Source organism: Brassica napus, chromosome C8 (assembly GCF_020379485.1).
Source record: "Brassica napus cultivar Da-Ae chromosome C8, Da-Ae, whole genome shotgun sequence".
NCBI classification, from domain to species: domain Eukaryota; kingdom Viridiplantae; phylum Streptophyta; class Magnoliopsida; order Brassicales; family Brassicaceae; genus Brassica; species Brassica napus.
The window spans coordinates 11,367,141-11,439,229 of record NC_063451.1 but is presented as its reverse complement, the minus strand read 5'-3'; the positions used below and the strand labels follow the sequence as shown (position 1 = coordinate 11,439,229).

General features: G+C 42.3%; 3 protein-coding genes across 3 annotated transcripts; 2 read left to right on the top strand and 1 right to left on the bottom strand.

Annotated features, from left to right (window-relative positions):
• Positions 1–22,759: 22,759 nt before the first annotated feature.
• Positions 22,760–24,622, top strand: LOC106448384. Its single transcript, XM_013890271.1, has 2 exons — positions 22,760–23,612; positions 24,393–24,622. Exons 1-2 carry the CDS (start codon positions 22,760–22,762, stop codon positions 24,620–24,622), a joined length of 1,083 nt encoding a protein of 360 aa, XP_013745725.1.
• A 7,477-nt stretch (positions 24,623–32,099) lies between these two features.
• On the bottom strand, positions 32,100–35,908 carry LOC106446272 (serine carboxypeptidase-like 44). The gene is given in 10 exon segments (XM_048765721.1): positions 32,100–32,504; positions 32,881–32,998; positions 33,087–33,179; positions 33,273–33,406; positions 34,137–34,415; positions 34,509–34,684; positions 34,783–34,875; positions 34,949–35,056; positions 35,328–35,473; positions 35,475–35,908. Coding segments are annotated over 10 exon segments (1,395 nt in total). The 5' UTR covers positions 35,555–35,908; the 3' UTR covers positions 32,100–32,336.
• A 4,857-nt stretch (positions 35,909–40,765) lies between these two features.
• On the top strand, positions 40,766–43,011 carry LOC106423603. Its single transcript, XM_048766731.1, has 4 exons — positions 40,766–41,341; positions 41,396–41,611; positions 41,865–42,386; positions 42,604–43,011. The coding sequence occupies exons 1-4, from the start codon at positions 40,766–40,768 to the stop codon at positions 43,009–43,011; spliced, it is 1,722 nt and encodes a 573-aa protein (XP_048622688.1).
• The last annotated feature ends 29,078 nt before the right edge of the window (positions 43,012–72,089 follow it).

The window sequence follows — 72,089 nt, the reverse complement described above, 5'->3', positions numbered from 1 at the left end:
TACCTATTAGAATTTTATTATGAAGAGATTCGAACAGGACTTGGTAGCTACAACCATTAAAGCTTGCTTCATAAGAATTCTATAGGTAAAGGATTAGAACAGGACTTGGTGGTTACAACCATTAAGGCTTGTTTCACAAATAATCCTAGGATATAGGTCAAAAAGAAGTGAACAGGACTTGGTAGCAATCCCCATTAAGGCTTGGTTCATGGAAGCATGTCCAATCTTGGTCAATGATCTAGCAAATATAAGCAGACTTTGACTGAGAGAGAGAATTAGTAGAGATAGAGGATAGGAACTAACTTTTACCTGCAGATCCAGATACTTGTTTGAACATCTTTGCATCCTGTGATCGATGCCCCCAGGGTAAAGTCTGCACTTTTATTTATGCTAAGAAATGAGGTTGGTAGAAGGGAATGTCAGACATGATTTGCTAAGTTGTTGGCTAGGTGAATTTGGTTGCTAAGCTAGGATATGGTATAATATGCTTTTGTGATTAGGACTTCTTAGATATAGATTGCAATATTGTAGAGGTGATGATTCTAAGTTTTAAATCATGTGAGTCCCTGCCTATGGGTTCTGCGTAAGGACAAGCAAATGGGTAAATCTTGGGGAGTTGATAGACCATGGATTTGACCCACTTTTACCCATGGTTTATAAGTGTTTTAACTACTAGTTATTATATTATAAAGTCTATTTAGAATATTTATAGGATCAGGAGTGATTTGGAAGAAAGTGATGATTTTGGAGCATTTTGGAGATATTTGGAGTAAGCACCCGAGATGACCATCGAGCTCGACCATCGGTCGATATTGAAGATGAATAATCGATCGATGTTCACATCTTGACATCGATCGACAGCGAAGCACAGAAAGTCCGTTTGGTCTCAGCCGACTTAGAGCCAAGTCTTCACCAATTTACAAGATTACCTCTGACGAGTTTTAACCTAATTATATAAGCTTTGCCTACATGTTAGAGGCAAAGTGTGCTTTTCTTTTTTTACTATTATCACAGCACAAGGTTTTCTAGGATTTTTAGTATATTGGAGAGAAGATCCAAAGATATTTGTGATTGGAACTCCATTGATATCTATCTATTTATTTATGCAGTTTTTATACCTTATTGTTGTTAGGAATTGCTTAGCCATGTCTGAGTAGTTCTCTTGTTAGATTTTAGGGTTTAACTAGGTTATGAGGGATTAGCCCGAATTATAGATTGCTAAGTTGTGATATTGATCATTAGGATTGTCAATAATGTCTGTTTCTAGATTAGCTACCTAGAACTTGCCCTAGGAATTGTAGACATAAGCGATAGCATGCATCTCACCCTGAATCCATCCTAACTGAGCTAAGACTTGCTAGAATAAGCGAGAGCTGATCTAGTAACCTTAGTGAGCATATTCAATCTCTGCATTATCGCTTGACCAAGCGCGTCGATCGATATTCCTATCGAATAATCGGTCGACGTTTCAACAAGTATATCGATCGATATTCCTATAGAATAATCGATCGACACTGGTCAATAGACAAACCTAGAAAGCAAAAGCCTAAGGGTTTTTTATTAAGTGTTGAGCTCTATAATATCATGCATACAACTTATTAGGCATTTGTAGGATTATAATCCTGATTTCCTGAATAAAAACCCTAAGTCTAGCTATTTCCATTTAAGTACCAAAACCCCAAACAATCAATCGAGAAATTACTTGATCACAAACTTGCAAATTTACATTTAAAACATTAAAACAAACTAGCTTAACAATTCTGATTAGATTTATTAGGTTCCCTAGCTCCTTGTGGATTTGATCCCTGAGTACTGCAACTGAACCTCTTATTTGAGAGAGTAATTCCCTCCTTAGGGTAATTTGAGTGATATCATTTTGCTCTGGCACGGTCGGTATGGATGCCTTTGTGTTCTCCCAACGAGGTGTTCTCTTTCTTTCAGATGACGTGTGCTTCTTCTGGATCCGAAGTGACCGTCGATCGTTGGTGATGCTACGTCGTCGATCGATGATGGAGCCTCTGGTCTGTTCTTCGAAATGAAGAAGTTAGTGCATCCATTCATGGCAATGATTTCAGCTATCTCCTCCTTAGATATGTTGAGAAAGCGTCCATCCATTGCTCTTGCTTGGCCTTTTGGATCTCTGAAAATAGAAAATTCATTCAGAGTTAGATAACCATAATATGTATTATCTTTGACTTGTACCTCAAGATTTGGTGTTGGATGATCGTCGATCGATGGCTTGGAAATCACCTTTATTCTTTTCTTGGGCTCCACAGACTCCATAAAACTTCTCATTGATCTCGTCCTTGGTGTAGATCTCTGGTACCAGCTTGGTCTATGTGAATGAGCTAGCATGTTCTGGAAGACATATGTAGTTGTGCTCATCTCTCGAAGCTCTTTCCATTAGCTTTCTGATATCATCCTTGGACACATTGATGATGTGTCCATCCACATCTCTTGCACATCCCTGATCCTCTCTGTAGACTCCATACTCATCCTTCTCTTCCCGGTAGAATTTCTTAGTTCCAAAAAAGTCAAAGGCTCTTCTGCCAAATTTTGGACGTCTGTCGATCGATGGAGGGACGTCAACATCGATCGACGGTCGAGTAGGATGTCTATACTTCTGCTTGAAGCGATTGTCTATGCCACCAAATGTGTCATAGAACTCTTTTGTAACCCTCTTCTGATGTGCTGGGATGGTGCGTTTTTGCATGAAGAGATTATCTGCTCCATTAGCCATCTGAAGAATGTCTGCAATGTCCTCTCTGGATACTTGTTGTGCATGTCCATCTATTGCTCTTGCGTAGCCATCCGGGTCCCTAAAAATATCAAATTCATCATGTGTTAGATACAGGTTATCATAATTAAGGTTTTTGCTTACAGTGGATGGTGGTTTTGGACGGATGTCGATCGATGATGGAGGGTTGTTGTCAATCGACGGACGGATGTTTATCGATTCTTGTATTTCCCTGTCGATCGCTGCACGTCTGCCTTCTTCAGTTATTCGACTGAAGTGAGTTCCTTTCCCACAGGCTTCTGCAAGAAGTAAATCTGTTTCATCACGTCTTTGCATGTTGAGAAGTTCCTCGTATGTGAAACCCTCATGCAGTTCATCTGCTCCTGGCTCAGGAATTGCCATTTCTATTGCATAGCTTTTGTGATTGTGGTCATTTGCCCAACTGCCAATCGAGTAGTCTCCTTCTTGTACACAGTCGACTCCATTGTCGATCGATGGGTAGTAGGCAATGTCGGTCGATGCTCGTTTTCGGTTTGTCTCATGAGGATGAGTGTCGATCGATGTTGAGACTGTTCTGTCGATCGACGACGCATTCCTTTTCCAAGAGGAATGGTGGAGAAGTCTATCTTCCTCATCAAGAACGGCTTTGTACCCTATAGCTCGTTCCTTCTCATAATTTTCATCATACTCCTCTGTATGCATGGTGTGTCTGGTGTGTGCTGCCATAGTGGGGTTGTAGTAGTCATTCTCCCAATCTTTTGGACTACTGTCGACAGATTTTTCTTTGGGTGTGTCGATCAATTTTTGGTGGGCACTGTCGATCGATGTGGCTGTTTGAGTTTTGATCGACGCCGAGTATTATGTCTCGTACTCAGCTCCACAGTGGCATGATGCGATGAGTCCTGGATCATCAATTCTTCTGGAGGACGTACGTGGCTTCTTGACTGGAATAGGATTGTAGTGGACATGAGGATCTATGAGAGTCAGGCACAACTGGTTGGTTTGCATGTTGCATATTGCTCCTATTGTTGACAAGAAAGCACTCCCAAGTAATAGAGAAGAGTTTCAGTTTAGCTTGATATCCAAGACATGGAAATCAACTGGAACTAGGGCATTACCAATCTGCACCTCTAGGTCTCTCACAATTCCTCCTGGGCTCCTATGAGAAAAATCCACAAAAGTGAATGATTCCTTGGAAGGCTCCACCTGCAGACCCCATAACCCTAGGTAGGATGCTGACTGATGCTCCTGTGTAGCAAAGGGCATGTGGGAACTCAATACCCTTCATCGTACATGGTATTGCAAATTACCCAAGATCACTCTTCTTCTTTAGTGAAATCCTCTTCTTCATCTTTTCTCTAGCTTCACAGAACATTCTCCTAATGTCTTATTCAGTCTCCCTTGTTTCTCTGAAGAACATCCACAATCTGTGGGTAAAATAAGCCTCCTCGAATGGCTTTTCTAGAGGAATCCTGAAGACTCTCTTTTGGAAACTTTCCCTTTCCTTTTCATTAGCTCCCCTCTTCAGATGTTTTGTCACTATTTCCTTTCTTTTCCTCAGGGTTCTCCCCATAAGAACCCTATCAACTTCCATAGGATCTGCTGCATCATCTGAAGGTGTACTGGTGGCCTCTGGTAGCCTCTGGTGGGTTATTTGAAGGTTTGGGTTGTGGCATGAGTGCATTGAGACGTGCAACGTCTATCTTTGGCATCTGCACTCGATATGTAAGAGGTGCGCATCGATCAATGTGTGCTGGAGTTTGTCGATCGATGGCGGTCTCTTTTTGTCGATCGATGGGAATATTAGAATGTCGATCGATTTTTACATAAAAAGGGCTGGGCGTCTGTGGGTTTCTTGCTGCGAACTCCTCATGAGTCAAGATCCTCACGGCATTACAGGATGCGGTTGACTCCGTAGGTGTCATCGATCGATGCTCTGAAGAGCCTGTCGATCGATTGTGATTGAAATCCGTCAATCGATATTCGAAGTCCGGCGTCGATCGACACCAATGCGATCCGCCGAAACTCATCGAGCTGTCTACTTGGAAATCTCTTTCTTGCAGCTTCTCTTGCTTCACCACTTGCCAGAAATCATCGTATATAATGGCATTCACATGGCGCTTCGTCACATCATCCCCTACCCCTCTTGTTAAGGCTGCCTGCCTCTTAACAGCTTCTCCTGTCTGAACAACCTGCATCTCCAGCTTCTTAACATAAGTGCTCAAAGTCTAAAACTTTGTGTTCAGGTTGGTGTAGACAGAGTCAATCTTCCCATTGAAGTCTACCGTCATGCGCTGCTGTCCCTCAAGAACTCTGTCAAGCATCTCTTCAATCTTGCTCTCTTGAGTAGGTAGTGGTGGCTTCTGGTAGTAGGAGTTTCCATAACCCCTGTTGTTGCTGATGTAGTAGTTGCTGTAGGGTTACTGCTTCTGCGAACTCTGGTTGAAATTACTTCTTTTTCCATAGAAGTTTCTATTCTGATTTCCAGACCTCTGAAATCCAGCTCCACTAATGAAGTTCACATCTTCTTCTACCTATGCTTTACCCTCTGTGTCTACAGCCTTTGCATCCCCAACTAAGCAGACCTGCTTCCTGAGAAGCTTGTGAACACTGTCCAGCTTTGCCTTTACTTCATCCATCTGATCATTCCCAAGAATGGTGGCAGATCTCTTCCTCTCAAAATCAGTGTTCTTGGTGTTGCTGTTGGATGCTAAGTTCTCAATAACTTTCACAGCCTCCTATGGATTCCTGGTGTTGAAGTTCCCATTGCTAGAAGCATCAAGAGCTATTTGATACTGCACCGCGATGCCTCTGTAGAAACTACTGAGCAATTGTACTTCATTGAATCCATGGTGTGGACAATCTCTCTGATAAGACTTGAATCTGATCCAGGAGCTTCTGAATGATTCTGCAGGCTCCTGAGTGAATGTAGCGATCTTGCTCCTCAAGTCTTCAGCACGCACCTCATCAAAGAAGTTCCATAGGAATGCATTCTTGATGTCGCTCTAGGATGTGAGAGATCCTGGTGGTAACTGCTTAAGCCAATGCGAAGTATCTCCAGCAAGTGAGCACTTGAAGAGCTTGCATAGGAGCTAGTCTTCAGAGACTCCCTTGACTTTAATAGCAGATATAAGATCCTCGAACCTCTCCAGATGGTCCATAGGATGCTCGTGAGATAACCCATAGTAGGGTGACTGTCCCACGAGTGTGTAGTACTGGGGCTTCAACTCGAAATTCCCCCTCTGAATAGTTGGAGGACGAATGGCTGATCTGTTGGTGTAGAACTGATCTGGACAGTTGTAATCAGCCAACGTTCTGGGTCGAGCAGCCTCATCTACAGGTAGAGTAGTGCATGTAGCATCAGTATCAGACTCAGGGATTGGAGCCCCCTGAGCATCTATCCTCTGACCTGTTGCATTACGCATATGACCTTCATGGTCATGCAGGCCTCCCCTCTCATCACGTACAAGTATCATGGTCGCAACCATGTCTCGCGGTTCAGTATCGATCGATGTTCGGACTGAAGTATCCGATCGACGTCGGATGGAAGATGTCGGACGACGGAAGAAGAGTGTCTTCGGTCGATGGTGGTGAGCGAGTGTCGGTCGATGAGCAAGTGTTGTTGTCGATCGATGAGAAACGTATTCCTTTGTGGATTGAACGGTCCAAGCTTGCAGGATCTGATGAGAATAGCAGTTGAATTTCCTTGTTGCTTCTAGTACTGCTGGGCATGTACCTGAAAAGACAAGAAAAAAATTTTGTGTCAGAAAGTGGTTTTAAGAAGAAACCTAGACTAAACAAGACTAAGTCAATAAGGCGATCAAAGTTCCCTGGTAATGGCGTCAAATTTGATATCACTCAAATTACCTAAGGAGTGAATTACTCTCTCAAATAAGACGTTCAGTTGTAGTACTTAGAGATCAAATCCACAGAGTGATAGGGAACCTAATAAATCTAATCAGGTTTATTAAGCTAGGTTGTTTAATGAATTAAATGTAAAGTTGCAGGTTTGTAAGAAAGTAATTGCTCGATTGATTGATTGGGGTTTTGGTACTTAAATTAAAATAACTAGACTTAGAATTTTTATTCAAGAATTCCGGATTATAATCCTACATATGTCTAATAAGTTGTATGCATGACATTATAGATCTCAATACTTAATAATAAACCCTTAGGCTTTCGCTTTCTAGGTTTGTCTATTGACCAGTGTCAATCGATTAATCTATAGGAATATCGATCGATACACTTGTTGAAACGTCGACTGATTATTCGATTGGAATATCGATCGACGCTCTTGGTCAAGCGTTAATGCGGGGATAGAATATGCTCACTAAGCTTCCTAGATCAGCTCTCACTTATTCTAGCAATCTCAACTCAGTTAGGATGGATTCAGGGTGATATGCAAGCTATCGCTTATGTCTACAACTCCTAGGGCAAGTTCTAGGTAGCTAATCTAGAAACATGCATTAATGAAAATTCTAATGATGAATATCACAAATTAACAATCTATAGTTGGGGCTAATCCCTCATAACCTATTTAAACCCTAAATCTAACAAGAAAACTACTCAGACATGGCCAAGCAATTCATAACATCAAGAAGGTATAAAAACTGCATAGATAAATAGATAGATATCAATGGAGTTCCAATCACAAATCTCTTTGGATCTTCTCTCCAATCTACTAAAAATCCTAGAAAACCTTTTGCTGTGATAATAGTAAAACAAGAAAGCACACTTTGCCTCTAACATGTTGGCAAAACTTATATAATTAGGTTAAACTGGTCAGGGATAATCTTGTAAATTGGTGAATACTTGGGCTCTAAGTCGGCTGAGACCAAACGGGCTTTCTGCGCGCGTCGTTGTCGATCGATGTCAAGATGTGAACATCGATCGATTATTCTTCCTCAATGTCGACCGATGGTCGAGCTCGATAGTCATCTCGGGTGCTTTCTCCAAATATCTCCAAAATGCTCCAAAATCATCACTTTCCTCCAAATCACTCTTGATCCTATAAATATACTAAATAGACTCTATAAAATAATAATTAGTAGTTAAAACACTTATAAACCATGGGTAAAAATATGTCAAATCCATGGTCTATCAATCATTTAACTTCTGACTTGCTGCATTACGCAGATGACCCTCCTGGTCATGGAGGTTTCCAGTTGCATCATGAATAAGTACTAGTGTTGCAACCATGTCTCGCTGCTCAGTGTCGATTGATGTCCGAGGTGGAATGTCGATCGATGTTGGGTGGGTATGGGCGGTCGACGGAAGAGTAGTCTCAGTCGAGAGTTGAAGATGAATGTCGGTCGATGAACCAGTGTTGTTGTCTATCGATGAAATACGTTTGCCTTTGCGGATGGTGCGTTCTAGTAGTGCAGGATCTGAAAAGAGAAGTGTATGTTCCTTGTTGCTTCTGGTACTGTTGGGCATGCACCTGAAAAGACAAGAAAATTTTTTTCTCAGTTTTTTGTAAGTAACAGTGATCTAGACTAAACCTAACTAAGTTTGATCTAATGGCGATCGAAGCTCCACGGCAACGGTGCCAAATTTGATATCACTCAAATTACCCTATAAGTGATTTGTACTCTCTCAAATAAGAGGTTCAATTGTAGTATTCTAGGGATCGAATTCACAGGGAGTTAAGGCACACACTAGATCTATCTAGTTATATAGCTAAGCTAGATTGAATGTTTTAAAGCAGTAAATAAGCAGTGGTGAACAAGAAATTGTTCAGTTGATTGATTGGGTTTTAAGATTGATATGGGAGTCGTTAGACTTAGGGTTTATATTCAGTCAATCATGATTATAGATATATAGACTAAGCAAATATGGATATTATAGAACTCAAACAATAGAATAGCCGATCAACTTCCGTATTTTTAGGCTATCTATCGCCGGATCTAGGACCTCAGCTTTCGCTTGTTGGTCCTGAGAAAGTTTCGATCGATTCCAACAACGGGGTGTCAATGGATACACCTTTCAGCCCGTCGATCGATACAACTAGAGAGTTGTCGATCGACGTACCTTCCAGTGAGCGTTAAGAACGGGTTTGAATGTGTTCACTAGGTCAACTAAATCAGCTTCCGCTTGTTTCTAGCAATCCTAGGACATCCTAAACTATTTCAGACAAAGAACCAATCTTCCGAATGCACCCTAATATCTAAAGACAAGGTTCTAGTTAGCTATTCCAGAACACATGCATTAAGAACAGTCTAGTTGATTAATCTCCTGACACATAGTAAATTCTATATTTTGGGCTAATCATTCATGATTATCTGAACCCTAATTCTAAACAAGATGAACTACTCAAACATGGCTAAACAATTCATAACAATAAAATAAATAGATTGCATAAATAAGATAGAGTAAAGAAATCGGAGTTCCAATCACAAAGCTCAGAAGGTGTTCTAGGATCTTCTCTCCAAACCTAAGACTCTAAGTATTTTTTTGTATGAAAAGTAGAAAGTATGAAAGCGTGTGATTCCTAGAACAATGGCAAAACACATAAATATTAGGTTAAAACTCGTCAGGGGTAATCTGATAATTCTTGTGGGACTTGGGCTTTATGTCGGCTGAAACTCAATCTGATTTCTGCGCGCTTCGCCGTCGATCGATAAAACAGAGTTTGTATCGATCGATTGTTGCCTTCGCCCATCGATCGATAGTCGTGGTCGATGGTCAACTTTGGGTGTTTGTCATTTTATCTCAAAAATGCACCAAAATCACCACGTTCCTCCAAATCATTCCAAAACCTAAAAACATACTAGAAAGACTCCAAAACAACTATAATGTATTTGAAAACACTTATACACCGTGGCTAAAAGTGGGTAAAATCCATGGTATATCATACCTTGGTTAGGGCAGAATCCAGATCAATGATTGGTGTAAGTGGTGGCGTGGTTATGGGAGTTCCATCCTCTTGTCGGAATGTGGTATGTATCATGGGATTCGTCGGATTTTCTATTATTCTCAAACCAAACTTTTTCGTTCCAACTTTGTACAGGTTCACTTTCTAGCTCGGATCTTGATTTTTTGAAGGAGTATGTATAATCTCCTCTCTAGCGCTAAATGATGGATCTCGGATCCACTCAAAAATTAGGTGTAGGTTTTTATCTTACATATCAAACAAGGAACGAATGAATTGACTATTTTCTATGATTCAAATGCGAATATGGGTTTCTTATTGAGTAAGATTGACTATACAATGGAGATGAAAGAAATTGAATGATTGTTTATATCAAAGTATAAAAAGAATATTGATTTCGAGATATCGAGAATGTGAAAAAATCCTAGATCTCTTCTCTTTCTCCCTCCTTCTCCTTTCATAAACGATCCTATATGAAACATAACGTAGGTTTGATCTTCCGACGTGATTCCGATACCATTAATTCTTCCTTAATGTTGGACCCAATTTCGGTCAACTATGTAGTTGGGCCTGAGAAACTTGGGCCGTGCAACCAACGAAGAAGTCCGACTCCGGCGAGAAAGAGGAGATCAATTCGAAGAGCCGGAGATCGCGGAGAGGTGGAGAGAAATCCAGAATCAATCCGCTATAAGAAGAGATCGAAGGAAACGAAAGAGGACACAGAGAAAACCCTAGAGAGAACTACACACACACATCAACCTCATTTCACTCCTCTTTAAGTCTTTTCTCTTATCGACTTTGTTTGTAACGTTGAATCTCATTTTTCTTGCTGTTATTCGATCTTATTAATCAATAAAATCCATCTTTGCCTACTGGAATCGGATTACATCGTTGTGTTCTAAAGATATTGTTGCCCACATCATCTCTTCTTTCCTAGATTAAACTTTCAATCACTACAAAATACTTAGTGTAGATTTTAGGATCTACATTTTGGCGCCCACCGTGGGGCAGATAAACAACAACAACTTTGCTAAGAAACCGATCTAAGTTTCTTAAGCGCGACTATGGATCCTAAACAGACCACCGGAACCACGCCATCAAGACTCAACGACGTCGATCCTGTCGGATCCGACTCAAGAACCGAAACCTTAACCAATGGACCAACGGGTACCGATAGGACGGTCGAAACGACCCAGATGCAAGGGATCCCTCCAATCAGAACCACAATCTAGGAATGATCCTCACCGCCAGATCGAACCTCGGTGCCAGATCGAACCCCGATCCCCGATCGAACTGGAGCTCGAGTCTGGAATCGTTCCGGAGAAAGGCAGCCCGCCGACGATCTAACCCAACCTCAATCGGCGAGACCAATATCTCCGACCCCTCTAGTGATACCACTCAAATTACCCTAAGGAGTTATTTATACTCTCTCAAATAAGAGGTCGAGTTATAGTACTTAGGGATCGAATTCACAAGGAGCTAGGGAACCTAAGGATTCTAATATGATTTGTTAAGCAAAGATGTTTTAAGAGTTTTAAAAGTAAATTGCAGTTTTATATTGAACAAGTGTTTGTTCAATAGCAGGGTTTTTTGGGGTTTTGGTGCTTAAAAAGGAAATAGTTAGACTTAGGGTTTTTATTCAGGAAAGTTGGAATTATAATTCTACAGATGCCTAATGAGTTGCATGCATGATAATGTAAAGCTCAACTATTTGATCAACAAGTCTTTCGGCTCTCGCGAGCATTGACTTGTTGTCTATTAACTAGATCTATGATCTCAACTCTCGATATATTGATCTATAGAAAGTGTCGATCGATATTCCAATGGGCGTATCGATCGATACACCTTTTGCACCGTCGATCGATTATTCAAGTGTGATATCAATCGACGCGCTCTAGTCAAGATTTATGCGCATGTTAAATGAATGCTTACTAAGCTCACTAGATCAGCTCTCGCCTTGCTCATAGCAAGAAACATAGTTCTATTAGAATGTTTTCAAAATGAGAAATAAGCAATGGCTTTTATTAATCAATCCAAGGGCAGGTTCTAGGTAGGTAATCTAGACACAGACATTAATGAACAATCCTAAAGATGATTATCACAACTCAGCAATCTATAGTTGGGGTTAATCCCTCCTAACCTATTTAAACCCTAAAATCTAACAAGAGAACTACTCAGACATGGCTAAGCAATTCATAACATCAGTTAAGTATAAAAACTTCGTAGAATAATAAAATAGATATCAATGGAGCTCCAATCACAAATTATGACTTTGAATCTTCTTTCCTATCTATCAATAAAACAATGAAACACAAAGAAAGCACACTTTTTTAAGAAAATCACCCCCCCCCCTCCCTTTCCTCTAACATGGCGGCAAAGCTTATATAATTAGGGTAAAACTCGTCAAGGGCAATCTTGTAAAATAGTGAAATCTTGGGCTTCAAATCGGCTATGACCAAACAGGCTTTTTGCGCGCTTCGCTATCGATCAACACCATGTCATGCTTATCGATCGATTCAAGCTCTCCATTATCGACCGATTGTCGATCTCGATGGTCATCTCGGGTGCTTGCTCCAAATATCTCCAAAATGCTCCAAAATCACCACTTATCTCCAAAACACTCATGATCTTATAAATATAATAAATAGACTATATAATAATATAATTATTAGTAAAAACACCTATAGACTATGGTTGAAAATGGGTCAAATCCATAGTCTATCAACTCCCCCAGACTTACCTTTTTGCTTGTCCTCAAGCAAAACAAACAGACACTCTCTCTGAAAAAGGTTTTAAAACAGCAGGAACTCACATAATTTAAAACTTAGAATCATCACCTCTACAATATTGCAATCCACATCTAAGAAGTCCTAATCACAAAAGTACATCATACCATATCCTAGCTTAGCAACCAAATTCATCTGGCCAACAACTTAGCATAATCTTGTCTTTCATTCCCCTCTACCAACCTCATTTCTTAGCATAAAATAAAAGTGAAGACTTTACCTTGGGAGTATCGATAACAGGATTCAAGGATTCTCAAACAGGTATCTGGACCTGCAGGTAAACATTAGTTCTTATCCTCTCTCTACTAATTTTCTCTCTTGGTTAAAGTCTGCTTATATGCAAGATTATTAACCAAGATTGGACAGGCTTCCATGAATCAAGCCTTAATGGTGGTTGCCACAAAGTCCTGTTCACTTCTTTTTGACCTATATCCTAGGATTATTTGTGAAGCAAGCCTTAATGGTTGTAGCCACCAAGTCCTGTTCTAATCCTTTACCTATGAAATTCTTATGAAGCAAGCCTTAATGGTTGTAGCCACCAAGTCCTGTTCGAATTCCTTCCTAATAAATTTCTAATAATAATAAATATAAATATATATATATATATATATATATATATATATATATATTTTCTATATTTTAAAAATAGAGAGAGAAAGGGTGATAAATCTATATACACAAGGCTTTACCTTCCAGACTTGTTTGAAGAATCCGATCCCATGTATACCAAGCCCCAAGACAAGCAGTTGTGTCAGGTTTAGTGTTGCAGGTCAGCTTTGGTTCCTTCAAAACAATCTTAGCAAGAGTGGATAGTTGACCGGTTGATCCACTTTAGTATCTTTAGTACTGCCTGCAATCAGTAAGTCTAGAATGGTGCTAAAGAGTGGTTAGATATCTAGCAAAATCTATAAGTTCATAATCCCCTTCTTGACTCAATAATAACTTAATTTGAAAACATTTTTAATAAGACTAATAAGTAAATAAATATCAGTAAACCTCCCTCCAGACTTAAACTACACTGTCCCCAGTGTAAATTCAGTCGAAGTTATGGTTAAAAATAAATCATAAGGCCTCAATGTAACAAGTAGGAACGATATACCAGACCAAAATAGATGTCGACCGATGTAAGGATGTTGTTGTCGGTCGACGCAGGTAAGGTAATGTCGATCGATGTCGAATTGTTCGCGTCTGTCGATACAGATGGCAATCGTCTACTCGGATCTTCTTTTTGTTTTTGTTTTTGATGACCTGCAATGATTAAAAACCAACATAAATAATAAATCAATAAAAGCTTAATAAATATTACCTAATAGTGGGTTGCCTCCCACTAAGCGGTTTGTTATAGTCATTTAGCTTGACTTTGGAGGTGTTTTGGCTAGTAGTGTGGAGAACTGGGACTTGTTGGAAAACAAGTATCCATCTCTTCTTTGCTCTTGTTGAACCATGTACCAGTGAAGTCTCTCATTGCTTCATACCCTCTGCGCCACTTATCCTTTATTGCTGCAGTTGTGTTTTCAATCCTCTGCAATCTTTCACCAAGACTCTCAAGGTTGAATTGATGTCTGGTAAGTGCGGCGTAAGTGTCAGCTGAGATCTCCTTTCCATGGTAAGGTGTGTTGGATATGCCGGATGTCGTCTCTGGTCGACGCGCAATGTAACTCTGAATCTCCACCAACTCCCCTTGTATAGCTTCGATCTTCGAGGTCAATGCACTGATGGTAAGATCCATTGGGAAATAGATGTCATCACATCTCTCATCAAGCCTCTCCTCTGTAGTTTCCAGCGCTCTATAGATCCCTTCTACCAACTGATCTATCTATTCTCTGGTGTGGAAATCTGGTTGAGACTTCATCGTGTGTGGGCGTGGCGGATTGGTGTCGATCGATGCGGCCAAGCGGTTGTCGATCGATGTGTGATGGTGTCTGTCGAGCGATGGTGATTGTTTGCTGTCGATCGATTGGGGTCGTCTTCTGGCGATCGATGAAGGTCGAGCAACGTTGGTCGCGTTCTGAATTCTGGCTATCTCTTGCTTCATCTCCTCCATGCAAGTGGTTAGCCAACTTATACTATCATTCAATGGATAGTAGACACCATCAAGCTTCATCTGGAAGGCTTCTTTGTTCCTCTCATTTTCACCACAGACTCCATAGAACATCTCATTGATCTCGTCCTTGGTGTAGATCTCTGGTACCAACTTTGTCTGTGTGAATGAGCTAGCATGTTCGGGAAGACATATGTAGGCTAGTTCATCTCTTGAAGCTCTTTCCAGAAGTCTTCTGATATCCTTGGTGTGAACATGAATGGTGCGTCCATCTAGATCTCTGGCAAATTCTCGATCATCTCTGTAGACTCCATACTCATCTTTCTCTTCCCAGTAAAATTTCATGTTACCATAAAGGTCATAAGCTCTTTTGCCGAATTCTGGCTGTCTGGCGACCGTTGGGACGTCTATGTTGATCGATGGATGGGTTGTATGGCGAGATCGTTGTTTGAAGCTGTTTTTCTATGCCACTAGTTGTGTCATAGAACTCCTTTGTAGTCTTCTGTTCTCGGTTGCAGCGTTGATGCATGAACAAATTGTCTGCTCCATTGACTATTTGAAGGATATCTGCGATATCTTCTCGAGATACGTGTAGTGTGCGGCCGTCTATGGCTTTTGCGTAGCCATGAGGGTCCCTGAAAATACCAAATTCGTCTGGAGTTAGATACTGGTTATCTAATTTATCTTTTTCGCTTACAGTGGTTTTCGGTATTGGATGGTTGTCGATCGACGTGGTATTGTTGGTGTCGATCGATTGTTGAGGAAGCTTGTCGATCGATTTCTGGTGACGAGTGTCGATCGATCGAGTTCTTTCCTAAGCAGCTTCTGCTTGAATCTGATCTGTATCATCGTGCTTTTGCATGTTGAGCAGTTCCTCGTCTGTGAAACTATCTTGTAGTTTATCTACTCCTGGTGTGTAGGTTACTGTTTCTACTGCAAAGCTCTCTAGTGGTGTTCATCTACCCAACTACCAATCGAGTAGTCTCCATCTCGCACACGGTTGAAATCAGTGTCGACCGATTTGTAGTAAGCAGTGTCGGTCGATGCTCGCTTTCGTCATCGTTGCTGAGGTTGAGTGTCGATCGATGGCAAGCTTGTCATGTCGAACGATGGTGCATTCCTATTCCAAGAGGAATGATGTAACAGTTTTTCTTCCTCATCAAGGATGGCTCTGTACTCAATGGCTCATTCCTCCTCGAAGTCTTCATCATACTCGTCTGTATGCATATTTTGGCTTGTGTAAGCGCCAATAGTGGGGTTGTAGTACTCATTCTCCCACTCATCCGGATACGTGTCGACCGATTTCTCTTTGTCAGCGTCGGTCGATTTCGTATGGTTTGTGTCGATAGACGTAACTGGATGAGTGTCGATCGATTCCGAGTAGTCAGATTCGTACTGGGCTCCACAGTGGCAAGCTGCAATGATTCATGCATCATTGATTCTTCTAGAGATCGTCTGTGGCTTCTTGAATGGGATAGGGTCAGAGTGGGCATTAGGATCGATGAGTGTTAGACACAACTGGTTGGCTTGCAAGTTGCATACTGCTCCCACTGTTGACAAGAAGGCTCTCCCAAGTAGTAGAGAAGAGTTCTAGTTTAACTTGATGTCCAAGACATAGAAATCAACTGGAACTAGGGCATTACCAATCTGCACATCTAAGTCTCTCACAATTTCTCCTGAGTTCTTCTGGGAACAATCCACAAAAGTGAACAATTCCTGCGAAGGCTCCACCTCCAGACCCAGATGGTCTGCCATAACCCTAGGTAGGATGCTTACTGATGCTCCTGTATCGCACAAGGCATGTGAGAATTCAATACCCTGCACTGTGCATGGTATTGCAAATTGCCCAGGATCACTCTTCTTCTTCAATGTAATCCTTCTCCTCATCTTTTCTCTAGCTTCACAGAACATTCTCCTAATGTCTTCTTCTTTCTCTCTGGTTTCTCTGAAGAACATCCACAATCTGTGGCTGTAATAAGCTTCTTCGAATGGATTATGTAGAGGAATCCTGAGACTCTCTTTTGGAAATTTTCTTTTTCCTTTTCATTAGCCCCCCTCTTCAGATGTTTCGCCACTTTTTCTTTTCTTCTCCTTAGGGTTCTTCCAGTAAAAACCCTATCTTCTTCCATGGGATCATCTCCATCATCTGAAGGTGTCCTGACAGGCTCCGGTGGTTGTTCTGAAGATTTAGGTTTGGGCCTGAGTGCGTTAAGTCGTGCTACATCTATCTTCGGCATATGCACTCGGTAGGTAATAGGTGCACGTCGATCGATAGGCGGTGATGGTTGTTGATTGATATTAGCTTTTGAGTGTCGATCGACGTTGTTGTTGGCATGTCGATCGATTCGGACATTGTCAGGGCTGGGCGGATGTGGGTGTTTTGCTGCGAACTCCTCTTGAGTTAGAATCTTCACGACATTGCAAGACGCGGTTCACTCCGTAGGCGTTGTCGATCGATGCTCTGGTACTCCTGTTGAATGATTTGAGTTGGTGTATATCGATCGATGTTCGGTGGCTGGTGTCGATCGACACCAATGTGACCCACCGAAACTCATCAAACTTTCTACCTCGAAATCGCCTTCTTGCAGCTTCTCTTCCTTCACCACTTGCCAAAAGTCATCCTCAATAATGGCATTCACGTGGTGCTTCATCACATCATCCCCTACTCCTCTTGTTTAAGCTTCGTGCCTCCTAATAGCATCTCCTGTATGCACAACCTGTATCTCTGTCTTCTTCACATGAGAGCTCAAAGTCTCAAACTTTGTGTTAAGATTGGTGTAGACAAAATCTATCTTCCCATTGAAGTCCACATTCATTCGTTGTTGTGCCTCAAGAACCCTATCGAGAATCTCTTCAATCTTGCTCTCTTGAGTAGGCGGCAGTGGCTTCTGGTAGTAGGAACTTCCAAAATTCCTGTTGTTGTTGTAGATGTTGTTGTAGAGTTTCTGGTACTACGAATTTTGGTTGAAGTTACTCCTATTTCCATAGGAGTTTCTGTTTCCACCCTAGTTTCCTTGGAATCCAGCTCCACCATTGTAGTTTACTTCTTCTTCCTCTGCTCTACCCTCTACAGCTTCTGCATCTTCAACAAAGCTAACCTGCTTCTTGAGAAGCTTGTGAACACTGTCCAGTTTTGCCTTCACCTCATCCATCTGATCATTCCCAAGGATGGTGGCAGATCTCTTCCTTTCAAAATCAGTGTTCATGGTGCTGTTGCTGGATGCTAGGTTTTCAATCACCTCGACTGCCTCCTCTGGATTCCTGGTGTTGAAGTTTCCATTGCTGGAAGCATCAAGAGCCATCTGGTACTGCACCGCTGTTGGGGTCAAAATCGGTCACGACAGAATCAATGTCTGAAAGTCCGTAAAAATTGGCATGAACGTTTTTACGAAAAATAAATCTTAGAAAAAGATCTATTTTTACAAAGAATCTTGCGGAGAAAACACATTCACGAAAATTCGGAGAAAGACGCGAACAAGGTTGCCACGTAGCAACCAGCGCAAAAGCTGGTCGCTACGTAGCGTGCTCGGTCTCTACGTAGCGCGATCGGTCGCTACGTAGCGCCTTCGGTCGCTACGTAGCGCGCTCGGTCGCTACGTAGCGCGCTCGGTCGCTACGTAGCGCGCTCGGTCGCTACGTAGCGCGCTCGGTCGCTACCTAGCGCGCTCGGTCGCTACGTAGCGCGCTCGGTCGCTACCTAGCGCGCTCGGTCGCTACGTAGCGCGCTCGGTCGCTACGTAGCGCGCTCGGTCGCTACGTAGCGCGCTCGGTCGCTACGTAGCGCGCTCGGTCGCTACGTAGCGCGCTCGGTCGCTACGTAGCGCGCTCGGTCGCTACGTAGCGCGCTCGGTCGCTGCGTAGCGACCGAGCAAGTATACGGCTCGGTCGCTACGTAGCGCGCTCGGTCGCTACGTAGCGCGCTCGGTCGCTACGTAGCGCGCTCGGTCGCTACGTAGCGCGCTCGGTCGCTACGTAGCGCGCTCGGTCGCTACGTAGCGCGCTCGGTCGCTACGTAGCGACCGAGCAAGTATACGGCTCGGTCGCTACGTAGCGACCGAGCTCTCCCAGAAGCTCGGTCGCTACATAGCGACCGAGCTCTCCCCGAAGCTCGGTTGCTACGTACACGGCTTGGTCGCTACGTAGCGATCGAGCTCTCAGCGAAGCTCGGTCGCTACGTAGCGACCGAGCTATCACCGAAGCTCGGTCACTACGTAGCGACCGAGCATGTACACGGCTCGGTCGCTACGTAGCGACCGAGATCTCCCCGAAGCTCGGTCGCTAGGAAGCGACCGAGCACGAACACGACTCGGTCGCTATGTAGCGACCGGGCTTTCTTAAAAATCGATACGACACGAATCCATGCATTCTCGTCTACTCTTTAATGCTATCTCCCGAAGACTGTAGCCAACCCATTTCATGTTTCTCGTCATTTGAAATCATCAATCGAACTTTACGATAAAAACCGCGGAAAGTTTATTTTTATCGAAAGAAGCCGTAATAAACGTTTCGAGTCAAACAACGGCCCAAAGAGACCTAGGACGTGACTCGAAACCCACTTAGGTTTTCTTAACCAAAAGCCCCTAAACCGTAGGACGGTTTATGCTTGGTTCGCAAGGAAAGATAAATGTCGAGTTTTCGCGGATAAATATGAAGTATTTGAAGATAATTAGAAAGATCGGGAAAAATAGAATATCTCCATTTTTAAGTTTGACGGCTTAAGGGCAGAAGAGGAAAAAGCGTAAACCGACCTAGGAGCGAGTATATAAGGAGTCCTAGGCGAGAGGCACGGGGGAGAACTTTGGAGACTCAGAACTCTCGGCACTTAGAAACTCGGAGGCATTATTCTCAACATGATCTGTTTCCATGACTGGCACCTGATTACCAGACGAACGCGCACAAGCAGTTCGATCTCTTGGTTCACTCTTGAACTACGTTCGGCTTGATCCTCGAAAGGGGTACGTAGGCAGCCTTTCATAAGGTTCAGTCTGAAATCAATCAAAAGCTTTTCTGTATTTTCTTCGTCTTTTGTTATCGAGCTGCGACTCAACTAGGTTTGAGCTTTTAGGCCGCTAGAACTAGGTTACTCGCTGACAGCCTTTGCGGCCAAAGCTTTTATGATCTCTTGTAATGATCGCAACGCTATTACGCGGACTCGAAATAAGATCTACTGTTTTCTCTAAATTCGTTTGTGATCTTTTCACGATTTCCACATATATTTGGTCACTTGCCGTTGGCTCTCGCAGAGATCCGGGACCTCTGGGAAATTAGGGTTTTCCTAGTTTCCTAATTTAAACGGAAATCGACAGTGCGAATTTCGGTTCCCACAACCGCGATGCCTCTGTAGAAAGTACTGAGTAGCTGTACTTCATTGAATCCGTGGTATGAACAGTCTCTTTGGTAGGACTTGAATCTGATCCAAGAGCCTCTAAATGATTCTGGAGGCTCCTGAGTGAATGTAGCAATCTTGCTCCTCAAGTCTTCAGCACGTGCCTCATCAAAGAAATTGCATAAGAATGCATTCTTGATGTCGCTCCAGGATTTAAGAGATCCTGGTTGTAACTTCTTGAGCCAATGCAGAGCTTCTCCAGCAACAGAATATCTGAAAAGCTTGCATAATAGGTAGTCCTCAGAGACTCCCTCGACTCTAATAGCAGAAATCAGATCCTCGAACCTCTCCAGATGGTCCATAGGATGCTCGTGGGATAGTCCATGGTAGGGTAGCTGTCCCACAAGTGTGTAGTACTGCGCTTTCGACTCAAAATCCCTCTCAATGGTGGGAGGAAGGATGGCTGATCTGTTGGTGTAGTAGCGATCTGGACGGTTGTACTCAGCCAACGTCCTGGGTTGCGCAGCCTCATCTACAGGTAAAGTAGTACCTGTAGTAGTAGCATTAGGCTCAGGGATTGCAGCCCCCTGAGCACCTATTCTCTGACCTGCTTCATTACGCAGATGACCCTCCTGGTCATGAAGGTCTCCATTGTTTTCCCGAACAAGTATCAAAGGCGCAACCATGTCTCGCGGTTCAGTATCGATCAATGTCCGAGATGGAATGTCGATCGATTTCTGGTGAAGGGTATAGATCGACGGGACTGGTGTCTGGGTCGACGGTGGTTGAGCGGAATCGAGCGACACGGAAGTGTTGTTGTCTATCGATAGGGAGCGCGCTTCCTTACGGATCGTGCGTTCCAAACTTGCAGGATCTGGTGAGAATATCAGTTGGGATTCCTTGTTGCTTATGGTACTGCTGGGCATGTACCTGAAAATCCAAGAAAAGAAAAAAAAATTTATGTCAGAATACTTAACAAAAATCAAAGCGCCCCGGCAACGGCGCCAAATTTTACGTCGTTGTAGTATAGTGGTAAGTATTCTCGCCTGTCACGCGGGTGACCCGGGTTCGATCCCCGGCAACTGCGCCAAATTTGATACCACTCAAATTACCCTAAGGAGTGATTTATACTCTCTCAAATAAGAGGTCGAGTTGTAATACTTAGGGATCGAATTCACAGGGATCTAGGGAACCTAAGGATTCTAATATGATTTGTTAAACAAAGATGTTTTAAGAGTTTTAAAAGTAAATTGTAGTTTTATATTGAACAAGTGTTTGTTCAATAGCAGGTTTTTTTTTTGGGTTTTGGTGCTTAAAAAGGAAATAGTTAGACTAAGGGTTTTTATTGAGGAAAGTTGGAATTAAAATCCTACAGATGCCTAATGAGTTGCATGCATGATAATGTAAATCTCAACTATTTGATCAACAAGTCTTTTGGCTCTCGCGAGCATTGACTTGTTGCTATTAACTAGATCTGTGATCTCAACTCTCGTTATATTGATCTATAGAAAGTGTCGATCGATATTCCAATAGGCGTATCGATCGATACACCTTTTGCACCGTCGATCGATTATTCAAGTGTGATATCGATAGACGCGCTCTAGTCAAGCTTTATGCGCAGGTTGAATGAATGCTTACTAAGCTCACTAGATCAGCTCTCGCCTTGCTCATAGCAAGAAACATAGTTCTATTAGAATGTTTTCAGAATGAGAATTAAGCTATGGCTTTTATCAATCAATCCAAGGGCAAGCTCTAGGTAGCTAATCTAGACACATGCATTAATGAACAATTCTAAAGATGATTATCACAACTCAGCAATCTATAGTTGGGTCTAATCTCTCCTAACCTATTTAAACCCTAAAATCTAACAAGAGAACTACTCAGACATGGCTAAGCAATTCATAACAGCAGTTAAGTATAAAAACTTCATAGAATAATAAAATAGATATCAATGGAGTTCCAATCACAAATTATGACTTTGGATCTTCTCTCATATCTATCAATAAAACAATGAAACACAAAGAAAACACACTTTTTTAAGAAAAGCACCCCCCCTCCTTGCCTCTAACATGGCGGCAAAGCTTATATTATTAGGGTAAAACTCGTCAGGGGCAATCTTGTAAAATAGTAAAATCTTGGGCTTCAAGTCGGTTGTGACCAAACAGGCTTTATGCGCGCTTCGCTATCGATCGACACCATGTCATGCGTATCGATCGATTCTAGTTCTCCATTATCGACCGATTGTCGATCTCGATGGTCATCTCGGGTGCTTGCTCCAAATATCTCCAAAATGCTCCAAAATCATCACTTATCTCCAAAACACTTCTGATCTTATAAATATAATAAATAGACTCTATAATAATATAATTACTAGTAAAAACACCTATAGACTATGGTTGAAAATAGGTCAAATTGATAGTCTATCATCTAGGTCAAATTGATAGTCTATCATCTAGCCCAAACTCGAGAAGAAGTGACCGAGCTTCGAGGGATGGTCTCATCATTAATCGATAAAACTCGAAACCAAGAGGTCGCCTATCGGACCATTGCTAATCTACTAGATCAGGCCGAACGGGAACTCGCGGAACACCGAGCTAACGCCCGAGAAAGAAACCAACCACCATCCGATCCATCAAGGGGAACGCTAAATCTCCAAAATCCCGGAGTTTTCAGCACCCAAGAGTTCCCAAGCGCTCGATCCGGACGCTACATGGGCGAAAACTCACAACGACCCTCGCAGCAGGGCATGGAATGCCGAAGCTTAAGTTACAGCTGACTGGACAAAATAGATACCGGGCTACAAGGTCCGCGAAGTACGCCGATCCAATCACAAAACGGATACACGAGAATTCCACCATTGAGTCATCCAACCTCCGAGAATAGAACTCCACCTGCTACGGGAACTTTTCAGTAAGTGGGATTCGGTGACCCAATAGGACAAGCTCGACAGTACGACCCCCGTAGACCCATCGACGCGGATCCTCAAAGAGAAAACCCGATGATCCCGAATGAAACCGGAACATTCCAGAACTATATCGAAAGAAACGACGCCGAGCTCAAGAGGATACACGCCATCGTGCATATGGCGATAAGCTCCGCTCCAAACAAAGATATGGTTATCGAAGAAACAAGAAGGACTCCGTTCATGAATCGAATCGCCATCGTAAGATTACACCATGTGGGAAAACTAAAATTCCCCGAGTACGCTGGGAACACAGACCCGAAAGCTCATGTACGAGCCTTCCGACTAGCGATATCAAGAGCGCATCTCAACGACGACGAAAAAGAGGCCGGGTATTGCTGCTTCTTCGCCGAAAATCTCACCAGAGCAGCTCTTGAATGGTTTGCCGTCCTAGAAGAAAACTCGATCGACAACTTCACCCAATTAGTATCTACGTTCCTCAAACAATACTCAGTTTTCATAGAAACAAGGGTCACAGAGGCAGATCTCTGGAATCTCAAGCAGGCGCCCTTCGAACCGCTGAGAGCGTACATAAACAAGTTCAGAGAAATCAAAGCCAAGAATTTGCATCCAAACGAAGTTGTGGCCTTCGAATCGCTGAAGAACGGCGTCTGGTTCTCATCCAAATTAAGAGAAGAAACGGCAGTACGAGCACCTATCTCGTTGGACGACGCCCTACACCGAGCCTCCTACTTCGCAACCCACGAAGAAGAGGTCGCAGCCTTAAAAGAACAGTACAGTGCGAACAAAAATAACACCTCCAAAAAGATTAATGCTCCTAAAGAACCAGCAACTAAAGGGCAGCACTCCTATGCGATAAACAATTCGCCGCAAAACAAATCGTCGACGTACGATCTCAACATATTATGTGCCTTACATAACCAGAAGGGTCATTCAACCGAGGAATGTCGAGCAGTATTTTGCAGTCAAAACGAAAATAAAGAAACCAGCGAAGATACTGGAGAAGAAGAAGAAGTGCAAGCAACTCCGAAAGCCAACCGAAAAACTAAAGGCTCTTCGAATAAAAGAAATAGGGAAACCGACCTTGAAACCATAGAAAAGAGTCGACATGATTTCATGGGCACCAAAACGCGATATCCCCAGCAAAACCGAAGGTCAGACCGAAGGAAAAGTGTGCATCGGCATCACAGTAGCAATCCGCACCTTAGTGGACCTCGACAGAGCCCCCCCCCCCTCTTTCTAGAGCCGCTCAATACAATCCAAATACAAAGTCTCCCTTCGGGAAAATCCCCAACTTTAAGAGAAAGCGTAAGATGGCAAAAATCCTGGAATTACAAGAGAGACCGATCGCCCCACAAATTCTGAAAAAAGACAGCACGCGAACGGTTAATCGCAACCTGTCTGGGGGACAGAAACACTACCAACTAGAACCAAACAAAGAATGGAGCTTCCCGGCTTATGAGAAAAACAAAAAACGAATCGACTTCATATACGGAGGCTCTAAGTTCTGTAACTCGGTTAACTCGATCAAAGCATACCAACGAAAAGCCGAGAACAACATAGGAATCAAAGAACCACTATCAGGTCCCGACCATGAAATAACTTTAGACGAGAACGAAACTCCAGATCTCGACAAACCACACAACGATGCCCTCATAATTTGACGACGTCGGTGGTTGCGAACTATCTCGGGACATGATTGACACAGGAAGCTCGGCCGACATCCTCTTCTATGACGCATTCAAAAGGATGGGATTCACCAAAGCCCTCCTTAAACAAGAACGAACCCCACTAATCGGATTCGCAGGAGAAACTACTTACTCTCTCGGATCAATCAAGCTCGCCGGTACCACCGGAGAAGTCAGGAAAATCGTCAAGTTCATCGTGATAGATCGTCCAGCCCCGTTCAACGCAATTCTCGGAAGACCTTGGCTGTAGAGCATGAAGGCACTTCCCTCAACCTATCATCAATGCCTGAAGTTCCCAACTCCGAAAGGGATCGAAACTATCAGAGGAAGTCAGAAAAGTTCCAGAACCTGCTACCTCGCAAGCTTTAATGATATCGAGCCACATCCCTAATCGGCACTCAAGACCCCGAATAAACGTACAAACGTACACGAACAACAGAACAAACGACCCTACCCCTAGGGAAAAACAATCGAACTACGTTCTGACTTGATCCCTCGTCGAGGGTACGTAGGCAACTCACGACACGAGTTCAGCCACACACCAACCACAATGTCTGAAAGATGCATACCGAAACCCACTCAGAGTACGCTGACACGACAACATCAACCTCGGACCAAAAGTCAAACGACCATCTTTGTACTAAATTTGTACCATACCAACATTTTGAATAAAATGCAAGTTTGATTCAAAATACATCAAGTTCATTAGATATCTCATATCCGCAAAGTGCAAATCCTCGAAACACTCAAAAACGGCTGGCCTCGTCATCGACGATCGAATCTTTGGCAGAAGAGTTCGCAGCCTCATCATCGACGATCCAATCTTCGGAAACCAGACGAAGATCAAGATCCGGGACTGACCAATCCGGAACAGCGGCCAAATTAGCAGTGGCCTCACAGTCCTTCTCCATCTCTTTCAGACGAACGATCTCGTCTTCTACAACCAGCCCATCCTCCTTGATTTCGCTTAGCAAGTCGAGGTTGGCAACCACTTCGTGGAGTTGAATCTCGGCGGACAATTCCTTCTTCTTGTCAACCCATCTCTTCTCCAAAGAAGTGAGAACCTCTTGGAAGGCATTAGCAACCTCACGACGAGCGGCGCGAGAACCCCTACGGATATCCTGGTCACGATCGGCCTCGAGCTCCACAACCCTTGTCCTGAGGGCAGCGACCTCGGTCTCAAAGACCGCCCTTTCCTGACGAGCTCTTTTCCACTCGTCCCTCAAGACCATCGCCTCCCAGTCTTCTTCATGGCCTCTTCCTTGGCTGTCCGAAGCTCCTCTTTAAGCCTCCGGACCTCAACCTTCCCTTTCTCCACCTCGCTCTCGTTGCGAAGAGTGTGCACGCGATCCTCCATAGTCACTGCAAACACATTAAAAGCTTCCATAACCTGGAAAGGAGAAATCTCGAAAGTCAGTACCTTAGCACCCCCAACAGAAATATACATAGCTTAACAAAATCGACCTTGGAGCTTGCGACGACTACTTTGGCGCAAGCTCCCTCCTCATCAAGAGAAGCGAGAGACGGATGGCGACAATCCATGGATCTCGTACGACGAGCAAGAGAAACGAGATCGCCTTGGTCCATAGATAAAGGACCATCGCCCTCAAGGACGAGCTTCCAACCCTTCGATTCTCGCTTAGAACGAGGCGGCTGCATAACAGCCTTCGACAATCGACACCGTTTACGGCTCGTAGCAACGGAGTTGTCCTGCAAACCAGGACTCAAAGGAACAGGGGATCCTCGGCCTCCTGGGGCGCCCTCATCATCCGAGTCCAGAATTGGGATCGGAGGTAGCCCGCTAGCGATCTTTCCCACCGACCTGGAGATACGAAACGACGACCTCCTCGCAAGCTGTCTCTCCAACCTATCAGAAGGAGGAGGATAGCTAGAGGAAGCCTCAACATCTTCCTGAGAGTGCTCTGCTTCTTCCTCAGAGATGCCTGTGACCTCTGGGGCAACACCCGATCCGCCCGGCATCAAGAAAGCACCTCGAATTCGAGCAAGATCAAAAGATGACCAATCCAAGCTACCTCTCCGGAGAGCTCTGATTAAACCCCGAAGCCTGTCAGTCATAGAAGATCTTCCCGAATGAACTGAAGCAAGCAAAAAAGAAGATAAAAATCGATCAAGAACTGCTTGCGCATGTAAAAAAAAGGAAAAGAAAAGAAAAAAGCAAAAATATCAAAGGGGAGCTCACCTATGTCCTCAGCCCAATAGCGGGGAAGTTTCGAGAAATCAAAGCTTCCCACCGTCGCTTCGTCGATCTTGAAGACGAAAAACTCTTCTCACCAGTTCTGATCACGATACGGGACGCCCTGTATGATTTGACGTCCTGGACAGGGAGACATGAGAAAAGTCCCAGGGTTCTGATTGTTTCGCTTTATCAGAACGAGGTGACGAAGCTCGTCGAGGCCGAACAAAAAACCCTCCTCACGAGCCTTGACCAGGAGCGCCAGAAGATGTTTCAGGAAATCAGGGCACATCTGAGTAAGTGACAAGCCCAGCTCTGCTAAAATACTAAGGACGGGCTCCGGGATCGGAAAGAAAAGACCACAGGTCTCAAAGAAGGAGAGATACGCCCCACCGTATCCATCACGAACAGTTTCTGGAGATTCAGACGTAGAAGCTAAATCAACTACAACGGCCCGATCAACGCCGTGAACGGTGTAAAGCTCCTCGAGCCGGTCAGCCTTAATCGTCAGAAGAGGATAGAAGAAAGATTGAGCCATCTTATCAAAATTCAGCAATTAAAAGCCTTTGATCACAAAAGAAAGATAGAGAAAGAAGAAGATTGAGATAGCAAAGGAACGTTTTCGGGCACTTATAAGCCAGCGTAAGCCCTAACGGCTCTATCGCTAAGCCTAAGAAATTAAATGATTCGCCCTAAGGCGGCGCATATAGCCGTTGGACAGATAAACCATAAAAAATGCGCAAAACAACGCATGAAATCTATGATTGATCATCTCTCTTCAATCAGTCCGAAGAAAAGAGATTGGGGTACAAATGTTAGACCCAATTTCGGTCAACTACGTAGTTGGGCCTGAGAAACTTGGGCCGCGCAACCAACGAAGAAGCCCGACTCCAGCGAGCAAGAGGAGATCGATTCGAAGAGCCGGAGATCGCAGAGAGGTTGAGAGAAATCCAGAATCAATCCGCTATAAGAAGAGATTGATGGACACGAAGGAGGACACAGAGAAAACCCTAGAGAGAACCACACACACATCGACCTCATTTCACTCTGCTTTAAGTCTTTTCTCTTATCGACTTCGTTTGTAACGTTGAATTTCGTTTCTCTTGTTGTATTCGATCTTATTAATCAATAAAGTCTATTTTTGCCTACTAGAATAGGATTACATTGTTGTGGTCTGAAGATATCGTTGCCCACATCATCTCTTCTTCTCTAGATTAAACTTTCAATCATAACAAAATACTTAGTGTAGATTTTAGGATCTACACTTAACTGTCCTTGTCTCCTTAAATATGGTGTTGACTCTTAAATATGGCGTTGACTCTCTTTAGGCTCGTGGTGTGCATTTGCCCTTCTATGTTTCATCATTACCCTGGTAAAACTTTGGACTGTTGGACCGCAACCTAAGGCATGTTTATTGGGGGTTCTTAGAATGGGGATCTTAGCGTAATATAAGAACCGTCTCTTAACTTTTAACTAAGAAAAACTAAGAGCCGATTTTTAAATAAGATATTTAAGAGTCTGTTCTTAGCTTTTCTTAGTTAAAAGTTAAGAGACGGTTCTTATATTACGCTAAAAAACTCATCCTAAGAACCCCCAATAAACATGGCGTTATAGAGTGTTTGGAAGGGAGTGAAACCTACTTCCAACAGTGACCACTAACACGTTGAGCTCAGAAAAAATTTGATAAGGAAAGTAGATTACATATTCCATAACTTGTCAATGTGTATATTCTCTCATTACTTCTTCCTAAAATATCTCCTCTGTATCATTCTATATATTGTACATTGTTCTCTTCTAATGATATCATCACATTCAATATCTTTATGGTATTAGAGCTTACACGATACCTACTGACTTAAAACCCTTTTTTTTCTTTTTCTCTGCCGCCATGTCTACATCTGAAAACAACTCCCCGGTCGAGATCATCTCCACACAAACACCCACCCAAAATCTCCTTAATATCAACATGAACAATGTTTCTAAGCTAACAGCTACCAACTACCTAATGTGGAGTCGTCAAGTACGTGCCTTACTTGATGGTTACGGCTTGGGAGGCCACCTTGACGGATCTATGATCGTCCCTGCTGAAACTCTCAATGTCGATGGAGAGATCTTTGTGAATCCAGCCTACACTATCTGGAAACGCCAAGACCAACTCATTTACAGCGCCTCATCGGTGCCCTGTCTGTCAAAGTTCAACCCATTGTCTCTCGCTCAACCACTGCATCTCACGTGTGGAACACTCTATCTTCCACCTATGCCAAGCCAAGCAGAGGCCACATCAAACAACTTAAGCAACAATGAAGAACTGGAAGAAAGAAAATAAGACAATTGATGCGTACCTTCAAGGTCATATCACTCATCTGGATCAGTTGGCTATTTTGGAAAAAGCTGTTGATCATGAAGATCAACTTGATCTGATTCTTGATGGACTCCCTGAAGAATACAAGACAGTTGTCGATCAGATCGAGGGCCGTGACACACCACCAACAATCACCGAGCTTCATGAAAAGCTGTTGAACCACGAGGCCAAGCTACTCGCCAGTACTGAGGTCGTCTCCTCCCCTGTTCCTGATACTGCTAATGTGGCACAACAAAGGAACCACATCAACAACAACACGTTCAAAAATCGTCAGCGCTCAAACAACAACAACTTCAGGAACAACTACAACAACTATCAAACTCAACCGAGAAAAGATAGTCGCTCTCCAAGACCATACCTAGGTCAATGCCAAATTTGTGGTGTTCAAGGCCATTCCGCCAAAAGATGCCCTCAGCTTCTCACGCACCAGTCCTCCAACCAAATAATGACGACTCCATTCAAACCTTGGCAACCAAGAGCTCATTTTGCAGCTGGATCATCCTATGGGCCAGAGAATTGGCTCCTTGACAGTGGTGCCACACACCATCTCACATACGACCTGCAAAACTTGTCATTACATCAGCCTTATCAAGGAACTGATGACGTGATGATCGCTGATGGTAGCAGTCTCTCAATCTCTCACACTGGTTCTATATTCTTGCCTTCTAATACTAGAGCTTTAGCATTACATAAAGTTCTTTGTGTTCCAAATGTTAACAAGAATCTCATATCAGTATACCGCCTATGCAACCCACGGCCCAGATAAATCCACTTACAAATACTTTGCCTCCCAACCCAGCAAACATCAACCAAAATATAAACCCAACGCCACCAACTCCTATTCCGGCCCAAATAACTCCAAACCAAGCCCAAACCCTACAACCAACAAACACATCCATAACTCAGCCCACAAACACTTCATCGTCGTCTCAAACACATAACCCCGATCCCGTCCCAATAACTCAATCTCCACCGTGTCCACCATAAAATGTTCATCGGATGCAAAACCGTTCCAAAAACCATATCCTCAAACCAATCAACAAATTAACCCTCACCGCACAACTCCTCAAATCTCCGTCCTCAGAACCGCGAACAATCCAACAAGCTCTAAAAGATGAACGATGGGTCAAAGCTGCTTCAACTGAATTTGATGCCATGTTACGAAACAGAACATGAGATCTTGTTCCCCCACATCCAAGTCAGAATCTGGTTTCCTGTAGATGGCTCTTCACGACAAAGTATCTACCCGATGGAACAGAGGAGCGTCGCAAAGGGAGGCTAGTTGCTCGAGGATTCAATCAACGCCACGGAATTGATTATGCTGAAACGTTTAGTCCGGTAATTAAATCAACAACCATACATACAGTGCTTGATATTGCTATGAAGAAAAATTGGGCTGTGAAGCAACTTGATGTAAATAACGCCTTCTTGCAAGGGGATCTCACTGAAGAAGTATACATGTCTCAACCTCCAGGATTCATTCTCCAGGATTCATTGATCAAAACAAACCCCACTATGTTTGCAAACTCAACAAACCAATCTACGGCCTCAAGCAAGCACCGCGGACCTGGTATCAATCCTTGAAGACTCACCTTTTCAATGGCGGCTTTATAAACTCTCCAGCTGATACCTCCTTGTTCATCAGGCGGGCAGGTCCTATATTGACCTATGTCCTTGTCTATGTGGACAATATTCTCGTTACAGGGAATGATCAGAGAGTCATTGCCATGGTTCTTCAATCTCTTGCTGATCGGTTCTCAATCAAAGATCCCACTGATCTCCATTACTTCCTTGGAATCGAAGTAACACGCATACCTCAAGGGCTTCATCTTATGCAACGGCGCTATATACAGGATCTCCTAGCCAAGAACAACATGCTTGATGCAAAACAAGTCGCCACTCCACTCCCGTCTTCACCTAAGCTCACACAAAGTACTGGTACACCTCTCTCTGATGCTACACAATATCGGTTAGTTGTTGGCAGCTTACAGTACCTGGCGTTTACAAGGCCTGACATCACGTATGCCGTCAACAGACTATCCCAGTTCATGCACAAGCCCACAGATGAACATTGGCAAGGTGCAAAACATGTTCTCCGATATCTTGCCGATACCCCAAGCCATGGTATTTTCCTCAAAGCTGCATCACCGATGACACTACATGGATTTTTTACGCTGACTGGGCCGGGGACACTCACGACTACATCTCCACCAATGCCTATGTACTGTACCTTGGCAGTAACCCTATCTCTTGGTCTTCGAAGAAACAAAAAGGGGTGGCTAGGTCCTCGACAGAGGCAGAATATCGTGCTGTTGCTAACATCACCTCTGAGATCACCTGGATCACATCGCTCCTCTCTGAACTTGGCTCCAAACCACCAGCGGTTCCAGTTGTCTATTGTGATAATATTAGCGCAACATATTTATGTGCTAATCCCGTGTTTCATTCTCGGATGAAGCATATAGCTTTGGATTATCATTTTGTTAGGAATCAGATTCAAGGAGGGGTTCTTCGTGTCTCACATGTATCTACAAGGGATCAACTTGCGGATTGCCTCACAAAACCACTCTCACGCCAACATTTCCCGCAGACAAGGATCAAGCTTGGAGTTAAAGTAGATTACATATTCCATAACTTGTCAATGTGTATATTCTCTCATTACTTCTTCCTAAAATATCTCCTCTGTATCATTCTATATATTGTACATTGTTCTCTTCTAATGATATCATCACATTCAATATCTTTAAAATTATCATGTTCTTTTGCTTTTAACTCGATAAAAAATTATCATGTTTGTTTTCTTTTTCTTTTTCCCCTCCCCACTAACACAAACTTTCTTGTCCTTCTATGTTTCATCATTGCCCTGGTAAACCTTCGGACGGTGGGAATTGCATCTCTAAAGAGAGTTTGGAAGGGATTGAAACCTACTTCCAACAGTGACCCCTAACATGTTGAACTCGGAAAAAAATTATCATGTTTTCTCTTTTAACTCGACAAAAATTTAGCATGTTTTTTTTCTTTTCATTTTGCTCCCCTCCTCCCACCAACACAAACTTGCTTGTCCTTCTATGTTTCATCATTGCCCTGGTAAAGCTTCGAACTGTTGGACCGCATCTCTAAAAAGGGTTTGGAAGGGAGTGAAACGTACTTCGAACAGTGACCACTAACACATTGAGCTCGGAAAAATATTATCATCTTTTTTTCTTTTAACTCGGATAAAACTATCATGTTTCTATAACCGACACATATATTATGACGCATTCAATAATGCTTCTAACTGAAATAACGAATCCCATCTCCAAGAGCAATACATTTAAAGAAAGAACAAAACATGCACTGCATTGTTCATAGACTTAAACCACCATTTTGACCAACTCCAAACAAAAAAAAAAGAAAAGCCTTCCCCTTTCAATCATGAAGAGGAGGAGGTGATTTATTTGGCAATCTCCGGCCAAGCACAAAGCTGCTGAACAAATGCAAAGCTCGTGAAGGCTGCGCGTATGGCACCATATGAGCAGCTCCTCTGACAGTTGCGAATGTCAGTATATCCCCATACTCTATTACCCATCCGCCAACCTACATCACGTCAAATAAGTTTACAATTGGGGGGGTAGACGTAAGCACCGATCCAAACATTAATAATGCAACTGTCGTAAGAAATTTACATCACATAAACGAAGCCAAAATAAAAACAAAATTTAGTCTAGTCGAATTGAACATAGTCGATTAAAAGTGAATTCATAAACAAAAATAAAATTGTACACCTAAAACTTGCAACATGAGTCTTGCATAATTATTTTTATTTTCATACTTTCCCTACCTTTAATACGAAAACACCCAACCAAATGGAACCTTGTTTACTTTCAACAATCGAAAGACAAAGAAATCGAACCAAGGAAAAAACGAATGTTCAAAATTAAGGAGGGCAGAGCATATTTTCTGTGGAGCAAACCTGTCCTTTGTGGAACCAAGCTCCATAGGGAACTGTAGTGTTGAAGTTGAGATCCTCTGCTAATTCTTTTACAAGAGTCCTTGAACCTAGAAGAGGAATCACTGAATCTTCATCCCCACTACAATTTGCGATTTGAATAAGAACAATGTGTGTTTTACTAGGTAGAACTCGAAGAATGGAAAGAAAAAATTGTGTGTGCACATTACCTGAAGACCCAAATAGGGATTTTCCTCGTCAGGATTCTCTTAAGAATCGGAAGTATGTTCATGTTCCCGTCAGTGTCACTGTAGTTCAAGAGGCTGTGAAGGTGAGACATAACCACAGAGTTAGAAATAAAATTCTGAGATGGAGATTGAGATAATGAGATCAAAATGCGTGAAGTTAAACATTACCCGCTGCACATAGACCATGAATATGGCAGATTTGTTCGGTTAGCATGAAGAGCCTGTTGAACCTCAGGAAGACTCAGATACAACTGCTCTTCGTAGCTCATGCACACGTCCACCCCAACACTTATTTTTGTACCCTAAAATCATTTTCATAGCATCTTTACATAAAATCATCTTCATAGCATTTTTTGTAGGTAAAAAATATTTACACTTGGAGATATTAACAAAAACTATCCGTTCTCAAATGCCGGCTCTTTCTCTTGTTTTTGCAATTTTCATAAGCATATTCAAAAAAAAACTTTCTCAAAAAACCATAATAAAATTTATTTTCAGATAAAATAAAATTTCAGCCTTCAGAAATTACTTTAGCAAAAAAAAAAAAAAAAAAACGAAACGAAAAAAAAAAGTTTTCTTCTATTTTCATATTTTTGTTACAGTATGTAGACCAAAAACATTTACAGGGATACGAACACATTTTCTGCATATATATGAGAAATTCTGTAATATTTTTAAATTCAAAGAAAAAATAAATAATCATATATTCATAAAATATTTTGTCTTGGAAAACTTATTTCTATTACTAAAAGTAAACATAGTCCTTTTACAAAAAAATAAAAGTAAACATAGTCTTTTGGACAAAACAGTAACGAGTCTAAACTAAAACATAGTCTTTTGGACAAAACAGTAACGAGTCTAAACTCAAACATAGTTGTTTTTTCACATTTACGCTAGGGGTTTTAATCAGCAGGAAAAAAAATTCAAGATACTAAACATAGTGGTTTTGTTCAGAATTTTTCAATCTAAATAATGTAGAAACAAAAATGCTAAAAAACCTAAACATAGTGGATTTGTTCGGTTTTTTCTTACCATTTTCTTGAGCCTGAGCTCTTGCTCGACAAGGGTCGGATAGCAGATATCAAGGAGCACGTCGTAGTAATTAACGTACTGAGTGATTATGGTTCCTGCTTCACTCATTGCGTCTTCACAAGGTTTGCTTATGTTGTGTGAACTTGAGAATGTGTAATCTTCAAAGTTGCATTGGTTCATGATAGTGAGGCCAAGTTCATCAGAGATCATCCCGTGTGACCAGAAGAACTCATACGTGGCTGGAACATCTCGGTCAAGCTTCAGAAGCGGATTACCGACCTAATCAAACCAGATGTATTTCTCAAAAACAGAGCTTGTAAAACAGAGATTTGAAAAATAACATATTTTGTTTGTATAGTTCTTATTACTTACTGCAATACCCTTTAGCTTGAATCTATTTGAGTGTCTTGAATTGTATTCAAGTATTACATCAGCTAGTTGAGGTATATAGTGTCCAGCATAGCTTTCACCAGCGAGAAAGAGGTTTCGTGTCCTGAATTCTGGAAACTTTTCTAACCATCTTAACAAGAACACCAGCATATCCTTGGCTAATATTGAAAACACCATTTAATAACAAGTCTTTTTGTAAAGGAATTAATAAGCACCGATAATAAAAAATTTAATTATTTGAAATATTATATATTACCGGTGGATCCATCGCCAGTGGTGTAATCTGAAGTTGTGTTCGAGTAAGACCATCCTACTCCAGCCGGTGAATCCACAAACAACAGATTTGAGGCTACATCCCAACATTTATTATATTAACAAACTTTTGTCCTTGTTGAAAGATATTAAAAGAGAGTGATAGAAACCTTTGTTCCAAGATTTGGAGTTTCTGCGGAGGCCACGACCATCTCCAGCGGGGTAAAATGGACCCAACTCTGTAAAAGCTCCTCCCCCAATGGAAGAACATCCGGGCCCTGCAACAATACCTCAGTTTTAACCAAACCTAATTGCATCTGGACCCAAATAGTTTAAAAACTTGGATGGTTTGATTACTTTAAGCAAAATGCATTACTCTTTTATACATTTTATTGGGGATTAAAATGAGGAAACAGTAAACTGTTAATTTATTTTACACTACGACAAGTTTATGTTTTTCTCTAAACAACCAAATTCTAAAGAAAAACTAGAAAAGCGTGCTAAACAGTACAGAGAAGAGAAACAAGAGAAATAATGACCAAAGCAAACCTCCATTGAGCCAAAGGGTTAAAGGTTTTGTGTGTGGTTGCTTCTCAGCTTCCACAAAGTAATAAAAGAGGCTCCGACCAGCTTTGATGTCGACATCAACATAGCCAGCGAACTGTCTGAATGCAACTTCCGGTTGCCCAGGCAGCTAAATTATGATTATTCCCCAACCATTGCAGAACCATCACCATTACTGCTACATAAAAGAACATCCACTTACCGCTCGCCATTTCTCTCTTCTTTTTCTGGTCTCGCTCTTCTGTGACTGTGTTAACTTCCGCTCTTGTTTCTGTGCCTAGTGCACATGTAACTTGTATATATAATGTATATGCCCAAAGTATTCTTATCAACTACGTATTTCACTCTTTTATCCATGATTTTTAGGACCAGTTCAAACACAGCGGCCGTGGATTGCTGGTGCAGTTGTGGGAGTCGGCGAATGTGAATGTTTATAGTTTCTAGCGTTGTTAAGCGATTTGTACGGTTGGCAGGGGTGGAGCCAAAGAAGAGTATATGGGGTCATATGACCCCAATAAATTTTGTGAAAAAAAAAATTTAGTGTATATTTAAAAAAAACTCCTTTAATATTTTCGTAAATTTTGGTATTTGACCCCACTAATTTATGTTGTTCTCATATGTCCCTATTAGAAAAAATATGTTTTTTATAGTAACATATATTGTCAAGTTTTAATATAAAATTTATATATTATGAGTCCGGTAAAAAATATTTTTAGCTCCCCCACTGAGAGTTGGTACAACGATTAAAAATTAAGTGTAACGAAATATTTATGATTGGTTGATTATGAAATCGGTTTAATAAAAAAATAACAAATATTAAACATTACAACATTATAAAAATATAAAAACATACTAATATGAAAAAATATAATAATTATTAAAATTGTTTTGAAGATTTATATTAGAACTTCTAAAAGAATATTTTTTTTATTTTATATATGTATATATCTTTATATATATATATATACTAATGTTTAAAATTTAGAGTGAATTTTTTTGTTTAAAGTTTATATAAAATAAATTAAATTAAATATATATTTTTTATTTAAAATATTTAGTTTTAAAAATTTTAAATTTTATTTTTTATTTTTATTTATCCACACAAACAAACTTTTGATTTTAAAAGGTTTAGAATGGTTTGAAACGATTTATAGCATTTTTGTAATTGTTATAAAACACCAACAATCGATACCAGATGCAAAAACTGCAACTGCATTTATGGATGATAGTTGAGAAATCAGTTAGATCCAAAGTTATTACTTACATGCCTTGTTCAAAAACGCGGACGAACTGCCGCTTAATCGTCCGGAAAAACGCTCCACGGACCTTCACTGTGGCGAATTGCACCGGTGCGGTGACATTATGCAGCCAGCCGCGTATTGACCGCGTAGACTGTGGTTTAAGAAACTCAGCCGTGTTATAGCGTATGTTTTTGTGCGGTTATGAGGTTTAAAAATTGAAAATCTCCAATTTATCCAGTTTTTATAACTATAAAATTTTAAAACTTGATTTTGGGTTATAAAACGATCAAATCTATCTGTAATCTACAAGGAAACAAGATAAATCGACAAAAATGGTGAAGAAAAAAAAAATCAGAGGCGGCTGCTTAGATTTGCAGAGGAAAGAGGTAGGAGACGAGGAGAGAAACGTAATTTGATACTCATTAAACCTAATACAAAAACGTCGATAAATTGGGTAAAATGGAGCTTCGAAACTAAGTGGGGACGTAATGATACACGTGAACATGATATTTAAACCACTAGACCAAATTACTTTCTATGTTACTTGGCGTTTGCAATTTTATATAACCGATTCATAAATTTATTTGATTTGATTTGATCCGATCCATATTAATTTCATATATCACGAATATAAATATTATTAATATTAAATTATTAAAAACTAGGCTCCGAATACTCCCCGATTTTTTTCTGATTTTTCAATAAATTGCTAGGCCCGGATCAGCCGCACGCTTTACGCGTAGCTTACGCGTAGCTTACGCGAGTTTCCAAACAAGGCTTACAGGTGTTGTTGATAACTCATTGTCAGTTTTAGTGTAGATAAAATATCCATGGATTTTGATTCACTTTACTATTACTTTCTACTTTATTCGAAACATTTGAATATTCATATACTAAAATATCAAATTTTAATATTCAATATTCATAAAAATGAAATTTAATAATAAATACTAATAATTTAAAAGAAAGATATGTTCTATGTTCCACCATATGCATATAAAAGAATAATATATAATTATTATTCGGTTAAATACAATTAGAATTACATTACTTAAAGTAGGAGAGAGATATGTTCCTTGTTTAATGAAAATCTGCCTAATGAAAACCAAATGTCTATCAGAACCAGATTAATGCTTCTACTGTCTTGACAACTATGTGACTAATATTGTTAATTATAAAGGCTAAACTTAAAAAAAAAAATGAAAGAAGGCTGTAGCAATCAATTAGATCAAATCTCAGCCAATTTAGGTCGGTTGAATTAAAAGTTAGTTAGCCGAATATTCAAAATTTGGCGAAAGATTAATTTTAATATCAATATAAGAATTTTTTTTATTGTTAAAATATCAATATAATAAGTTGAGAACTGTATCAACCATTTCAACAATGAAGCAAACATTAACCTTCAATATGTGTGGGAGCTGTCACCTAAATTGAAATATGGGATGCTATCATGTGATTATTCTATCTGGCACTGATGAAGATGCTATTCGAAAATTAGGGTTGAATTAAGTTTGAAATTTAACATTTACACACAAAATTATTCGAAATCATTTTTGTACAGTTGTATTATTTTCTGCTAACTAAAAAGTATTATTTTATGCGATAAATCACTTTGTCAAACGAAATAGTAATTTTTTTTATCAAACCAAATAGTAATTATATAGTGATGTTTCCTAACTACTTTTTCCTAACTACATTGTTATTTCAAACATAAAATGGTACAAGAATATACAGACAGCGTTAAACATAGCAAGGGATAAGAGAGGAGTGCTTATCAATGGGACAAGCTCTGCGATAAAAAGGAACTGTTTTAGTGGTGATAACTTCGATGATTGAGGCTAAGTGTCAGAGGATGAGCGGCATGGGTTCGCTCTGGAGACACCCTAGTTGCAACTGCAATGATTTTGGATGTGTTGTTTATGCGGTCAGTGACTATTCAAAGTAATTCGTAATATGGCAGAGATGGAATAGATTTACTATTCGAAGTAATTCCTATATATATATTTTTAAAGGCTTTCTAGATATTGTTGACAAAAAAAAAATGTCTCCAACTATTTTCTATAATATACCTTTTTTTGGTTTTCTAATGCCAAAATGAAATATTATATATATATATATATATATATATATATATATATCTTTTTTTTAAAGGCTTTCTAGATAATTCCCAACATTACTATATTATTTTTTTGTTGTTTAAAGTTATTTGTTAATGTCTCCAACTATTTTCTATATTATACCTTTTTGTTTTCTAATGCCAAACAAAAATAATATTTCATTTTGTCTTAGTCGAATAAATTCGTATGATTCTTAAATGAAAGTAGAATTCTCATTAAAAATATTAAGAAAAATAGTTTTAATATAGTTTCAGTTTAGCACTTCCATACAGTATGGCTAATTATATATTCTACGTAATGAGCAACTTGTGGAAATAGGATGAGGTGAAGATAGTTTCCGTTTAGTACTTCCATACAGTATGGCTAGTTATATGTTCTACGCTATGAGCAACTTGAGCAATGGGTTGAAGTGAAGAACTTAAAGTTTATTTATTTTTTATTTTTTGGTGAAAAAAGTTTAGGGGTTTTTACCAAAACTAACCCACAACTTGATTTTAACCCCAAACCTATACCCAAACTTGAATCAAATGCAGAACTAACCTAAAAGCGTAGTGAAATTACAGCTCAGCCCCTTGTGAGCAAACAAAAAAAAAGAAGCCATTTTTACGAATATAGCCCCAGTAAGTCGTCTGCGATGTTGGAAGTCGTCTGGACGACTGAAGTTTAAGTCGTCTGAACGACTGAAGTTTAAGTCGTCTGGTACCAGTTTATTTTAAAAATAATTTATAAATCTTGTAAAAAAATATTTTGATGCGTGAAAAATAAAAATCAGGTGATTATAAACAGTTTTAAGTGATATAAATTAAGATATGATAAAATTGATTTGTTTTGAAGATAGATGAGTGGAAGTATTGAATCATGATATTCTTTGGTTTAGGAGTTTGGCAAACATATGTTGTAGTATTGTATGTATTGTTAGGGTTAGATCTTGGAAAACTAAAATGTTTTTTTCAAATATTAGTTTTCACCTATATGTGTTTATTTCTGTGTATAGTAAACACTTTTCAAGTTTGATTTGATTTTATGGAGTGTTTAATTAGATAATTAAGTTTAGGGGTTATGTTTAGGGTGTGGACGACTTATATTTCAGTTGTCTGTTGAATAATTTACACGGACGACGTAATATTCAGTCGTCCACATCGTACCGAACCGTTAATTTACCAATGTACGTTTTAACCTAACCGGATCATTTACCGGACATATAAAAGCTATTTTTTCACTATTTCACAACTTTACGAAACCCTAGCGCCGATTCTCTCCAACGGCGATTTCGAAGGCGATAAGACGAAAACCCTACCGTGGTCGTGTTCCGCCGTTATCTTCGCCGGTAATCTCTCCGATTACGATGAATCTCGTTTCTCCTTCATGCCGTAGAGTATTTTCGTAGTTTAAACTGACCGTCCGCTTCCTTTTTTTCAGATCTGAAATCTCGTTTGCCAAACTCCGCCGCCGGTATGTTATTTCTCATGTATTAAGGCGTTTAGCCGCCGGAAAACCCTAAATATTTTAGTATTGATTACTCAGACGACTTCCAGGAAGTGAGAAGACTACTTGGACGACTTCCAGGATGTCTTCTATGATGTCTTACTCTCTGGAAGACTTACATGTAAGTCGTCTGAGTAGTCTTCTCACTTCATGGAAGCCGTCTGGAAGTCTTTGTCAGACGATTTTGTCAGAAGACTTCCAGACGACTTTACAGGAAGTCCAGACGGCTTTACAGGAAGTTCAGACGACTTCCAGACGACTTTACAGGAAGTCCAGACGACTTTTAGGAAGTCCAGACGACTTTCAGACGACTTCCAGACGACTTCCAGACGACTTCCAGACGACTAACAAGTAAGTCGTCCCAGAAGCCTTCCAGACGACTAACAAGTAAGTCGTCCAGAGAGTAAGACATCGTAGAAGACTTCCTGGAAGTCGTCCAAGTAGTCTTCTCACTTCCTGGAAGTCGTCTGAGTAGTCTTCTCACTTCATGGAAGCCGTCTGCAAGTCTTCTATAGCATTTAGCATAGTGCGCAACCTATGTGTTTGAGATGGTTGTTTGTGATTATTTGCAGGCCTTAAAATGGATTTACCAGAACTCCCGCCGAGGATGTTTACATTAGGAGAAGAGCCCGATGCAATCAGGAGCATTTCGTATCATTCTGATGACACGAAGTTGTTTAAAGCTCTATGTGATTGTCTCACAGCTGACGAATATGAGGATCTGAAGGCGTCGAAGTTAGGAGTGTTCATCAAATTCAAGGAGCTTGACTTTGGTTGGACTTCAAGGCTGGTACATTTTTTGCTCTGTTTCCAGCTGGACATCAAGAAGAAGTTTGAGCTCTGGAGTCTTGTCGTTTCACAACCTGTGAGGTTTTCACTGATAGAGTTTGAACACCTCACTGGGCTGAACTGCGATTACATCAAGGACCTGGAAAATCCAAGGTGTGAGGTTACGTCGGAGATGGCTGCTTTCTGGGAGAAGATGCGTGTTGATATCGATACTGGGCCAAGTATTGAACAGATAACAGAAGCATTTTACAACTGCGACGAGTGGTCTCCGGACGATCGCATGCGGCTGGGATACCTTGCCATCTACGCAGGATACATCGAAGGGAAAAAGTTCTCATCCGCTACATCAGCTAGTCTTGCAAGGCTAGTGATGGATTTAGAAAAATTTGAGAATTATCCATGGGGGAGAGTGGCGTTTAAGGTGCTGATGGATTCTCTGAAGGCAAAAGACTTGACGCAAACTGGTTACACTGTTGATGGGTTCATACAAGTGCTCCAAGTGTGGGCGTACTATGCTATGCCAGAATTGGGTGCTAATTATGGGTCTCCCATACCAAACAGACCGTCTCCACTGTTGCTGGCTTACAGGGGTGGCAAAAGACAACGCAAATGTTTTAAGGCTGCTATCAATAAACAGGTACTTAACTTCACTCCTAAGACTTCTCAGACGACTTAAAGTTAAGTCGTGTGGATCGTCTTCCAACAAAAGACCACTCAGACGACTTACTTTTAAGTCGTCTGAGTGGTCTTTTTGTTGGAAGACTTCTAGACGACCTAACTTTAAGTCGTCTGAGAACAAAATACTTCTCAGACGACTTAACTTTAAGTAGTCTGAGAACAAAATTCTTCTCAGACGACTTAACTAAGTTTATATCTTTTATTTATTGCAGACTATCGTGAAGAACTTCGTTCAGAAGGATTTTGATGAAATGTTTCCAAAATGGGACGGAGACGTAGATGACCCTGCCGCGGATAACATAATTAAAGTCATGTTTAATGATCCTGGATGGGAGTGGACCATGGAATGCTGGCCAGTCACCGGTACTCGCAAGATTGTGAAGATGGAAGTGAGTCCAGTGAATAATGAAGTGAGTCCCGTGAAGTCAGAGAGTGTTGTGAAGGAAGAAAGTAGCAGACCTCGGAAGAAAGCTCGTAAAGGGTCTTCTGTTTCTGCTGAGACACCTGCGGCGGGTAGTGAAGGGATGACGCATCAGCAGATTGAAAAGTCCTTGAAGGACATATCTGATGCCATTAATCTTGGCTTTGGGACGTGCCTTAAGGAGCTCAAGTTACTGGCGGATAGGATGGTAGCTGTGGAGAAGAAGGTGGGAATCACCAACAGAGGGGGTTCATCTGATGATCGTCAACTTACAACCACTTCAAATCCACCAAAACCTGCTGACGAACCCGGGGTTAGTACCAAAACCTCTCCCAAAATTGCAGAGAAGAGAGTCACTAGGCAAAGTGTTAGGAAGAGTCAGGACTGATGTGCTTTGTTTCTAGTGTGCTTTGATGAACCACTGTATGCCTTGATTCTGAACATGTGTGCTTTGTTTCTAGTGTGAATTTGATCTTTGCTGTAAGGGCTTTTGTTAATAGTTTTTAAACACTGTGAACTCGAAATTGCAGAGTGAAAGTGTGAATGGGGCGAAAGCAGGACGGAAGGAAGCCAAAGAACCGAGTCTTACTACAGAACCGAGTTCCTCGAGAGAGCTCTGTCTTGTGAGTCCTGCAGCCGACTTACCGAGTGATGATCCTAGCCTTCTTATATTGGACAAACAAGTTCCCACCGCTTCAGATTTACTCGTTGAAGAAGCTAGAAGGCAGACAAAGAAGGAGACTGCTTTGGTGAATCTCCGTAAAAAAAGTGTGCGAGAAAGGAAGCTTGCTCCCACACAGCAAACTCCTTTTAAGGGAAACAGCACTGCCAAACAGATCATTCCAAACAAACAGGTTGGCGGAGGCTATGATCCTTTTGCACCCTATGACAAGATGAAGTCGAAGGAGCTCACTGCTTGGGTGCAAAAAGATCCGTAAGTTGCTGTTAAAAATATGCTTATTTATATTTGATTAAAAAAAGCTTCTATTTGATTATTTACATTTTGTGTTTGCAGTTCTTATAAACTGCCTCTGAAAAAAAAACCACGTAGATGTCCAAGTCGATTTTATCAGGTCCTCCGAACCTCCTTAGAATGGCTGACCGACCATGTAAGTCTTCTGGTAGTTATCTGGTACTTTTCTGATTTGTATAAGTCGTCTGTGAGTCGTCTGTGAGTCGTCTATAAGTCGTCTGGTAGTTATCTTACGTAAGTCGTCTATAAGTTGTCTGTCAGTCGTCTGTAAGTTGTCTATAAGTCGTCTGGTAGTTATCTTACGTAAGTCGTCTGTAAGTTGTCTCTAAGTCGTCTCTAAGTCGTCTGTAAGTCGTCTGGTAGTTATCTTACGTAAGTCATCTGTAAGTCGTCTCTAAGTCTTCTCTAAGTCGTCTCTAATTCTTCTCTAAGTCTTCTGTTAGTCGTCTCTAAGTCGTCTGTAAGTTTTTTTGACTTGTATTGTTTTATATGCAGCAAATGGATGCTTTTATTAATTTACTGAGGCAACGGTACCAAAACCATCCAGAACATTTCAGGAGCGACAGAATGTGCTTTCTTGATCATATATTTTCTCGGCAGTGGAGGGCCTCCTACCCTGATTTTAAGAGCGACACTCCTGATGCCAACGGTTTAGGAAGAAGACTCCCTGGTGGGGCGTGGAATTATCATGCAGGCGTGATACCTTCTTTTTGCCAATCTAAGAAGGTTTGGGGGGTGGATGTGGATGATATCTATGCACCTGTGAACTTCAAGAACCAGCATTGGATTGCTATATGGATATCGATCCCTAAGAGGCACATCGTCGTCTGGGACAGCATTGTCTCTCATATTAGCCCTGAAGAACTCGATGAGGTAATGGAGCCTTTTGTCACAATGGTCCCTTATCTGCTTGTTGAGTGCGCGCTCTCTGACGAACAAAAGGTTCAATACACATTGGAGCCATACACATATGCGAGACAAACCGTTGGAGTACCTCAGTGCCGAGCTGGTGATTGTGGCCCCTTCACTCTGAAGTACATCGAATGTCATGCTCTTGGGATAGAATTTCCCAGCGCGTTTGACAAAAAACACGGGAAGACCATCAGGGAGAAGATGGCGCTGGATATATTTCGAGAGCTTCCTATGTGCCATGAATGGGAAAACCAAGACAATGATGAGAACCTGGCAACGTATGATTAGATATTGGATGTGTTATTGTGTGCTGTTGCGATTGTATTTGAACTTGATGCTTTTGTGTACTGTTGTTTGGTAGATTAGGGGATGTTAACAGGGTCAGGATAGGATGATGTTTTTTGTAACCTATCCTCATACCAAACTAGAATTCCGTAGGAAATTAGTTTGGTAGTGCAGTAACCTTTCGGAATATGTAATGTATAACTTGTCTTTTTTAAATTGCACTGTTGGAATTAGTTTGGACGATTTAACCTAGAAGGTCTACAAAGAAAAGTTCATAAAACATATAAATTCATAACATAGAGTCTACAGAGAAGTTCATAAAACATAGAAAATCATTGTGGACGATTACAGAGAAGTTTATAAAACATAGAAAATCATTGTGGACGACTTACTTAAAGGTCTTCTGGACGACTAACCAGAAGAAAATTCTAGTTAAGACGTTGGACGACTAACCAGAAGGTCTACTGGATGACTTACTTAAAGGTCTTCTGGACGACTAACCAAAAGGTCTTCTGGACGACTTACTTAAAGGTCTTCTGGACGACTAACCAAAAGGTCTTCTGGACGACTTACTTAAAGGTCTTCCACGTCAGTTCTTACATTGTGGACGCTTATGGCCAGTTTCTTTGCAGACTGAGCACCTATAAACCCTGTGTTGCTTCCGGGGTTTGCGTCCTCTCATCCTGGATAGCTCCAACCAAGATTGCCATCTTGATTTCTTCTGTCTCCCCGGACCACGCTTTACTTCCGGAGGAAAGCATGTGCGTGCCTCAACAAGTTGTCCAACACAAGGATATATATTCTCTGAGTATCCAGAAAACAAAGTATCCTTTGAGTAGACCGGCCACACAAGTGTGGAGATATGCACACCAGCTGCTGTTCCAGCTGCTATAGCATGAGAGCAAGGTATTTTCTCGACTTGATAGACACCACAATCACACTTTTGAAGTTCCAGATCAACATTACAGTCCCTATTGCCACCTTTCACAAAGAACTTCCATCCATCAATTTGTTGGACTCTCAGAGTATACGCGTTCTCCTCTCGGACAGCAAGCAAGTGTTCAACACCCCGACTATGTTGAGTTGTAAGACTCAAAGCATCTCCTCTCCTTTTCCAGTACCACCTTCCTAGCTTCTCCCTTATGAACTCCAGCAGGAACTGAATAGGAAATCCTCTTGCTCGCTTCAGTGCGGAGTTAATTGATTCAGCGATATTGCTCGTTTTTAAGTTGTACCTGTCTCCCTGACAATGAACCCTAGACCATAGGGTCACATCGGCTTCCTCCAGATAATCAGCAAGATCCGGATTTGCACTCCGTATCTCATCCATGTACCGATCAAAATCGTAAAGTGTATGAGCATAAGCAGCACCTTTCACCAAGTACAAGAGATGCTTCCCTTTATACTTTTTGACAATATTCTCTTGAAGGTGATAATAACATATTCCTCGGGTTGCCCAAGGAAACACCTTTTCACACGCATTTATAATGGAGGCGTGCCTGTCGGAGACTATCACCAGAGGATACTCATCAGATACACAGCTCGCCAATTTTGTGAAAAACCATTCCCAAGATTCATCATTCTCACCATCTACGATCCCAAAAGCCAATGGATATATCTGAAAATTACCGTCTTGTGCGGCTGCAACCAACATAGTACCCCCATACTTCCCACTTAGGTGAGTCCCATCTACCACAATGACCCTTCTCTGATACTTAAATCCTCTGATCGAAGCTCCAAAAGCAAGAAATAGATACTTAAATCTATTCAGAGAATCAAGTTCTATAGCTGTGATAGAACCCGGATTTGCTGCCTTGATTTGCTCCAAATATGAAGGCAGTCGCTCATACCCGTCTTCCGCTGATCCTCTCACCATTTCTTGCGCATATAACAATGCTCTGTATGAAGTGGTGTAATCAAGTGTCATGCCAAACATGTTCTTCATTGCATCTTTGATATGCTGCGGATTCAACCCATCAATGATTCCCACTCGATCTATGAAAAGTCGACCAATGTACTTCGGAGTACAACGTTTCCGCTGAGCGATTCTGTCTGGGATGGAACATGTATGAGTTGCCAAATACTTGGTTACCCAAAACGTTTTAGTCCCATGTTTCACACTTGCTCGGACCTTCCATTGACAACCACTAACACGACATGTTGCCACAAACAGAGTTTTCGTTGACTTGAATATTCTGAAGGAGAACCTACGCCTCACCGCTGTCAACCGCAACTCTGAAAGCAGTGCATCCTTACTAGCAAAACTCTGGTTGACATAGATTCTGTCTGCAGATGATCCTTCTCCTTCACAACCATATGCCCCTTTGTAATCATCAAAACAGATTTCATCATCTTCTTCCTCATCCTCATCTTTAACCTTTCCATACTCACTATAATCCTCAGCATCAGCGACAACAGGGATGTCAGCATCCTCCTCCCCATCATGATCCTCAGCTTCATCCCCCTCTTCAGCTTCATGCCCCTCCTCAGCTTCATCCCCCTCCTCAGCTTCATCCCCCTCTTCATCTTCATCGCTCACATCAGCTTCATCCCCCTCCTCAGCTTCATCCCCCTCCTCAGCTTCATCCCTTTCCTCTGAAACCGTTCTCATCTTGCTAAAGCTTGATACACAAAGACGTACTTCATGTGTTTTAGTTATCTCGAGCAAGTTCCGAACTTGTCTATCACTTGTAACATGAATAGGAGGAAGGTCTGGAGCCATCTGTTGTAATGAGTAGGTTAGCTCCACAGACTCTGTGTTCATGTCCAGGTTATAATCTTCTTGAGCCATTGCAACAAGATCAGCATGTGTCGAACCTTCATTCAAAAATAACATCCTCGCTCCTTCGAAATGATCAACCACAAAATTCCAACATCCATCTTTCAACAACCATTCTCCATACACTGCATGTAACTGACGCATCATCTGAAAAAGTCAAAATAAAACACATTAGCAAACTTAGAACAAAGAAAACGAAGGTTTATTAAAGATCGAAGCGGACGACTTCAATCTAAGTAGTCCAGACGACTAAAATATAAGTCGTCTGGTCAACGCAGAGGTTATTTTTGCAATTGACTTTGAAATCTGTTATTTCGGACGACTGAAAAATAAGTCGTCTACTTTTGTTTGGCTAAAAAAAAAACTCCAAAAAAGCTAGACGACTTACATTTCAGTCGTCATAGGTTAGTTTTGCATTTGACTGGATAATTTCAGAAGTTTGACTTCCCCAGACGACTTACATTTCAGTCGTCTGGCGAAAATTAAAATAACAATATTTTTTTAAAAGTAGACGACTTACAGTTAAGTCGTCATAGGTTAGTTTTGCAATTGAAAAAAAAAACTTCAAGATTTAATTATATACAGACGACTTATAATTCAGTCGTCCACGAGACGACTGAAATGTAAGTCGTCCAGGATTTACGAGGTTTGACCAGAATCTCGGAAAAAAAATCCTGGACGACTTACAAGTAAGTCGTCTCGTGGACGACTGAATTATAAGTCGTCTGTGTATAATTAAATTTTGAAGTTTTTTTTTCAATTGCAAAACTAACCTATGACGACTTAACTGTAAGTCGTCTACTTTTAAAAAAATATTGTTATTTTAATTTTCGCCAGACGACTGAAATGTAAGTCGTCTGGGGAAGTCAAACTTCTGAAATTATCCAGTCAAATGCAAAACTAACCTATGACGACTGAAATGTAAGTCGTCTAGGTTCTTTGGAAATTTTTTTGAAACCAAACAAAAACAGACGACTTAACTTTCAGTCGTCTCAGGTTACAGATTTCAAAGTCAATTGCAAAAATAACCTTTGCGTTGACCAGACGACTTCCAGGTAAGTTGTCTACAGCCAGACGACTTCCCAAGTAAGTCGCCTGACGAACAGATCTGGAAAAAAACTCGATGTCATACCTTAAATTGGTGAGATAAGTTCCTTAGCATACATAAGGCTTCTCCAAGCACACAGAATCACAAACGAAAGTAACCCACCCAGAATCGTTAGCTTCTATGACTCTATGAACCATAAAAAATTTTGAATAAAAATCTTGGGTTTTTTTAGCTCATTGTGGAGAGAAAGTGAGAGATATGTTGTGTTTAGTTCACAAGAATGAAAAAAGAAGAAGGGTAAATCGATTTTGGGAGCATTAAGAGCTTCAAATTAGTTGTTCATGGTGGTTGTGGTATTGATGACAATGACAATCTTGTAATTACTTGAAGATGATGAGGGTGAGAGAGTAAAAATGTCATTTTCGAAAAAAAAAAGAAAAAAAAAATTGATGGCATTTTCGTAAATTATATGAACTTGTGGGGTGAATAGGGCAAAACCAATTTTCAAAAAAAAAGGAGGTTAGTTTTGTGTTTGACTTTAAGTTATAGGTCAATTCTGCAAAAAGTCCAAAAGTTTATTTATTTATTCAACTCATGACAAGTAAAGAAACAGAACAGTCATCGGTTAATAGAATCTAACATGCAACAAACAATGTAGATCTCTAAGACCTAGGACTCGCTCACAAACGTCAAACTCGTGTCGACCAATCCCACATGTACCTCATGATAGGTTAATGTCGCCCAATTTCCTATGTAACTACCCACTCGTGGTCCGTCGGCCACTTTCGGCAATGTCTGCTATGTGGTCATGATAGTCACTTATGTCACAATTTAGCATGATTCGATCTAACAGCGCCCGTCATCATCTCATTCTTAACTCATCCTCTCTTTCTAGACGCCATCTGTTACAACATCGGTGTCTTAACATCACATCATACATCATTACTCATTAATTTATCATTTCTTATCATCAACTCATCGTTACATCATTTATCATTTTATCACACAACCCGTTTCCATTAAACAACCTATCAAATCTAAGTGCATTTTCATTACAACATAAAAATCAGCCTAGATCAAGCACACATCAAATCATTCACATATATACCTACACAATATTAATAAAGGCCTTGCGCCCCGTTGGCTTACACGACATAAGAGAAGTTCACAACCTGATCCTCACCTTACCTTGTTTGTTGGCTTATATCTTGATCTAGATAATGAAGAGGACACAGTAATAACTTCAGATCTGTATTCTCCAACACATAAGAGACAAGAAAAGCATTTAGATTTCAGATTCGTCATTCCCAATGAGAAGTAAAAAGGAGTAGACTAGGATCGAAGCCTTACCTTATAGATGAGACTGTATGTGGTTACAGCAACGGACCCGAGGAGACTGTATAGAGTTTTGGGATCGATGACTTGGACTCATAAGATGGCAGACAGCGACGAGAGACGACGTAGGCAGGTGGTCAGACGTGGAGCAAGTTGACGGCGTGGAGAAGGCAGGCGAGGCTTCATTTTGGTAGACATACGCTAGGTCTCATCTTGTCTCTTTATCCTAAGAGGGCTTCTCCTTTTATAGGGAATGTAAGGGGAATTACATAAGGTTTCCCCCTCTTAGGCTTCCAACAAACGGGCTTCCTCTTGGGCTGAGCCCGGGATGTTACAGTTATTCCCCAGTAAATGAGAACTTGTCTTTGAATTCGGTTATGCGTCATGTGTCCATTATTTATTCACAAACATCCCTGGATGGCTGTCCCTTAGCTGAGCCTCAGATGCCCATATGTCCTCATGGAGCCCGTCTCTTTCCTAAAGTACGAACGCCATCCACAACTTTCCCGTTGACTCTGCTTCGTTGTGGTCTACGACTCACACATGCGTACTGACCACAGACAAATTGCGATGCACATCTGCAGTTGTCTGTGGTAGGATCAGTTCGGATTAACGGACAACCCTACGCAAGACCAATACGTGAAAAAAAATTGTGAAAATCGGCCTCATTCTTAAGTACCCTTCGTCCTCTACAAAGAATTTCAATTTCTTTTGATGCAGTCGGCATAACTCTTTTGACGGTTGTGGGCCTCCTTCAACCTTTCCTTGAGACGTTACACTTGTTTAACTGTTTCTTTGTTCAATCCTGACTCGAGCTCGCGTCTCTCCCCCATTTTATTCCAACATAGGGTAGTATGGCATGACCGCCCATACAACGCCTTATAGGGATACATCTCGATACGTACTTGTATGGTATCTGTTTTTGTAGGCGAATTTTACTAGGGAAAGGTACTCAACGCCCCACTTTCCTCCCCAGTCTAACACACATACCTGTAGCATATTTTCTAAGGTCTGAATCGTTCTTTTATATTTTCCATCAGTCCAGGGGTGGTAACCCGTACTAAAGTGAAGTCTTCTTTCCAAGACATTCTAGAAAGCTTGACATAAGTTCAAGGTAAATTTTGGATTGTTGTCAAACACTATGCTCACTGGAACTCCATGTAACCTTACTATCATGTCCATGTAATATTGTGCAAGCGTCTTGGCCCAATCGACTTTTCTTATAGGGAGAAGTGTGCCGTTTTTTCTGAGGCAGTCGTCTATAACCCATATGGTGTCCCTATTTCCTGTAGTTCTAGGTAGTCATGTTACGAAATCCATGGTTATCATGTCCCATTTCCACTAGGGTATGGGTAACCCTTGTAGAAGTCTGCCAGGAACACCGTGTCCGGCCTCCACCAACTGGCAAGTTTTGCATTGGGAGAGCCAAGTGGAAACATCCCTTTTCATCCCATCCCAATGTTAATACCTCTTTAAATCTTGATACATCTTTGTCTTTCCAGGGTGGCCGGAGAATTGAGACTGGTTGTGTAATAATTCTCAATAAGAACAACGACGTAGACGAAGCCAAAGAATGGTCGAGTGGAATATGGTCGATGTATGGCCACATAAACTATAGAAGGATGGCCGAATAAGGAAATTTGAGCCGATTGCTTTTAATAAGCGGCCTAAGTTCTAATAGGTGAAATAAAGACGGATAAAGCATTGGAATGAGTTGGCCCAAAGAAATACTGCATTAAGTCGAATGGTCTGAAGAGTATTAAAGGTTTCTGAAAATTCAAGTAGCACCGGACAGCCAAAAAAGAAATTGAAGTGTCCGAGAATGAGAAGTCAAAGTCCAAAGGAAAAAGGACTTAGAAAATTTATTGTTGCTGGACCACATATTGACTCGGTCAGATCATAAGTTGCATTGGTCAAGAAACTGCTTCTTCAATAGCTTGGAAAAAATGATTTCAAAAAGATGGAATTGAAAGACCACAAGTGATGTCGAGAGAATAACCGGATGGCAGGGTATGTAGTAAGGCCAAGTGATGTTAAGATTCTTGAGAAGTGCTTCGGGTTGAAGTTATGGTTTGTAAGAAATAATGATACGAGGCGATTATTTGTAAAAGGTAGCGGGTCAGAAACGCTCGCAGTTCGGCTTAGATCGTTCTAGTAATCTCAAAAAAATTTGATTCAAAATATTAGGGTAGGATGACCTTAGAATTATTTTTTGAAATGTTTAGGTCTGTGAAAGAAAGGTTTCGGCCAAGGAGAAACATTTTCCTCAATTTGGATATGACAACGAGACGTTCAGAGGGTATAACATGCATGTGCAGGTATAACGTTTATGTGTAGGTATAACGTCTGTAAACAGGTATTGTAACGGGTTCACTTGGTAGGATAGGTGAACTGTATGAGAATGGAAGGGTTCATCGAGTAGGTGACCCTTATGGCCGTGGATTCTACTTTGGAATCCATGAGGTTCCAACATTCGAGGAGGAATGTCGTGATAGTCACAATATCATCTGTTTGATGATATGGATGAGACCTTTTCTTTAGCAGGCACCAAGCGCTAGCCGTTATAATAACCCAGATGGGTACTACACGACGGTGTAGGAGTATTTAATTGATTGTTGCTGTTATGGATGTTATTCACGGAGAGGAATTACTAGTGGAAAGGGATAAACCTCGACAATCAAGAGGTACTAAGCACCTTTGAAAAGTTGATGCATGGTTTACTTGAATGCTTAATTTGTGCATTGTTTATTTTTTGAAATTGTTGATCTTTGTTGCTTAATGATTGATGCTTTTTTTGGGGGGGGGGGGGGGGAAAGAGAGGGGAATGATTTAATTTTACCGAAACCTGACTCCTTGCTCATTTGACTCTTTATTTTGGAGGTAACCATATGGGTATCTTAGGTTGCGAAGGAGCACTGTTGCTGGCGTACTATTTATGCCTTTTACAAATGAGTGTGTATTATAATATGTATGTTTTACAGTTACCATCAGGATCTATTGATATCGTTTGGATGTAATTGAAAATATTATATGAATAATAAAGGTTTGTAAAAGTGTTTGGGTTTTCATATGATATTAGTCATTATCTGGGACGAACCAACTAACAGTTCTCGGTCATTTGACCTTGGGAATTTTTGATATGATCTTGGAATCTCGGGTCAAATGTTTGTCATTATCTGGGATGATCTTGGAACCTCGAGTTTCCATATGATATTAGTCATTATCTCGGACGAACCAACTAACAGTTCTCGGTCATTTTATGAGATTTGTAGAGTTCTCTTCTCTGGTTGTGTGTGTGTGTATAAACTCCGATGGAGAAAGATGAGAGCTTGCTCTAGGTGATTTAGATAAAGAGATTGATGAGAGTGTTTATGAGAGAATAAGAGACTTATGAACAAAGATTAAGAGACTGAGAGATTAGGAGAATAAGAGATTAGAGATTAGGGTTTCAGATTCAAGAACAAGTTTTTCATTCATGAAGTGGAGAGGGGAAATCCCCCTTACTCCCTTAAGGCTCCAAATCGTGGATACAAAGCTTGTTTATAAGCTTTTACAAGTTTGCAACATTAGAGACCTAAATCTAATGGATAGAATTGCTTGAATAGAAATGGATGGATGGGATGGAGTTTGGTGTCTCTTAATCTGCGTGATGGCTTTTTATTGGCTGCTTCTCCTTGGCTTCTTATTGGTTCATTTGAATATGGTCAAAGCTCTCCTTGCTGATTCCCTATTGGCTGTGCATAGGCTCCCATGTACTGCCCACTTCTTTGGCTAGATACATGGTCCCCAACTTGTCTTTTACTTTACAGCTCATGTCAGCTAGGGCGCATCTCTCTTTCTTCAATTCCCCAACGGTCCCGAAGAGGATAAGGTCGCCTGATTGCTTCATAAGCCAGCTCCCTAACTTTGCACAGCCTTAGGTCGATCCCGGATGTTGTACGGCCGATGGTACGGACCGCTTGTCCGTACCTCACCCTAACGTTGCACATTTCACCCAAGCTTCTCCAATAGTCGAGCCTAATATCATTTGGGTTGCCCTAACTTTGTACGGTTCGTACCGTCTGTATATCCGGGACGCCCTATCTTTGCACCATCGCCCATCTCACTCCAAATGGTGTTTAAGTCCCTCCTGGACTTAAACCGTATCTTTGCACAGGCTTCATGACACTTCTAGACTTCTCTATACCCTCATGAAGCCTTGATAGACAATCTCTTAAGATCTTGCCTTATCTTTGCACAAGATCCAAACTCCTCCAAACCACTCCTTTGGCTCCATTTCTTTCTTCAAGTCAACACATTTGACCTTGGGAATTTTTTATATGATCTTGGAACCTCGGGTCAAATGTTTGTGTTGCAGTTGTGAAATCCGTGGTTCAATCATAGTCTCACCAAACCTCCCAAACCGGCCACTTAGGAGACACCAGCGATAGACGTTCAGTCCAAGGATCCTATCTCGACAACCAGAAAGAGTTTATCTATGAAACCAATTTTACAAGAATGATAACTCATCAAGGAGACATTGAGGCTTGGAATTTCAAGAAAATATTCACGGACCAGAAAGTTATGGATTTTACAAATTGGAGGTTCCCCAGCCTGTCCAGTTGCGAGTATCAGCCTTTAAAGTGGATTTCAGCCCAATCATGAAGCGGCCTTCTCCAGAACCAACCATGGGCTTCAATACCCGATGTCGTAGCTTTTCAGAAAGCCCGGAATCAGCAGAATTGGTCAAAGAAAAACCAAGATGCAATCAATTTCCAAAAACCAGCCAAACCAACATCAATTCGGGAAAGACTCCAACCAATTCGACTTGGTTCGATCCAGAGTTATCTATGGAAGCCAGGAGATCATCTCAACCATTCAGAAGACATCCAAGACGTCCTTAGCTGGACCAGCATCCAGAGGATCAGGCGGATTCTCATTTACTTCAACTTGCCTTATTTGGAGTCTTTGGCAATAACTTTCCAACAGCTACTTCCTAAACATGTTGTGCACGACTTCATCACATATCAAGCCATCAAGAAGATTCCTAGTAAGCTCTCATATCCACTCAAACCGTCCAGGTTCAAGAGGAATCAAGTTCCCCATTTATGGCCAAGCAAATCTCATTCCAACGACCATATTTTTCTATTGAAGACTAAACTTTATTTTCAAGTTATTTTCTTTCCTTGTATTGTTTTTGACCGTTTGGTCTTGTCTAGAGTCCCCTAGGAGAGCCTATATAATTTCCAGTCGTCCATCATTGTAAAGCACCCCCCATCTTGAAAGTATTATGAAATATTTAGTTTTCTAGTTTTCTTATAACTATTGTTCTGAGTCTTTAGAGTGTTGTAAGAAACATCTCTAAAGCAACTTGACTTATCAAGGATCCCTTCCATAGATATTTGTGGCATCCATCATCCATCTCCATCCATTAATCGATATTGAGAGTGATACACATCCATCAAGACCGGTTCCATCTTCATCCATCTTCCATCCATCGATCTTTATTGAGACTGATACACATCCAACAATAAAGATCTCATCTCCATCCTATCTATCTCTTTCCTATTTGTTTTATTCATATTATCATTCTTATTCTTATTCATATTTGTTTATGTTTGCATCATAAAAATCCATTCTCTTTGTTTTCAGGGTTCCGCTTGCTTCCACCAATTATCAATTTGTGGGTTACCATTTCTTTCTTCAAGTCAACACTCCCCCTCAAGCTTGACTCTAGGTGATCCTAAGTCAAGCTTGGAACCTTGAAGAACTTCCTCATTAAAAACCTCACCAAGGAAAACCCTTTGGGACAAAACTTTGATGAGGGGAAAAGAATAAAGGCTCCAAGGCCTAGGGATTGGCCAGTGAGCTCTTGTGCCTTAGAACCAGTGTGGTTGGACACAAGAAGCTCTGGATCACGGCCTAAACAGGTGCAGCAACACTTTAAGGCTTTCGCACACTTCACCACACCTTCTTGGACTCTTCTATAGAACCGGTTTAGTGTCTCCCCCTTTCACCGGACTTCATGCCACCTTGAATGGCTAGGAGCGACCTGATCCTCTCCATTGAGTCTCCAAGTAAGGTACCTGATACATTATTCCACAAGTGTATCAGTACTTATCAAGTAACATAACTCAATCAATTCAAATTCAAATGATGCTTATAGACCGTCTTTAGTAAAACTAGTATTCCTGATAGATTACTAGATATGTTGCCATCTAGTAACACTAGTATTCCTAATAGATTACTAAATATGATTGAAAATGATGAATTGAATTGAGTTTAGGGAAACTTCCCTTTTTCTTTTGGTGAGGAGTGACTGGATTGGCTCGTCACTTGAATCCCTCATACTAGGCTATTGCACCATCCTCATGGCAACACCAACTCTTCTTGGAACTCTCCTTTGGACCGGCCTAAGTCTTCCCTTCTCTCGTGGCTTCTTGCCATCTCCATCAGGTAAGACATGCCTAGCTCCTGCTCATTGAGTATCCAAGTACTTGTATTAATGGTGAGGAGTGGCTGCTCTTCACACACCACTTGAATCCCTCACTTGCTGCGCTTAACAACTCCTTGTTGTATCATGCAAGCTTGAGACCGAGTATAGGGAAGATCCAAGCTTGAAGGAGAGCGCATACTAAGCTCCATGATCACCCTTGTGGGAACACCTCCATCTTCTTCAAACTTGATGCTTACTGCCCCCACTTAACCACCATTGCACTGAGGAGATACCTCAGCTCACTCTCCAAGCACCTCACACCAGAAGCTTATTGAGTAGCTTTCTTCTTCCCTCCACTTCGGCTGGATCACTCCATGATCAGCTTGCAATGGTCTTGGTCTTAATTGCATCACCCTCCTGGTGATGCTCTTCCTTGCATGACTAATGTCCTCTCTACACTCATCTGATGTGTAGGCTATGGGGACTAAACCACCATGGACAGAACCGCAAGTCACCTCTCCATTGTCACAACATCCTCTCTACCCTCTTTGGAGCAGGCTGCGGACTTCTCCACAGAATGTTGGCAATAGGCTTCATCTCTCCATTGTCACAACATCCTCTCTACCCTCTTTGGAGCAGGCTGTGGACTTCTCCACAGAATGTTGGCAATAGGCTTCATCTCTCCATTGTCACAACATCCTCTCTACCCTCTTTGGAGCAGGCTGTGGACTTCTCCACAGAATGTTGGCAATAGGCTTCATCTTATCATTCTCTTGTAATGATAAGGAGGAAACAGGTCTTGAACTTTGGCTCTTTAGGTTGCTCATTTGAATCCCCACCGCAAGCTTGAATTGAGTATAGGTTCAAGCTTGAAATGAGCCTCAATGAACTTTAAGACCAGGAGCACACTACCCTAACAGCTGCGCTTAAATCACTGATCCACCCTTTTGCCTTCAGCTTCAAGTACCCTCAGATCACCGGCCTTCCTCAGGACTTAGGTGGTGACCTTCTTCTTCTTGTGTGTCTTGAATCGAGAGCTCAACAACCTCGTGGCATGCGCTTCTTAAACCGGCTTCTACACACAAGCACCTTCCCATTGCTCCACACAATGGATCAAGTCTTCCTCTTGTGTGTCTTGAACCAGGAGCTCAACAACCTCGTGGCCTGCACTTCTTAAACCAGCTTCTACACGCAAGTACCTTCCCATTGCTCCACACAATGGATCAAGTCTTCCTCTTGTCTTGGTTAGGTGGTGAGCCAAGAACACTTCTTGTGAACCTGAAACACCACTCAAACTCCAGCAAAGATAAGACACAAGAGTATTGGGATCAATCGTTGATTAATCATCAAGTTTGATTTCCAATCTCACAAGCATTGCAACAGATTAAAACAAGTCATTTTCAAGTTCTATCTTTGCAAGCAACCTCTCTAAGCACAAGCACTTTCTTTTCCAGATTTATGCAAGCTACTTAGGCATTTTTAAGCTTCTTTACTCAGCAATTTAGACATGAATCTAATGCTTCAATGTAAGACAGCCACAAGACTATATGCAACAGCTTTCAATTCGGTTTCAATCCATGTATGCAAGCAGATTCAATCAATCACAACAAGCATCATTATGAACCGGAGCTAAGCATATTAACATATCTAGTAATCCTAGTAACACCGATAAGTTACTAGACATTTTTCAAAGCGCTTACACTGCTGCTAGTAAGCCTAGTATAACTAGTACGATGTAAGGATTACTAGGAAACCAAGCTCTTTAAGCATCCTGGGACAGATTCTAAATTCATTTTATTTCATTTAGTGATCTTTTAAATAATCCCCAGGTTTTCAAACACTTCACAACATCACAACCAGTCAATATACTCAAGCTTTATATAAGAGGGAAAGAGATCCAGCTTACAGCCAAGGAACTTGTTTGTTCCTTGAATCTCAATGGTACATGGCAAGTTTTGAGCTGTTGGTTTCGATCCCAACATCTTCTTCTTCCATGAACCATCCTCTTCAACTCTCCATGTCAAAGGCCCCACCTTTCGGCATGATTTAAACTCGCCACACCAGATCCATGTTGAAAGCTATCACCTTTCTTCTAGGACAGTGAGAATGGAGAGGTTAGTTAAGACTGTGGGAACCGAAATTCGCACTGTCGATTTCCGTTTAAATAAGGAAACTAGGAAAACCCTAATTTCCCAGAGGACCCGGATATCTGCTAATTACCACACGTCAAGCAATCAGAACACGAGAATAACAATGATAAGAATAAGAAATCGAAAAAGAGAGCAAAGTAGATCTTATTCCGAATCTGCGTATGAGCGTTTACAACAAGGTAAGCCTGGGCTCGATAGCTGTCGGCGAGATTCCTAGTTCTAGCAACCCTAAGACGGCTAAACCTAATTGAGTCACAGCTCGAAATAACAAAAACGAAAAATTGCCTAAATTGCTCTGAAAAGTCCTCTGCCATGCTCCTCGCCTAGGACTCCTTATATACTAGCTCCAAGGTCGGTTTACGCTTTTACTCTTCTGCCCTTAAGCCGTCATAGCATAAAAATGGAGATATTCTATTTTTCCAAATCTTCCAATTATCTTCAAAACTTCCGTATTTATCCGCGGAAACTTGACATTTATCCTTCCTTGTGGACCTAGCGTAAACCTTGCTGCGGTTTACGGGCTTTTGGTTAAGAAATCTTAGGATGGGCCTCGAGTCGTGTTTTAGATCCCTTTGGGCTGTCTTCCGACTCGACATGTTTACTACGAATTCGTATTGATAAAGAACGAACTTTCCGCGGTTTCTAATCCGCAAAGTTTGATCGATGAATTTGAATAGCGGAAAACATGGACTGAGCTTGCTACGGTCTTCGGGAGATAGCATTCGAAGGTTTGACGAGAATGCATGGATTGATGTCGTATCGATGTTCGGAAGGGTTCAATCGCTACACAGCGACTGAACTTCGGCTCGAGCCCGGTTGCTACGTAGCGACCGAGCGGGACGAACGCTCGGTTCCTACGTAGCGACCGAGCGGGACGAACGCTCGGTCGCTACGTGGCGACCGAGCGGGACGAGCGCTTGGTCGCTACGTAGTGACCGAGCTTTGGCTCGAGCTCGGTCGCTACGTAGCGACCGAGCTTTGGCTCGAGCTCGGTTGCTATGTAGCGACCGAGCGGGACAATCGCTCGGTCGCTACATAGTGACCAGGCAGGACGATCGCTCGGTCGTTACGTAGTGACCGAGCGGGACGAGTGCTCGGTCCCTACGTAGCGACCGAGCTTTGGCTCGAGCTCGGTCGCTACGTAGCGACCGACCTTGGCCGAGCTCGGTCGCTACGTAGCGACCGAGCGGGACGATCGCTACATTGCGACCGAGCAGGACGATCGCTCGGTCGCTACATAGCAACCGAGCTTTGGCTCGAGCTCGGTCGATACGTAGCGACGGAGCGGGACGATCGCTCGGTCGCTACGTAGCGACCGAGCGGGACAATCGCTCGGTTGCTACGAAGCGACCGAGCTAGACGAGCGCTCGGTCGCTACGTAGCGACCGAGCTTTGACTCGAGCTCGGTCGCTTCGTAGCGACCAAGCTTTGGCTCGGACTTGGTTGCTACGCAGCGACCGGACAGCGTGTATGCGTGGTAATTACGCAACGGTCGAGCTTGGTTAGTTTGATTTGAATCTTCAAGGATACTTCTATGTAAAAACTTCGTGTTTGGTTATATTTTACGAAAGTTACATCTTCCTTTTTACTATCTCTTTCGGAAATACGATCTCCGAGGATTTTCGGGTGGTAATTCCGTCGTAACCGTTTTTGACCCCAAAAGTGAGCCCCGCAACCCGTTAGGATCATGCTTTGTAGGATCCTAGCGTGCGGTTAGGCATGTTTGGCAAGTTAGGTGTGATGGATGGAATTATTATCCGAAAGTCCGAGCTTGAACAGTAAATCCTAATGCTTATAAGAAGGGAGGTAACTTGTTTCATAATTTTTTCACTTTCTTGTCTATCTCTAAGATCTTTCTTAAGAAAAAAAAAATTTCTTTCTTTCTCTCCACCCTTTTCCTCTATTTTCTTAGGAGAAGTTTAAAGATGTCGAGCAAGAAAAAGATTGCGAAAAAAGGGTCTTCATCCGCGAGTGCTTACGAAGAGCTCATTGTTCCGAAGATGGAGTTCGTGCCTCACTCGGTACATCCTGCCGAGAACGAGGCATGGTGGGTTGCTCATTATGGCTCGTTGACCCGTCCCAAGGAGAAGTCGTTCCCGGTCCTGACCCATCGTGGAGTCGAGAAAGGGGATGCAAGCAGGAGTACCGACGAGTTTCTCGCGATCATGCGATCGTTCTACCATATCCCGGATGCTGTGGAGTTCCGGGTTCCTCGCCGTGGGGAATGTGCTAACAGCCCCCCCAGAGGGTTACTTCACTTACTACGAGGCGTTCCTAGTGTGTTGTCGCCTATGGTTCCCAATACCCGAAATTCTCGTCCGAGTGTTGGACCGTTTCGAAGTTGCGATAAGCCAGTTGACTCCCCTTGCCATTCAGCATCTTATTGGGATCCTGATCCTAAGCTACGAGCATGGCCTTTCCCTTTCCGTCGATCATTATGAAGCGCTTTTGAGGCTTCAACTTGTCACAGATACGGATAAGCATAGGTTGGTCCCTCGGAAATTTATGTCAGTGGTTAAGAAGTTCATTTCGAACTTCAACTCGTGGAAGAAGTTCTTTTTCTTTGTTCGTATAGACGCTGCGTCCGTCGAAGAGAGTTGCATTCCACTGTTCCGGAGGTTGCCGAATGATCGTCCCTTCATCAACCCTCTTGCTCCGTTCCCTGAGGACATCATTGCGGTGAGGGATCTTCTCAGGAACGGTCCCTTCTTCTGGACTTCTTTTACGCCGAAGAGGGTTCGGAAGGCACTGAGATTCGTGCAACCCGGTCCTGCTTTGGCTGCGGACACGGGAAGCGACTCCGAATCTGACGACCAGAATCCCGTCGAAGCTCCAACAGCTGTGCCGGAGTCGAGCTCTCGGAAAGGAAAAGATGTCGATCTTGGCGACATAGAATTTTCGATGGATGACTCTATGCTTCCAGGATGGGATCCGAACCTTGCTTACGGCGATGGGAGTGGTTCGAGCGAGGTCCCTATTCCGGATTTTGATGATTTCTTTGCTGATCTGCCACCGGGTTTCGATGCTCCTCCTCCTACGAAAGAATCGGCGAGGCCGAGAGTCGTTGCGGAAGGATCTCGCATCATCAATGGGGTTAGTTTTTTGAGAATTTTTTGGTGATTGTCCTATGTATATATATATTTATAACATGTCAATCGATTTTGCAGGGCCTGAGCTTGCTGGGCTCGGCCATTGAGGCGGGCCATAGAGAAGCCATGGTCTACCGCTTCAAAGCGGAGAAAGCGGAGCGGGATCTCGCTCGCGTGCAAGGCGAGATGTTGGAGCGAGAGGCGCAACTTACTCGTGATCATGCGCGGGCCATCCGCAAAGCGGAAAGGAAAGGCAAGAGGGAAATCGTCGAGGTGATGAAGACTCGTGCCTCTCAATTCCAGGTTGAGTATGGGAACCTCAAGAATGCCTTTACCTTGGTGGGTGACTTTCGTGAGTGCCGCGGTTCGGTCGGAAGTCTTTGGAGGACGCGAGCCGATGACTATGCGTTTGAGGAGGAAATGAGCTTGATGAAGAGTGGGATGAATGAACGTGCCCACGCTGAGGCGCTTATCCCTCCGATCGACGAGCAGATTCAAGGGATCTAGGATTCCATCCCGGTTTCCCCTGATACCGAGGAGGTTTCGACTGGGTTTCCCGATGATGGCGAGGAAGTGGATCGTCCCGCGGATGCGTTCGGTGCTTCGTTGTCCGGGGACTTTGACTTTGGATTATGAGAGGTGGAATAGTTATCGAAAGAGAGATGCTCGTCTTTCTGTTTTATGGCCGATTGTGGCCGAGAGATTTGTACGGGCCTGTTTTGGCCGTTTTTATCGTTTATCGGGATTGGCCGTTGGTGGCTTTGAATCCCCTTACTGCTTTACGCGGTTATTTATATGATGAATGTTTTCGTTTTCGAGTTTTCCTGAGTAGGTTTGAAGTAAATATGAGTTGTCGTCTCATATTTAATTTCGATGAGACGTTCAATCTGTTGGTTCGTTCGTGATTTTCGTAAAAATTATTTATCTTTACGATTTTTGAGAACATTGGGATACGTACGGAGAGACATGGTTTAGGATCTCGTATCTTTTAGATATCATGCCTTGAGATGTTTGAGACCAGAGCGTTGGGTTTAGGGCAAGACCTAGGTTTACTTTCGGTTAAGGTTTATGCGGTGACTAGCCGGCTATCGTTTTTCCTGTTGCGATTTCTTCCTGATTCGCACCGATTTAAAGTCCGCGATATGTTCTCGGCTTATATGACTTGTATGGTACGAATCGAGCATCTTCTCAGAATTAACTGGAAGTGCTAAACCAAAATTTCGGATTTTTGTTGTAGCGCGCTTTTGTCCTTGTGCTGGACGTTTTTAAAGATCAAAAGAGTGATCGAATTGCGTTTGTTTAAGACGGCTGGCGTGTTCGTCGGGGCCAATCGACGAACGGGGTGTAAGGTTTTGGTGGTCGCGTTCGGACAATTTGTTCGTATTATCTTCGAATTTTAACTTTGCGACGTCTCGCAGTTGTTTCGAGGATTATACGTGTATCTTTGTGCGTTTGAAGGATGATGATTTTTTTACGATTTTTGGGCCGGATGAGGCTGCAGACAAGAGTCTTAATGTTTCCAGGTGTGTCCTGAAATTTTTTGTGTTTAACTGAAGCGTAAACGTTTTCCGATAAAAAGGACAACGTATATTGTAGTAAAAGTTTTTGAAGTTTCTTAAAAACTCGATTACAATAATGGCGATTTTTTAAGTGGGAGTATACGAGTATACGCACCCACTCCCCCCCTTTTTAGAGAGGGGGATAGCTGAACTCGTCTTTTGACGAGCTGCCTACGTACCCCTTTCGAGGATCAAGCCATCTCGTAGTTCTGTTTCATGCCGCGAGTGTTCTTACTCGGCGGTAGATGTCGCGATGTCCGCCTTGACCTTGTCGATCGTGGCTGGGTCAACGCTATTTTCCGGATGTTCCGGTTGAGTTGTAGCGTGGGCTTCAGACTTGTGTCGAGCTTCGACGTCCGATGCGTTTGCGTTGGTAGACGTTTTTAATTCGTTTTTTCCCGGGGTGCTTTTGGCCGAAGATTGGTCTATCTTCGTGCGCTTGCCGTTTACAGCTGCAGAAGTCGTGATTTGCCTTAACTTGTGCTCTGCGAGGAAGCATAGCCGCGACTGTTTTTGGCACCCCCAGATGGCCGCGACTCCGCTTGGGGTTGGGAATTTGAGACCCAGGTGGAAGGTTGACGGAACTGCCTGCATGGCGTTGAGCCATGGGGTTCCCATGATCACGTTGTAGATAGCGGGATGATCGACCACCGCGAACTCGACGATTTTCGTGATCTCCTTGGCCATGACTGGCAATTGGATCGATCCAAGAGTCATCGATACTTCGCCTGAAAAACCCGTGAGTGGTTTTGGCGTCGGAATTACTTCTCCGAGTTCGATGCTCATCCGTTTGAGAGTGTCGCGGAAGATTACGTTGACCGTGCTTCCCGTGTCGACGAGTACCCTTCCGACTTCTAAGTCTCGTATAACGAGATCTATGACGAGCGGGTCGCAGTGAGGTTGATCGATGCCGCCGGCCTCTTCCTTTGTGAAGGTGATCGAGCAATTTTGGCCATCTCGGGGAGGAGACCATGTAGACCAATTTGCGCTCGACTCCGCCTTCCGTTGGTAAGCCTTGATGGCCGACACAGTGTCGCCGCAGTATTGTGATCCTCCGATGATCATATTGACTCTGCGGCGATTGTTATCGTTCCCTTTGTCGTCTGGCCTCCTGCCGCGTTTATCCCCAGGCTGGTTTTGTTGAGGGGATTTTTCAGCGGACGGATTTCTGTCCGTCTTTGGAGGGCGATCAGAATCGAGGATCAGATCCTTGACGCTAGTTACTTCCGAGAGCTCTCCAGCGAGTAGCTTCGCGGCCAGTCTTGCTCCCAAGACTTTGCAGTTGGTTGTGGAATGTCCTCGGGATTGGTGGAACTCGCAGAAGGTGTTTTCGTCATACCCTTGATTGCGAGTCCATGTGTTGCCCGTGGTCCGACCCTGATCCGAGTTGATCGCATAGTTATGCGCCCCTGGAGATCTTCCCCCTCGTGATGGACGTACTTGCCGTTACGAGAGTTCTTCTTTTTCCCTTTCGGGTCCACGTCTTTCGAGGATGGTCTTACCGCCTTATGTTTTTGCGATAAGACTTTAGTTTCCTCCTCTACTATGATGTAGTCCGTTGCTTTGTGGAGGGCGTCCTGGATCGTTCGTGGTTTGTCGAGAGTTATCCACTTTCTGAATTTCGACTTGTACCAGAGCGTCTTTCTCAGCGCGTCGATGGCCACTTTGTCGCTTATCCCACTGACCCTTGACATTATCAGCTTGAACCGACTGATAAACTCGCGGAGGGGTTCGTCTTCCCTCTGGGAGAGACTCCAGAGGTCAACATCGGAAGTTTCTCTGTCTATGAATACAGAGTATTGCTTGAGAAATTCCGATGCGAGCTGTCGGAAACTCCCGATGGTGTTACGACGAAGGCGTGCGAACCATTCAAGTGCTGCTCCTTCCAGGTTTTCAACGAACAGGCGGCAGTAGCCGGCATCCTTTTCGCCGTCCTTCAGTCTAGCTCTTCCCATCGCGATGTGGAAAGCCTGAAGGTGCGCTTTTGGATCGGCCGTACCATCGTACTTCGGTACTTTGATTTTTCCCGGATCGGACACCCTCATGTCCGAAATGCGATTGGTAAAAGGGGTCTTCCGAGCTCCTTCCAACAGTCGATCGATTTCGGGGGCAGCACTAGTAGCATGATGGATTTGAGACTTTACGGCCCTCACTTCTGCCGCAGTCTTGGTGATGTAGTCGCGAAGATCGCGGATATCCGATGTCTCGTCAGTAGATTTCCGAGCCTGTCGGCGTTTACTGCGAGTGAGCTCGGTTTGTCTTTCAGCCAGCTCCTCCTGTTCGTTCCAATAGGCGATTTCTTCCTCTTCCGTCATTGGTTTTTCGAACGGGGAGCCTTCCCGAGCAGATCGGCTTCTGGTCCTTCTCGGATGTCTGTCGACGTCCTCGTCGGTGTCGTTGGAAACATCGCTAAGATCCAGGTCAATGTGTTCGGCTTCGTTATCCTCCGAGTCCTTTGCAGGGGGCGGAAGACTTTCAGGGTTCCCCTTTTCGATGGGAGATTTCTCGCTAGTGTTTTGACCGGAAGGTCGTTCCCGCGCGACTCGTGATCTGTCGAGTGGGGTAGCAAAGTCGAGCCTTTTCCCGCGGATTTTGGTGGTTCCGCGGGGGCGGATTGCTTGGGTCCTTACCGTTAAGGTTTCAACCTGCTGGGTCAAGGTATTCACGAGCTTATCCTGTTCTTCCGACCTTTTCTCATAGGTGGCGAACATCTTTTTAAACTCCTCGAGCGTCGCGGCTTTGGCCGCGGATACGTTTGCTACTGGAGTGTGGAGATCGGTGCCGCTGCCTCCGTTAAGAGGAGTTTGCACGTTATCCGCGTTGTTAGTTGACATGTCTGATCGAGAGTGATGTGGCTTTTGTGGGTTAGATTGATCCGTACCCCCCCTCCTTCTAGCGCCAAACTGTGGGAACCGAAATTCGCACTGTCGATTTCCGTTTAAATAAGGAAACTAGGAAAACCCTAATTTCCCAGAGGACCCGGATATCTGCTAATTACCACACGTCAAGCAATCAGAACACGAGAATAACAACGATAAGAATAAGAAATCGAAAAAGAGAGCAAAGTAGATCTTATTCCGAATCTGCGTATGAGCGTTTACAACAAGGTATAAGCCTGGGCTCGAGAGCTGTCGGCGAGATTCCTAGTTCTAGCAACCCTAAGACGGCTAAACCTAATTGAGTCGCAGCTCGAAATAACAAAAACGGAAAATTGCCTAAATTGCTCTAAGTGCTAAGTTTGCTCTGAAAAGTCCTCTGCCATGCTCCTCGCCTAGGACTCCTTATATACTAGCTCCAAGGTCGGTTTACGCTTTTACTCTTCTGCCCTTAAGCCGTCATAGCATAAAAATGGAGATATTCCATTTTTCCCGATCTTCCAATTATCTTCAAAACTTCCGTATTTATCCGCGGAAACTTGACATTTATCCTTCCTTGTGGACCAAGCGTAAACCGTGCTGCGGTTTACGGGCTTTTGGTTAAGAAATCGTAGGATGGGCCTCGAGTCGTGTTTTAGATCCCTTTGGGCCGTCTTCCGACTCGACACGTTTACTACGAATTCTTTTTGATAAAGAACGAACTTTCCGCGGTTTCTAATCCGCGAAGTTTGATCGATGAATTTGAATAGCGGAAAACATGGACTGAGCTTGCTACGGTCTTCGGGAGATAGCATTCGAAGGTTTGACGAGAATGCATGGATTGATGTCGTATCGATGTTCGGAAGGGTTTAATCGCTACACAGCGACTGAACTTCGGCTCGAGCCCCGTTGCTACGTAGCGACCGGGCAGGACGAACGCTCGGTCGCTACGTGGCGACCGAGCGGGACGAGCGCTTGGTCGCTACGTAGCGACCGAGCTTTGGCTCGAGCTCGGTCGCTACGTAGCGACCGAGCTTTGGCTCGAGCTCGGTTGCTACGTAGCGACCGAGCTTGGCCGAGCTCGGAGCGATCGCTACGTAGCGACCGAGTGGGACGAGTGCTCGGTCGCTACGTAGCGACCGAGCTTCGGCTCAAGCTCGGTCGCTACGTAGCGACCGAGCCGGACGATCGCTCGGTCGCTACGTAGCGACCGAGCCGGACGATCGCTCGGTCGCTACGTAGCGACCGAGCTTTGGCTCGATCTCGGTCGCTACGTACCGATCGAGTGGGACGATCGCTCGGTCGCTATGTAGCGACCGAGCTTTGGCTCGAGCTCGGTCGCTACGTAGCGACCGAGCAGGACGGTCGCTCGGTCGCTACGTAGCGATCGAGCTTGGCCGAGCTCGGTCGCTACGTAGCGACCGAGCGGGACGATCGCTCTGTCGCTACGTAGCGACCAAGCTTCGGCTCAAGCTCGATCGCTACGTAGCGACCGAGCGGGACGAGCGCTCTGTCCCTACGTAGAGACCGAGCTTCGGCTCGAGCTCGGTCGCTACGTAGCGACCGAGCTTTGGCTCGAGCTCGGTCGCTACGTAGCGACCGAGCTGGACGAGCGCTCGGTCACTACGTAGCGACCGAGCTTTGACTCGAGCTCGGTCGCTTCGTAGCGACCGAGCTTTGGCTCGGACTTGGTTGCTACGCAGCGACCGGACAGCGTGTATGCGTGGTAATTACGCAACGGTCGAGCTTGGTTAGTTTGGTTTGAATCTTCAAGGATACTTCTTCGTAAAAACTTCGCGTTTGGTTATATTTTACGAAAGTTACATCTTCCTTTTTACTATCTCTTTCGGAAATACGATCTCCGAAGATTTTCGGGTGGTAATTCCGTCGTAACCGTTTTTGACCCCAACAAGGACACTCCATAAACTTTTCTTCCAGGGACCTTCTTCCTTCAAGGGCGTTCATGAGAGAGTGAGGCTGGACTGAGAAGAGCTTCTGGACGTCTAGTATGGGAACTTCTTCTTCTTGAAGATGTAGAACAGCCGGACTGAACATGAAGCTTCTTATCAGCTTGAAATGGCATGGGATTGAGCTGTGAGCTTAGGCGGAAGCAACACCAAGTTCAGATGAACCTGGCTCTGATATCACATGAGATTTGTAGAGTTCTCTTCTCTGGTTGTATGTGTGTGTGTATAAACTCCAATGGAGAAAGATAAGAGCTTGCTCTAGGTGATTTAGAAAGAGAGATTGATGAGAGTATTTATGAGAAAATAAGAGACTTAGGAACAGAGACTGAGAGATTAGGAGAATAGGAGATTAGAGATTAGGGTTTCAGATTCAAGAACAAGTTTTTCATTCATGAAGTGGAGAGGGGAAATCCCCCTTACTCCCTTAAGGCTCCAAATCGTGGATACAAAGCTTATTTATAAGCTTTTACAAGTTTGCAACATTAGAGACCTAAATCTAATGGATAGAATTGCTTGAATAGAAATGGATGGATGGGATGGAGTTTGGTGTCTCTTAATCTGCGTGATGGCTGCTTCTCCTTGGCTTCTTATTGGTTCATTTGAATCTGGTCAAAGCTCTCCTTGCTGATTCCCCATTGGCTGTGCATAGGCTCTCATGTATCTGCCCACTTCTTTGGCTAGATACATGGTCCCCAACTTGTCTTTTACTTTACAGCTTATGACAGCTAGGGCACAGCTCTCTTTCTTCAATTCCCCAACGGTCCTGAAGTGGATAAGGTCGCCTGATTGCTTCATAAGCCAGCTCTCTAACTTTGCACAGCCTTAGGTCGATCCCGGATGTTGTACGACCGATGGTACGGACCGCCTGTCCGTACCTCGCCCTAACTTTGCATATTTCACCCAAGCTTCTCCAATAGTGGAGCCTAATATCATTTGGGTTGCCCTAACTTTGTACGGTTCGTACCGTCTGTATATCCGGGACGCCCTATCTTTGCACCATCGCCCATATCACTCCAAATGGTGTTTAAGTCCCTCCTGGACTTAAACCCTATCTTTGCACAGGCTTCATGACACTTCTAGACTTCTCTAAACCCTCATGAAGCCTTGATAGACAATCTCTTAAGATCTTGCCTTATCTTTGCACAAGACCCAAACTCCTCCAAACCACTCCTTTGGCTCCATTTCTTTCTTCAAGTCAACACATTTGACCTTGGGAATTTTTTATATGATCTTGGAACCTCGGGTCAAATGTTTGTGTTGCAGTTGTGAAATCCGTGGTTCAATCAGAGTCTCACCAAACCTCCCAAACCGGCCACTTAGGAGACACCAGCGATAGACGTTCAGTCCAAGGATCCTATCTCGACAACCAGAAAGAGTTTATCTATGAAACCAATTTTACAAGAAGGATAACTCATCAAGGAGACATTGAGGCTTGGAATTTCAAGAAAAGATTCACGGACCAGAAAGTTATGGATTTTACAAACTGGAGGTTCCCCACCCTGTCCAGTTGCGAGTATCAGCCTTTAAAGTGGATTTCAGCCCAACCATGAAGCGGCCTTCTCCAGAACCAACCATGGGCTTCAATACCCGATGTCATAGCTTTCCAGAAAGCCCAAAATCAGCAGAATTGGTCAAAGAAAAACCAAGATGCAATCAATTTCCAAAAACCAGCCAAACCAACATCAATTCGGGAAAGTCTCCAACCAATTCGACTTGGTTCGATCCAGAGTTATCTACGGAAGCCAGGAGATCATCTCAACCATTCAGAAGACATCCAAGACATCCTTAGCTGCACCAGATCCAGAGGATCAGGCGGATTCTCATTTACTTCAACTTGCCTTATTTGGAGTCTTTGGCAATGACTTTCAAACAGCTACTTCCTAAACAAGTTGTGCACGACTTCATCACATATCAAGCCATCAAGAAGATTCCTAGTAAGCTCTCATATCCACTCAAACCGTCCAGGTTCAAGAGGAATCAAGTTCCTCATTTATGGCCAAGCAAATCTCATTCCAACGGCCATATTTTTCCATTGAAGACTAAACTTTATTTTCAAGTTATTTTCTTTCCTTGTATTGTTTTTGACCATTTGGTCTTGTCTAGAGTCCCCTAGGAGAGCCTATATAATTTCCAGTCGTCCATCATTGTAAAGCACCCCCCATCTTGAAAGTATTATGAAATATTTTGTTTTCTAGTTTTCTTATAACTATTGTTCTGAGTCTTTAGAGTGTTGTAAGAAACAGCTCTAAAGCAACTTGACTTATCAAGGATCCCTTCCATAGATATTTGTGGCATCCATCATCCATCTCCATCCATTAATCGATATTGAGAGTGATACACATCCATCAAGACCGGTTCCATCTTCATCCATCTTCCATCCATCGATCTTTATTGAGAGTGATACACATCCAACAATAAAGATCTCATCTCCATCCTATCTATCTCTTTCCTATTTGTTTTATTCATATTATCATTGTTATTCTTATTCATATTTGTTTATATTTGCATCATAAAAATCCATTCTCTTTGTTTTCAGGGTTCCGCTTGCTTCCACCAATTATCAATTTGTGGGTTACCCACCTGTGCCTACAACATGAGTTAGGACTCGCTCACAGACATCGCACCTCGCGTTGGCCAGTCCTGCGGATACCTCATGTTAGGATACTGTCCCACAGCTTCCTTTGTGACTATCCTCTCACCGCCCATTGGCCCGTTCTAGCACTATATGCCATGCGGTCATGATAGTCACTTATGCCACGACTCGGCATGACTTGATGAGATTGTATGTGGTTAAAGTCAGGAAACTCGAGAAGGCGGAGACTAGGGTCCTGGTATCGATGACTTGGACACTAGAGACAACAGTCGGTGACAGGAGACGACGGAGGCGGGTGTTCTGCAGCGGAGCAAGTTGACGGCGTAAAGGTGGCAGGCGGGATTTTGTTTTGGGAGGACTTCACTTAGTCTCTTTGTTTTGGGAACTAGTTATGTTTCTCTTTTTGAAATCTCTAGCAAATGGATTTTTTTAGACTCGACCCAAAATGTTACAGTAGAATTGAAGGTTTTTTTTTTTTTGGCATCAGTAGAATTGAAGTTGTGTTTCTCTTCATTAAATAGGTAAAAAATTATTGTGAGAATAGTAATAAAATTTATCTTAAATATAATAAAATAGTATTAAAAAGTATTTTTTCAAATATAACATAATATATAGCAGTTTATTAGTGTTAATTTACTGTTGAATTAATTTTGAAAATTATGCTTTTTTTTTTAAATGCACAAAACTAAAATTAAAGCTAACTAAATTACATATTATATCTTTGGATTATTGGATTATTGGATTATTACGCATCGCTTGAACAAAATATCTTCATGTACTCAAAATAAATTTTGCAATCTTAAGATTTACAATAGTTTTGGTAAAAGAAAAAGTATATTAGTAAGTGAAATATATCATGAATAGATATAATTAGTTGTTTTCTTTCTGATCAAATAGTGTGATAATGGGTAAAACAAAAAAAATCTAAGTTTTAATACTATCATGATTTTTGTTTTAATCATTCACGACTGGCTGGATTGAGATTTTGGGGGATTGAAAGATATCTTAAAAATCTAAGTAATTTTTTTTTTCATTATTGGGATCTATTCTTATGCAAAATTTTTGTAAAAGTTTTTGGAGATCAAGGCAAATGTTTCACTGGACTGCCTGGATCCTACCATGTTTGTGAGTGTAAGAATTTGTAGTGAATCATAGGATTATTTACTTGAAAACCTAAAGTATTGATTTTATTAATGAAACTGGTAGAGTTAGTGAAAAAAACTGCATATACCCAATTTTTTTTGTCATGACCGTGAAGATGTGGTTAAAATAGTTGATATATTTAAAAAACCCAACATTGTTATTAACTTTCTAGTGACTCGGCTGCATATCAGAATAGTCTTTTTATACTACTTTTATGTTAATGGCTGTTTTGGAGGTGGTGCTTTTATTTATTGTAAGTTTTCTTTTCCAACCATTTGTTTTGTTTATTAATTTTGTTTGTCTTTTTTTTTTTTTGTCAACTTGTTTGTTTTATATGACCCTTTTCTATAGAATATTTTCATTTTAATTTTCTGGTTATAACAGTTCGGGCAGAAATTTAAAAAGTTTTGTAACACCCGTATTTTCCGAAATACTTAAATAAATAAAAAGTCTGAAATCTCCGTTTATTACTTCTCATAAGTTAACTCCAAAGTCGTAAATCCAATAAATAGCCATAAATCCAAATAACATAATAAATCCCGAAAATATCGATAAAAACATAAAATCCGCAAGTCCGAAAAAGACAGAAATAAAACTCCCAAAGCACCAGTCCGATAGCAATCACTCCTGCTCGCCAGTCTCATCTGAAAGGGGAAGGAATAGGAGGGGTGACTAACATGTGAGTTACTCCGTGAGGTATGGGATGCTAAACACGCAAACCACTGACTTGAGTAATAGAACTCCCACTATAAAAGTTTAGCTCTAACATGAAAAAACAAGACGCCTAAAGCATCACACAAACACAAGACAAACAATGCGATGATAGCATATAGCTAGTCCATACACCCCGCATCTCCTCATACGGATATATATATACATACGCTACGTCGCTAGTACAGTCTGTCTCTGTACC

Bases quoted from the DNA above. Each gene is read 5' to 3' on its own strand.
- LOC106448384 (XM_013890271.1), top strand. From the start codon at position 22,760: ATGATCCCGAATGAAACCGGAACATTCCAGAACTATATCGAAAGAAAC. The intron at 23,613-24,392 runs GTCATTCAACCG...TGATTGACACAG, and splicing joins TGCCTTACATAACCAGAAGG to GAAGCTCGGCCGACATCCTC.
- LOC106423603 (XM_048766731.1), top strand. From the start codon at position 40,766: ATGGATTTACCAGAACTCCCGCCGAGGATGTTTACATTAGGAGAAGAG. The intron at 41,612-41,864 runs GTACTTAACTTC...TATTTATTGCAG, and splicing joins AGGCTGCTATCAATAAACAG to ACTATCGTGAAGAACTTCGT. The intron at 42,387-42,603 runs GTTAGTACCAAA...TCGAAATTGCAG, and splicing joins AACCTGCTGACGAACCCGGG to AGTGAAAGTGTGAATGGGGC.